This window comes from Chanos chanos, chromosome 10, assembly GCF_902362185.1.
Source record: "Chanos chanos chromosome 10, fChaCha1.1, whole genome shotgun sequence".
Lineage (NCBI taxonomy): Eukaryota > Metazoa > Chordata > Actinopteri > Gonorynchiformes > Chanidae > Chanos > Chanos chanos.
The window spans coordinates 9,226,481-9,291,437 of NC_044504.1; the positions used below are offsets into that span (position 1 = coordinate 9,226,481).

The 64,957-nt window shown below is 40.0% G+C and overlaps 1 protein-coding gene and 1 pseudogene across 1 annotated transcript; both read right to left on the minus strand.

Moving 5' to 3' along the window:
• Nucleotides 1-5,611: 5,611 nt before the first annotated feature.
• LOC115822761 (transient receptor potential cation channel subfamily M member 2-like) lies at nt 5,612-29,671 on the minus strand. Its single transcript, XM_030786679.1, has 28 exons — nt 29,552-29,671; nt 18,317-18,390; nt 17,746-17,905; nt 17,418-17,598; nt 17,093-17,259; nt 16,715-16,895; nt 16,543-16,604; nt 16,243-16,443; nt 15,998-16,100; nt 15,071-15,192; nt 14,562-14,876; nt 14,305-14,448; nt 13,881-14,013; nt 13,469-13,614; nt 13,122-13,234; nt 12,317-12,430; nt 11,968-12,193; nt 11,670-11,788; nt 11,396-11,534; nt 11,048-11,219; nt 10,781-10,961; nt 10,350-10,531; nt 10,132-10,264; nt 9,874-10,003; nt 9,677-9,739; nt 8,755-8,778; nt 6,399-6,836; nt 5,612-5,674 (listed from the first exon to the last, which is right to left on the minus strand). Exons 1-28 carry the CDS (start codon nt 29,669-29,671, stop codon nt 5,612-5,614), a joined length of 4,206 nt encoding a protein of 1,401 aa, XP_030642539.1.
• Nucleotides 29,672-50,822: 21,151 nt separating this feature from the next.
• On the minus strand, nt 50,823-62,243 carry LOC115822762 (transient receptor potential cation channel subfamily M member 2-like; annotated as a pseudogene).
• Between the last annotated feature and the right edge of the window lie 2,714 nt (nt 62,244-64,957).

The following is a 64,957-nucleotide window of genomic DNA, read 5'->3' on the forward strand; positions in this document are numbered from 1 at the left end:
TTACCGTGAGCTCAAGAAAAACATGAAGTCTCATGAGTGTTTGATTCACATTGATTTTTCTGAAAATTATGCATGCAAATTGTCAGCAGAGATTCAGGCAGTTCACTTCGCATCCTCTCAGCAGCAGGCGACTCTGCATACGGGAATCCTTCACGTGGGCGGAGTAGACAAACATTTGTGCTTCACGACCATCTCAGCATCAAAAGAGAAAAGTCCAGCTGCTATATGGACGCACCTGTCCCCCGTGCTAGATCATGTGAAAATCCACCATCCATCAGTAACTTTGGTTCATTTTTTTAGTGATGGACCATGCACCCAATACCGCCAGAAGGGCAACTTCTATAAGTTTAGCACAGAGTTATTCAACAAGGGCTTCAAGAAAGGCACATGGAGCTTCTTTGAAGCAAGCCATGGGAAAGGTGCTCCAGATGGAGTGGGTGGGGTTTTAAAAAGAACAGCAGACAGATTGGTAAGTGAAGGCAAAGACATTCCAAATGCCAAGCAATTGTACGACAGTCTAATGGCTGCCCACACATCTGTACAGCTGTTCTACATTGACGAGGAAGCTGTGGACAAAGCTGTACAGGAGATGCCAAAACGACTCCCAGTGGATCCTTCTACAATGCGCCTTCATCAGATGATCACTCTCGCACCAGGAAAGATCATCTACAGAGATGTAAGCTGTCTCTGCTCAACTAAGCAGATTCTTGAGTGTACATGTCACAACACACAAAGGTTTGAATTTGATGTTCAGCCCAACTTTTCTGTTACCACTGAAGAGCAACAAGTGCAGGCAACAAATAAAATCAATTGGGAGAGCAAAGATGTCATTGGACAGTGGTGTGTCATCAAATATGATGACGACATTTATCCTGGGACCATTGTTGAGGTCAGTGAGACACATGCAAAAGTCACATGCATGCACAAAGTGGGTCGAAATCGCTTTTTCTGGCCAATGCGTGAAGATACTTTGTGGTATCTCTTCGATGATGTCCTCAGAATCATTCCACAACCAACCTCAGTGACGGGACATCATGTAGCAATAAACAAAGATATATGGGAAGAAATTGCCAATAACTGATTTGCATGCCCAGGGCATGAGGGAGCTTGTATGGTGAAGCATGGGGGCGACAATTCCTGAAGAGGCTGCATAGTGAGCATGGATGTGTTGGCTCTCTAGGCTCTCTATGATGCCAATCAGAATAAAATATTTTGAAAGCTATTTTATTTCCCAGCTCAGTAATGAGTATCAAGAACATAAATTTGATGAAAATCACAGAAATCAACTGAATATTCACAAACTGTATGAAGCATCTGAAATAAATCAAACTTGCAGACAATTGTACACACTAGAGTGCCAATGGTGTCATACTGATTGAAGAGTAAACTATTTGTCATCATTACTCCATCCTAACCTTCCTCTCTGCTGGCCAATAAGTAGTCTGTTTTGACAGTCTACCGCTCACCTGTTAATTACACTCGTTTTTCTAATAATCAGTCAGATATACAGTAATCACCTTCACCTGTCTTTGGTTTGACCTGTGTGTGTTTTTGCTCCTTTGGTTTGGTTTATTGTTGGTGAAGTCCACTCTGTTTTGAGAGTTTTCCGAGTCTGGTCATCGTGAGTTATGCCTCTCAAGCCTAAATCTGTGGAACTTAAATCAACCTGTAATTTAGCCCTTGTTATTCTGCTTTTGGCTTGTGTTTGACCAAAGTCTTGTTCCCTGGGGGCAATCTTCAGGCATAATGTTGTTCCATCCATGATCTAAAACATCCGGTTGAGCCGATGAATGCTTTTAGGATATGAATACTGGAGCAAGAGTTGGACATCTCTTGTCCTTCATGACAGTAGATCTCCAGGAGGAATACAGTTTTTACCAGAGAAGGGCCAGGAAGGAAGCTTTAAGCGTTAAAGCGATCAACAGTGAGGGTGAGAGGCCAACGCTGTAATATCTGATGTCTTTTGCAATGGAGCCTAGAGTTCTGCAATACAGATTTTAAGGAACCAAATCTGAGCCAACACATTCTGTAAACATCCATACTCTAAAGAACAGGAAGAGGGCTGGGGAACAGAAATGACAGACATTACAAAAAGGAATGACCACATGTCCACAAAGAGTTCTCTGCTACATGTTTAAATGACAACCATGAAAAGGCATTTTTTACAGCACTACTGACTGCAATAGCAATCGCATTATGACTTTACTAAAGAACGAAAAGGCAAGAGGTTAGTGATGTCTAACAACCAAGACAGTAATCATACTTATCCCTAGAGGGCGCTGCACAGCACCTTTTCAAACCTGATTCCTTGACCTGACCGTTTACAGTCTCTGATCATGTAAGCTTGGTCATTATTTCCAGTCATGATACATTTTAAGGCAATAAGCGTTCAAATGAGGACTGCACTCTTTCTCTTCTCTTGAACGGGAGAAGCCAGTGGATGTGTTCTAGAGCACAATTTAAAGGCCTAATGTATTGTGACTGATAACAAAGATCTTCGCCATGATTTGAGCATCGAAGGATGCCTACGTCAAACCCAGGTCCTGTTGAGCAATAATGATAGAATGCCGTGATGAATTTGCATGAATAATGTTTGTTGGATGTTAATGAAAAATCTATATTTAAGGTCACCTCACCCAAGATAACACTGTTCTCCCGTTGTCTTGTTTCTAATTGAGAATGAGACTACACAATATTATGCTGTACTGTTTGTTGACAGGGAAACCTGCTGTGGAGAGGTGTAAATAATCAGTAAGGGATGCCAGTAATAGCAACTGATGGTTTTATACTAGCAGAAAGTGAAAGTACAGAAGCACACACATGCATGAAAATTCTTCATCTTCTTCACTGCCTCTCTAAATGTACTTTAACTGACAATATGTTTTGTGTAAATATGTGAATATAGTAAGGCCTCTGGAGAAATGCTGGCATGTATGTTAGGATTGTGATTGTGTAATTAAATAAATCAACTTTGCTCTGTTGTATTTTTGTGTATGGCACAGGAGACATGGAGGACTTTGCATCAAATCCACTGTGGGATAACGTGGCTGTTCGCCATGCATTCATCAGAAAGGTACCTTTGTTTATTGCTTTGAGGTAGCCAGTGAAAAGTTCAGAATAATATTATAAATTATATGTAGAAATGTGTTCTATTTTGTCTACTGATTTTAATGTATGTTAGGCAAATGTTATCAAGTATCACTGTCATTGTTTCTAACCACATTCAAACCTATATGCTCACACAGGTCTACATTATTTTGGGTGTTCAGCTTATTGTCACTGCTTCAATTGTGGCTGCGTTCACCTTTATGTAAGCACAACGACAATTATATATATATATCATGAATAATATATTTTTTTTTTAAATGTCATCATTGCTATTACTGCTATTTCTCACCTGAGTCATTTATCTGTATGATTTTATTTACATCTTTTGTTACAGCGATCCTGTGCGTCTGTTCGTAATCCAGTATCCAGGCATTTATTGGGCTTCATTGTGATTTTTTTTTTAAATGCATTGATTAGGCAAAGAGAGCGAAATAAAGCTTATGTCACTTATTCTCACCCTGTGTTCTCAGGACTTGTTTTACTGAATTCTCTCTGTCATTGGACATCTCTGTAATATTACCATCGTTCATCGGTGACCTGTGATGTAATGAAAAAGCTTAACCACATGCTTTCTACATGTCCTATGTCTGAATACTCTGATGTGTTTATTTTATCAGTGGTGTTTTCTTTGTCACTTACCTGGTCCTGGTCTGCTGTGAGGGACCTAGGTGAGCTTCCTTACATTCTCTCTATGTGAGACACCTCATTTCAGTTTTCATCTGTTGAGTGCATAGCGGGATGTTACTTTTTGCATCGCGAACAATCAACCACTGTCTTTAGGAGGCGTTACCCATTGAATCTAGTTCTGCTGGCTGTCTTTGTGAGTACCATTCTGCCATGTCAGCAGAATGTAAATTTGATAAGAGGAAACTGCAGTTAATCATTACTCCTGAGCAGTTTACAAATATGTGGCATGTTAGCAAGCTAAAAGGTTTAGCTTTATTTGATGTGTACTTCTAAAACAGGTAAGATTTGAAATGTTTTTTCAGCATATAAATGAATTAATCATTTATGTCCTTCTTTCATAGACTCTAACCTTGTCCTACATGACTGGAACAATATCAAGGTCAGATTCAATATCAGTCCAGTGACACTGTGTAAAATGTTTGTTGTGGATCAGCACACAAGTTTGTCGTTGTAATAACGGCCTTTTTTCTCTCTCATTTCTCGTTGGGTTTTTTTTTCAGTTATCATGACACCAAAGCAGTGTTCCTAGCCATTGGAATTACAGCATTAGTGTGTATAACTGTCACCGTTTTCTGCTTTCAACCCAAGGTAAAGCTGTGATACTCTTATCAACTGGTCGTGTGTGAATGTGCCTTTGTGGTCAGTGTCAAATAAACGAACTGGAGCAAAAGCACGCTTTATTTGGTGGTGGTGGAATCCGGCAGCATGTCTGCTTGCTCCAAAGCTCAACTCAGAGAACTGTTACCGTGATCGCCTTTTATACCATGAAGCAAACAGACAATAGGTGTACAAATGTTGCTTGATGCAAATCAGAATCTAGGTGTTAATGCTAAAGTCCCCTTTTGTCTGTGATGGCTGCCATTTGCCCATTACTGGTTGTATTTTGCCTTAATCAATTGCTCTTGGCTCCAACAGTAACGTGGCGCCAAAGGTATGAAGCTTTCTTTGTATCTATGGTAATACGACCATCAGGTTAAACAGTTCTCCTATCATGAACCATGTCTGTTCAGATGTCACTATAATCTTACATTCCCCCCCCTTTGATCATAACAAAATATGATCACAAAAAGAAATAATTGTAAGAAAATACATGAACAGAGGGAGGAAAAAGAACAGATAAAGAAACCAAGATATGTTGATAGTAATCATGTACACAGCCTAATACTGATGTTACAGCCTGCACCTCAGTTTGGACTTTTAGTTTGTCATGTCTTTGTGTGCCTGATCTCTGTCTGTCTCCGCCCCTCACTTGTTCCCGTTTGTCTAATTATTGACCTTGTTAATTTTACCCAATCCTGTTTTGCCCTGTTTAGTTTCTCCTTCTACTTAAGTCCTAGTGTTTTCCTCGTCCATTGTCTATCGTTGTTTGTGTATTTTGCGCACTGTCAAGCTGCACCTTTTTGTTATCGGCTTTTGTTATCAGTTTGCACTTGTATTTTTATCTTCTTTTGTCAGTAAAGTCTTCCGTTTGTCACCGTCAACCATCGTGTCTTGCACTTGGGTCCTGCACCACACCACCAGCGAGACAACTGAGTACAGGCACCTCTGCTTACAGTATAAAATAAAAATATCTTTTTATGATGATGCATAGATATTGAAAGGATGTACAGCATTATTAAAAATGACATTGTTGGCATGGTGGATGATTGCATTCCACAGTTATGGTGCTGGATTGTATTGGTGGACGAGATCTCCTGAAGCAGGCTGTGCTATATTGTGCGTTTGTCCGATGCAGATGTGTCCCGTGTCCTGTCAGGTACAGTCCAGTGTAGATGTCAGATGTCAGCCAGGTTTCAGGTACAGTCCAGTGAAGGTGTCAGATGTCAGCCAGGGCACCCTTCTCTCCCAGCTGTTTGGGATCCTCCTTTTCACTAGTTACCTGCAATGACACACAAGAGAGGAAACGGAAACGCACCTGGCCAAACTGCATCGACACCAAAATGAATTGTCATTTGTATAGATGCTTAAAATATCCCTATTTAGTTTACTACCGCCATTCTGTCCCTACTCTCTAGGCGGATTTGCTAATTTACAATGGCTCACATGATACCACTTGTCTTTTCCCTGCACCTTAACTGCTGCATTAGTAACTAAAAGGACCTGATATGGACCTTCCCACTTGGCTTTTAATGCTACCCTCTGATGGTTGCCAACTCAGGTGGTTGCCAACTACAAATGTGTTTCTCACCACCCTGTACTGCGAGACTGAGTTGTTCACAGTACTGCATCAGGCTGTCAGAAGTTAGCATAGATCCATTGTTCTGGGTAGGGGCATGGGCTGGCCTGTGATGACTTCAAAAGTACTTAGTCCATTTTCCTTGTTGTGTGTTGCTCAGTTTGAGTCTTATTTTGCACTCCTTCCTCCAGTGTCCTGGCTTGTGGCAGTAATGACAATGTCCATTTCTTGCTTTCTTTAGGTCATGTGTCTTGCCCTTCATTGCTTTGTGTTCAGTTCCTGTTTTGTTGTACCTCAGAGCCTTAGATTGCAATGCTCTGAGTTTGACGTCCTGTGTTTCAGATCTTGCTGACCGTTCCACAACCTGATTGAAAGCTGTTCTGACACCATCCCAGTCATCATAACAGACTTTAAGGGCTTTGGATACCTCAGGTTCTAGTCCTGAGGACCGCTTGAACCACTTATCAGTTTGCTCTGGTGTAGCTGGTTGATAAGTCTTACATGGGAGGTATCTTTTGACCTTCTTTGTCACAATGCGAGTCTGTCTCTGGCCATCCTCCTCAAACTCCTCTTCATTTTGAGCTTCCACTTCAGTTCTCCAGTGTTTGATTACTACAAGAGCAAGCCTAACCTTTGATGAATTGTTAGACCTTGTCGTGGAGATAGATTTGGCCTGTGAACTGCTGTCCTTTGTCACAGATGCAGGAGCAGGTGCGTCATTGGACAGTTCCTCACCGCCTGAGCTGCTGTCATAGTCATGTGGTGGTTCTCTCAGCAAATGGCGATGTTGTTCCTCAGTGACATTCAGCTCTTTGAATGGATAGAGCGGTTTTGGCTTCCCTTGCTTGGTGTCTCTTGATTGTAGCTGGTTGGAGATTAAGTTAAGCCATTTTTGATTTTCAGCTAAAAGTCTCTCTTTTTCCTTTTTCTCTTCTTGTAATAGAGAAGCTAACAATTTAACCATTGCATTTTCTGCAATGATTTCACGTTTCAGTCTTTGGATTTCACACTTATGCAGATGCTGTCTAATTTGCTTGCACAAAATTACAGACAATCCGTCTCGTCTGCTGCTTGCAGACATCCCTTGTGTCTTTCCCCAGGCCTTTTTGATGTCGGGCAAGGTCCAGAGTCTGTCCTCGGAAGGTTCAATGTTGTATTTCCGTTGGATGTCGTCATCGCATTTCCTGAGTCCAAGCCTTTCTTCCCAGATATGAATTTAGGCTGTCCATCATGTGAATGATTGTTACGTCTGAGGAGCTGTTCCGTGACGTTCTGTCGTAGGTTTCACTTGTCCAGCCCCATGAACACGGATCTGCACAGCCGATGATAGCTCAGCAGCCCTGACAACAGATGCCCTCTTTAAAATAGGTTGCAGTGTTTCTAAGCTTACTTAGAACATCTCCTGACTAATAGTCGGAACATGAAGCTCACTTAACAACTTACAATACCAGTATACTGCACTACTTCTTAACTCTCTCACAATCAGGAAAAACACCAAATTTTAATTCTCTCACAGCGAAGAATAATTATACAGTATTGAATTCTGTTCCAGAGCTTACAATGCCACCCTTTAGGAAGGTGTCTAGCAACCCAGTTACTTATGGTCCCTCCATAGACCTCTGATTAGAAGTCTGATAACCGGCTCGATGCAAGATGACTAACAACACTATAGTACACACTCCGTCAACCTCAGGTCTAATCGAAACATATAACTGTGACAGTAGCCAAGTCACAACTAAGTATTTACGGGGAGACGATGTGGTCTGTCTATGCATGTTTCAAATAGTTTATATGCAAATGAGCTGAGACGCGCAGTAAACTGTGACTGGAACGTTCCTATATAAGAATAATAACTATAAAAGCGATTAGGTTGCACAAGAGCTGCACTTATTTTAATATACATTTGAGCATTTATTTATATTATGCACTTTACGATTTGTACTCCGACTGAAAAGTTTCATTACATTGTGTGTACATGAGGATTATGTGAACCTGTTAGCGTTAAAATTTAAAGAAGTTACTGAGCAGAAACACCGAAACTGCTACATGAGCGAAGCTGGTCTGAAGAAGTCTTTGGTGGCATTATCAGGGACCCTGTAAAATGCCTAACTGATGTTATCTGATGCCTTATATCTATACCAATATTATCAAACCATCAGAAAAATAAAAGACACCTGTCCATTTCTAAGCACTAGAGGGTAATATTAGTTCGCAAATCAGGCACCAGATGCACTGCTGTTTGATTGAGTTTACATTAACGAGCACAAAACGCCTCTTTTGAAAATTCATAGTTTAATGTTGTCTCGACAATGATTGTGACTTAAAAAAAATGTTTGATCAACAATCTCTCTCTCTCCTTCTCTGATGGAAATCAGTTTATCAGTTTACCTGAGAAAAATCACCTGTTAAATTTCTGTGAGTGACAGAAAGAGGAATACTACAATACTGTCAATAAACCATTATGATTATATTATTATTATTACTATTATTATTATTATTATTATTATTACTAATAAATGTAGCACAGTTTGCCTCAGTCATTCAAATAATAATTTCTTACAGGATTGTCTAAGTCTTGATATACAATAAAAACAGTGTGGCTTATATAGTTTTGTCATTGCAGTCCTCTACAACATGGTGTGAATTGTATCAGTAGTCTTTCCGTCTCTTAGAGCCTTGGCATGTGCTGTTTTTCCTGAGGATCAGAAAGGAATATTGTTGTCTTGAGCAACTCTCCGGAGAGCCTCTCTTTGGTACTCACACACCGCTGTACTTCTGCTCACCTCCTTCCACTGCAGTGACTCAGTCTGAAGAGAGAAGAGAGAAAAGATCAGCTCGCAGAGAACAGCCAAGCTCTTCAACCTCCTCCAATCACACATAGACCTGAGTACAGACGAAAGAGTCGGCGATGAACAATAAAACCAAATGTCATCTCAAAAAGAAGGCTGTGCAGTACTTTTCCATGTGGAAGAACACAAAAAATTCCAATTTATTGCATTAAGACTGTTTGACTGATACTTGGAGAAAACAAGACATAAAAATTTCTCCAAAATTAAGTGACCTGTGATGAGCTCAACTTTTACACTTTACATTAGACATCAAAATATGTGCATGTTCGTTAATTCATCCATTCATTTTCAAAGCCTCTTGTCCTAATTAGGGTCAAACACACTGGGCGAGAGGCGGGGAGACACCCTGGACATGTCGCTAGTCCATCACAGCACTTTTGCACATTTCTATTCTAATTAACGAATAACTATCTAGAGTAACATGTCTTAACATTGACGACTGGAGTAGTCTTGGAGTTAACTGCCTGTCATGTCATCATCGATAGGCTATGAATAGAGAACTGGACCAGAACACTCTCTTTTTGTCTCCCCCGCCTCTCACACTTGCTTGTCTGCTTCCCTTTACCTCTTGACCACCGCTTTGCCAACTGGTTAGCATTCATCAAAGAGTGGAAGAAGACAAAATCTCTCTCTCTCTCTCTCTCTCTGTATATGTATATATATGTATATATATATATATATATATATATATATATATATATATATATATATATATATATATATATATATACACACACATACACACACACACACACACACACACACACACACACACATATATGTATATATATATATATATATATATATATATATATATATACACACACACACATACATACATACACTTACACATTACTGGAGGGTCCTCTTTTGATTTGAAACCTTGAGATCTGAGTGTATCCATTATCCACTGGAGTGACTGGGAGACCTGTCAGAGAATTATCAACGTGTCACAAAGTTGAACAATGACAGCTTTGAATCTGGATTATGTTACTCAGTGTTGACATTTTGGACGGAGAAGGAATGAACGCAAGGCATTAAAACCAGATTCACTGGTGGTGGTTTGTGTAGACACTTAAAGCTCCAAAATTGCTCCTCCAGCTGAGTCAGCCTCTTCTGTATGATCTCAGATGTACTGACCTGCCCCCACTCCCTCTCCATCAACTCTGACATGGTGTCGACCCTGGAGAGCATGACCAGAACCTTCCATTTCTACCAGGCTCTTCAAAATAACTTCAAAATAAATTCTATATAACCCAAATTGGCCATAATAATTATATAAGTCCACTCCCAGCCCCCTATTTTCTTTACTTTTCAGCCATTTCCTGGATACGGCGTTCCATGCTCTGACTGCTGTCCTGATGCATAGATGTCAAATAATAATCCGTCACGAGGGCTTCCCACGACAACAGCAGTTCTTCCTCTTCTTCATTCAGCTCTATACCTGAACAAGTAACAAAAAAAATGAAAGTGTTATAATACCACACATTCTCTCACACCGTTCAACCCCACTAGCTTCGAGCACTCACTGAAATGGTCGTCATTCTGCAGAGGGCGACACAGGAGTAGTTTTCGGATGAAAAGGTAGAGGTGGTTGAACAAAATGAAGGGAGGTGGTGCGGCAGGTCGGCTGTGGTACTCTCTTATCAGCTCGTACCTCTGAAACTTCCAGAATTTGTCGGTGTTGTCTTGCACCTCCTCAAACGTGTAGCTATTCAGAAAAGTCAATGAAAAGTCAAAGAAGTATGGAGGGCAAGCTGATCAAGAAGCCATCAGGTAACTGTTCTAGGGGATAATTTATTTCAGTCTAAATGACCAAGTTTTAGATCTACTGTGTCTGTAAAATTTTAAAATAAATGTTTTAAGTGATTTCAATAAAACTATGTTGTACGTTGGACAAAATATATATTTAATGGTTAATACTGGTGGGTAAAACAAAGTGTTTGGAGTAGTAACTCACTTGAATATGGCAATTAGTAGATTAAGAAGCAGTATGTTGGCAAATAGCAGGTAAACACTAAGCAGAATAATAGTCATCCATTCAGGGAATGCAGGCATGTTGTTTTCATTCAGTACAGGACATTTGGGTTTCAGAGGGTCTGTACCATCCACACTGCAAGTGCTTATGTCAAACTCAGCACCTGCACCAACAAATAAGATGTAATGTTAGGCCTGAAAAATGAAATCTCAGTGTGCGTTTAAGAAATAGGACATTATTGACACTCACTGTCACTGCTCTTTGGCAATTCTCCAAATATGATGAGGTAGGGCTCATAGACAGCACCCCGAAATATCCAGTCGAGCCGCACCTCGTTGTGGACTCGAATGCCCTGTACAGCCACTCCATAGGCCACAATCCAGATACTCAACAAAAACAAGAAGAAGAACAGATCCTTCATCTGTTGAGAACACAGAAAAAACAACAACAACAACAATCATTCACTGGTCTCATAATGTTATACAGCAACACATGACAAACATGAATCTTAATGTTCCTATGCAATAAAATGTAATCGATGATGACTGGCTTTACACCCTGAATGCTACAATGTGAGGTCAGTAATCACGTACGCACCATTCTCCTGACGATGATGATATTAGGGCCCAAAGTTCTGCTAACAGTGAAGATTGCCATCAGTCTCAGGGCAAATATGATGAAGTCAATGCAGAGGATAACTTTGCCTGCATAGAACAATGAGTGACTGGGCTGGAGCCTGCCAAAAAAAAAAAAAGAAAAATTCAACTGTTGAATCCGAAATTAATTTTGGAGTACAGATGAGAGAGATGAGAATGTGAGAAATTTTTTTTTTGGACAACTCATTGATAATTGTTCTATTCTCTTAACACACCTCAAAGCTAGACCAATGATGAACAGTAGTATGGAAAGCACATCAAGAATGTTCCAGATGTCACTGATATACATTCTTGCTTTCCTTCGAAATCCAGATTGATCAGGCATATGGAAAATCTAAACACAGGTAAACATGAATGCAAATCAGAACACCTCACTGTGAATGAAAATGCTAGTCATAAATCTGAGTCAGTGACTGCATTGAACTTGTTACTGTTTATTTGTAAGTCTGTTATGCTGAGTATGCTTCTGATCCAAATAAAGAGAAGTGACATATGTTGTAAGGTGCATCTCACCTGTCGAATCTCCTCAAACACAAGCGATACAAGCCACACGTAGAGCAGGAGCTCCCTCCAGGATGGAGTGTCCTGGAAGTCAATCATCAGCACAAAGGCAAAGAGCCACAGAAAGCCAAAATAAGATGCTATGCTCCAGTAGAATTTCACCTGAGGAGAGGTGAACAGGCCCACTAGCCTGGATGAGCAGGTCAAAGGTTCCAGAGATGATCTGTCTGAAGAGTCACTGAATAGAGCACAGGCATAAGTTAGGTTTTGACAGGAGTTGACAGTTACTATTCTAGTCTTGCCATAACTAAATGCACTTAAGAGTAGGCTTCAATGAAAAAAGTATTTTGTAAATATAAACCGAATGCTTGAGTTTCCGTGGGGATTGGAGCAGGTCTCAGAAACAAAGCGCCTTGCATTTTTCTCCTCCTCCTCCTCCTTCCTCTTGGCCTCTTTCTCAATCTCTTCATCCCGCCTGGCATACACAGAGTAACATCACTTTCTCATGAATATTATGCTTAAAAGGAACACAATGAGTATAATGTAAAATAACATACTTCTAAAAATGGTTGAAATGTGAGGGTTTTTTTTATTGTTTGTTGTAAATGGTAATATATGAAATGCAGTTATAGAAATCTGCAAAAGTGACAAGTAACGTAAAGCCTTTGTCTAAAATCAGATTTGAATTTGTAATTTAGTATGACATTTCGGAGTAATTTATCACAGATTAAACAGTTCTCACACAGGATCAGTTTATGTCAAGTTTAAATTCTCATTTCAGAGGCAATCATCATTGTGTTTTGAAGAACCGTGACTTTAAAATGTTTCATATTTGTATGTTAATGTTGTAATGTTTGGCTAATCTGTGCCTTCTGCCCCAAGGAGATAAAGGGAAATAAAGTGTTAATCTGACAGCGTCACTGACCCAAATGTTATGCTGCCATCTTGTGATCATTTGTCTCATTTTAAACCTTTGTACAGAGCCAAAGTCTGGACTAATTTTATCTCATATCTTACTATTGCAAACAGACTGCTAAAAAGCATTCAGATAAACTTCATTACATTAATATCAAATATATATAACCTATGACAACATTAACTTGTACTACTTTTTCACTTTCACTTTTTTGTGAATGTCAGTGTAAACTGCAGTGTGATGAGGTTACCTGTAGTTCAGGAAGCCTGTGTAGACCAGAGGAAAGAAGAACATACAGAGCACCACCTTCCACAGTGGATTATCAACAGCCAACTCTCCACACCAGATCTGGTTTAAGAGAGCCTGCACAAGGCACAAATCTTCCTTATCAGCATGTGTGCCAACCCAGTGTCGCCATGATCTTCACACTGAATCCCCCCCCACCCCCACACATGTTTCCCTCACCACAGATGTTTGGAGAAATGCTTAAATAAAAGGACCACATCCACATCTATTCAATTTGAAAAATTCTCAAATGCAGCAAATAGCAATGAGACACCAAAAGAGCCTGTGCCCAAAGGTCAAACATGTTCTGACCTGAACCCCTGAATGGGCCACAAAGCTCTTGTCGTTGGCCTGCAGAGCCAACTGTAGACAGGTGGTTTTGCCCCAGGAGGGTGAAATCCTGACCAGCAGCTTCTGAGCCCACTGTTCATCCCGTTTGTAACATTCAGAGAATACACCTGAAACACACACACACAGGTATGAGGAGTCTATGGTGTATAGCATAAATGAGCTTAGTATGCTTCACAGATTCTCTATACCCTAAATATAACTCCTTACTTAAAGTCACCAAATCCACATATGGTACAAAATGTACATCAACAATCAATTAATCAATCAATCGACCCATAAAATAAACTCTTAAAGAATATTGGTCTGGAGGTAGAAGGTTGGCTTGTCCTGATGTAGTGAGAGTGTTTTGCTGTGTATAATGTAAACTTTGTACCAATAGCATGTTTCTCATAGTGGTTGGCCAGTTCTCTCATCTCTTCTGACTCATCTCCCCCACTCTCATCCTCCTGTGCAAGCTTCTTCAGAATCTTACTGGCTGCCAGAGCTGCTGCAATGCAATCTTTGCACTACACACAGACATCAAACAATAACATCAGTTTTTACCTTTACACTCTTAACACAACTTAAGGATGAGAACAAAAGACAACTAAAATCAGGAAAAATTTGTTTAATCATAAAATCTTGAAAAAAACTGTTACTGCACAATATCAAAAGAGCACAGATATATGTAATTGAGTGTGTTTGTGCATGTTATATGTGTACGTGTATACATATATACATATTTGCACTGGCAGAAAACAAAGCCTTATCCTGTTCATCCTAAGATAGCATTCCTTCCTTTTCTCCAGTAGCACTACCTGATCAAAGATGATCTCAGCCAGCTCCTTCTGGTTCTGCACGATGGCCCAAAGGAACAGGTCTCTGCCTGGATCACACACAGTGTCCATGGTCTTGCTGTCCTCTGAGTCGCATGGCACCTCAATGTGCTCTTCGGATGTCATCTAGAGAGAGCCATAGATCATTTTATCCATTTATATTATTATTAAAACAACATGATAAGAGGTCTTGTAATGACAGTATCCATGCTCTAACTCACTGTCTGTCGGATGGTGGCGACTCCACGCACATCACTGCGCTGGGTTGTGGAAATAGGATAGAGCCGCTGTGTGAAACCCCCCAGTAGGTGGCGCACCTCGTCTGATACATGACTGAGAGAGAGTTTCTTCTTTGAACCACTTTTATCATCTCGAAGACGCTTTTCTAGCTTGTGCCGAAAGAAGCAGTGTGGCATTTTGGCATAGAGATCACACAAACGGTCCTCCTTTTCCAGGAACTTGCCAAAAGAAACATTGTTCTCCAACAGCAGCCGCACAAACTCAGGCTTATGGCCCACCAGCGCAGAGAACATGGCCTGATGCAGATCAGTGGTCTGATGTGAGAGGAGGGAGCAACGACAGGTAACAACAGTCAGAATCAAATCAAGCAAGCTTATCATTGACTCTAATGCAAAGACCCTAAGTTCACTTCAGCCATCACCGATGATCATTTGAATTCAACCCCTTACTGGTACTGACAGCCATGTTAGATATGGCTGTATGTTTGTTTGGATGACAAAGCACGGACCTTCCACTGGTTCACTTCAGTGAAGATCTCACTCCTTGCAATGTCAACACGGTTCCAGGCCACAGCCAGTTCCAGCTGCTGCACCAAGTTTTGCTCACCAAAACTTTCACTGCTCCTAGAGGCTGCAAGGAAAAAGCAAAATTTCATCAGTGTCATCTTGAGCTAGTGGAATATTGAAGTAATGAACCTCCCAATGGAAAAAGATTTCTATCAAGATCTCGCATGATGCAGGAAAAGCCCTTAATTATATTACGTCACATTACATTAATTTGGCTGATGCTTTTATCCAACGCGACTTACAAGTGGGGAAACAATTCAAGCTCCAATAAAGTGAGAGCATCTGTGACTGCCAACTATGGCAGATTACTGCAACCCTGACGTCTTGGGCTTGATAAAGTAGTGTTTGGGCTGACCAAGAATTCTTTTGTGTTGCACAACCAGATTGACAAAAGGTATTGTCACAGGGGCTAAAATTCTTTACAAAGAGCATGGCGTACTAGCATTGCACCCATAACATAGATGGAGAGGCGAATGAGGGAAGAGGTGGGAGGCAGTGGGTGTGGGTGGGGATAAGACACAGGAGCAGCCAGACAGCACAAAAATGAAGACAAAACAAACAAACACTACAAACAATGCCGAGACAAGAGACTTTCATGAAAATTAAGTAATGGTTCTTAGGTAACCGTCAACGACATAACACTGGTAAGCTTATTGTTGATGTAGAAGGATTGCTAAAGATTTGGGAGACACTGGGATGATCATTAAAAACATTAATCTACCATGGAGTCCTACCATGGAAGCTGACACACTTTATCTGTCACAGTGAAGCATGAAAGAATGAATTAACACACTATGGTAACAAAATCAAGTTACTGGATGAATTTCAAGTGTTTGCTGATGGGTTTGATTGGGTTTTTTCAGAGGCACCTTTCAAAAAAGCTTGAAGAATGGCTACATCCACATCCTGTTTTTTTCCCTCATCATAGTGGAACACAGTCAGTAACTGGGGCATTCTAATTATGTCTTGAATCTGTGGAGAGGACGAAAAAGGATAGCAAAATGCATGATCCTGAAACAAGTTACACACATACAAAATGCCACCAAATGACCACTGTAATACCAAATCTACAGGCATCTAAGTGTCTCAGAACACGCCATGTTTCCATTGTCACCTTTTTGGTCCACTCAACCAAGTTCAGCTCAATGATCTTGTCACTCTCCTGGCCAAAGAACTTCTTTATCAGTTGCTGGATGAGAGCCATGGTGACCTGGGACACAGGCAGACTGGCAACCTCGGCGATGACATCTGCCACTCTCCCCGAACCCCCCAAGACCACACAGGGAGTTTTGTTGAGCATGGCATTGTAAATAGTCTGTGGAACACATCTTTGGATTAACCATAGCTTCATGAAAAGTAAAAACACATAACGCAAAAATCAAATTCAGAAATTCAGAAGGTTTTAATGTCTCACATCTAGAGTGCCATGTCCACCATTCAACACCACACATACCACAGGAACCTTTACAACACTGTCTGGAGATGGTAAACAAAGCCAAATGAGAAAGCAAATGATTATACTGTCAAAAGCATGGATTATCTAAGAAAGAAAAAACAACAGCACATTTCAGGATGATGATGCTTACCTTTGTCTCCCAGGGGCTTTTCGGATATGAGCTTCTCTAGCCGGCTACGCAGCTCGATCTCCCCCTCATACTGTCCATGTGTCCCATCATCCACCAGCAGAAAGTGAGAGTGATTAATGTCCAGAAGGGAAAGCCGCCCCTGATTCGTTTCATCCAGTGAGTAACTGACATGGAAGCAACCCTGAGAAAGGGAGACAGAGAGAGAGAGAGGGAAAAAGAGAGAGGGTGGAAGTATAGAAAGACATGTAATCAGCATCTTGTGGATTATCAGTTTGTTTTCAGCATCGATTAAAAAGTAGTCACGAACCCCCTTCATGCATTCAGCTGAAAGACACGGCTAATGGCTAATGGCTAATGTCAGTAAGGTCTGTTTCTAACCTCGCTGTGAATCAGAGAATCCCTGTTGTGCACTATGCCCCAGGTTGCCACGCCGATGGTTACAATCTGGCGGCCAGAGGAACCGTTTCTCAGAGTGTGCTCATGGACGGCCATCCCGACATGTTTCATCACCCCAGTGTTGGTGCCCCCAGTGATGATCCACGCACCTGCACGTGCCACACAACAAATGTAAACATGACCAATAGAACACGAACATGAACACATGGAGAATGTGGTAGTTCTACATTGTACTGGCATACAGTTAAAGGAGCAGAAACAATGAAAGTAATTTTTATTGAGATATAATCATTAAGGTGCTGTAAACCTGTAGTCTGAGCCACTTTAATCAGGCCCTTGCGAAACGTCCTCTTCAGATGGTCTTTCATTTGGAAATTTTTAGCTCCACCAGTGACTGATATCAGCAGATTAGGAGGCTGCAGTTTCCAGTGTCTAATCAACAACTCATACAGAGTCTTTGGCTCGGTATCTGAGGACACTCGAACATACTACACAGACGCGCACACACACACACACACACACACACACCAAAACAAAACAATCTTTCACATTCAGAAAATAATCAATATATGACTTAATATGAATTAATGTATGAACTGACATATGATCAAAAACAAGAAAATGAAAAACCCCACCTTGCTTGTTTTCTGGCCCAGTCCTCCAAAATCTATTTCACCAAATGCATCAGTAGGCACCTCACGTATATGGATATCCATGGATGCCTCTGATCTTCTCTGAGCTTCATCAGTGTGGTCAGACTTTTTATAGCCGCACTTACAAATCTCCTCTCCTTTACTGTAAGAAAATCCACGTTTACACATAATAGCCCAGTACCGCACACACCCAGACTACAAATTATAAATAGGGATGGCTGCACAAAAATTAAAGATGAAAAGATAGAGATGTCTCTTTAACAGATGATTTACAGTTCATTATCACTGATACAGATATCAAAAGTCGTCTGTTTACCTTTGTATCAACATTAAACAATAGAAGTTTGTGGAATTAATGATTGAGTAAGGTAAATCAGTCGCAATAACAAGCATGCTAGGTATCTTCAAGTATGGAAGGTTCATCTCATGTCTCATATCCCTACACTGATACCTTAGAACCCTGTATAGGCTCAGCAATGCATGCAAGGTCAGTGCAGGGCACATGCTGACTCAGAAAGCTACCTCCACAGTCAAACAGAAACAGGCACAGTACCTGACATCTTTCACATAGAAACAGCACTCCTTCTTCTTGATGTTTGCCTTGACCCACTTGGTTAATGTGCTGCCCTGAAATATAGGAGTGAAAAGAATATATCTTTAATTCTGATTCCATCTGACAACCCACCGTTGCACCAGGGCAGGCTCTATTACTGCCTCTCCCATCTTGAAAGCACAGAGGAAGTGTGGTGCCAGACTGCTGTGCACTCACAGCTCAGCTACTGCATCAGTGATGTCATTCAGCAGTGCCCACAGAAGGAGTGCTGTTAAGTGAGGGTGTAATCTGAGTGGCATCAGGGAGGCATATTATCCATAAAGTGAGTTTAACTTAATGTTATAACTCTGTACTTACAGTTTTGTGCTTAATGATCCGTTGGCTTTTCCTTTTTTTCAAGACAGCTCTAAAAAAATTGGACCTGCTGTAAACCTTTACGAGTTCCACTAATAGTTTCTTGTTGCCGTGATGGTTGTGACCACAGTCAAAATTCCGTTGCAATAGTTGAACTGATTTACTGATCTAACTGAACTCGATGGCTGTGTAATTTCGTTAGGGGGCTTGGACACTGCATGTTCCTAGGGACATTTATATCTCAGTTAAATCACAGAACAGCGAAGAGTGTAATAATATAAGAAACTCAACACATTTTGCCTCTACACTAATTCAGGTGAATAATATTACAATTACAACAATACAATGAATCCTTTGCGAGAACAAATATTTCACATAATAAATTCTAAAGAACTGAAATGTATGAGTGCTAAGTTACATAATTTTTGTACAAAGTCGAGAGGTTTATGTCCAATTTTTATGTTAATTGATACATAGAGATTCCTATTCACATCTCGCATGTATAATGGTACATGTTCATGTGTGGGGAAACACCAAATTACATCACGAGGTGGAGCTGTTATCTGATGTCACCATATTGCATATTTCTACTGCAAGCGATTAATGTTTTAGCTATGGCTGACAGTTGAAGTAGACTTGCATAGTTATTTGCAAGTGTTATTATATTATTATTATATGATGTGTATAAGAGGTTTTGTAGCTTAAGGTTACTGTTATTGTGTGTAACCGTATACACACAAAGTTGCAAGTATTTTGCAGAACCACACACGCACACACACACACACACACACACACAAACACACATACTCTCTAAGAAATTGCTGTAAAAATACAGCCAAATTCCAATAGTGCTGTACTGTTTTTCCAAAATACCGTGAAATACTGTAAAGTTTGATGCTTTCTTGGAGCCAAAAACAAGACTGACTGCTAACAGCAGGCTACCGAAAAATTTGATGGTACAGCGCAGTATTTTTTTTTTTATTTGCAGTAGTAGAGCTGTGAGCCACATGCACCAATTGACTTTCAATCATCATTCATCCTCCTTTCTAGAAACCAACTAAAAGGTCAGTAACATCATGCTGAGAAATTAAAATTACATTTGTGAATCTGGTTTCCCAATTTGTGAGATAAGCCTATAATTTATGCTAACTAAAACAAGGCTTAACTTGGCGTCCGATTCGCAGCGTGAGCTGACAGATGTGTTCTGAGCAGAGTAGCGGTGTGCAGTTCGCAAACTGGTCGTTCTTTTTGAATGGCTCCTTTTAGTGATTCGTTCATACCGGTTCACCAGCACAACTGAGTTTCTCTTTTTTTCTAATTCAGCTGTTCCCAGTCAACTGCCGATTGCATGTATCACTACGCAGCGCACACAGCAATGAGCTAATAACAATCAATAAAGAGCAAGAAAGTGTGGAGTAATGCAGCCAAAAAAACAGGTTGCAGTAACAAAGCCTCTTAAGAAAATAGACTTTATCTTCATAGAATTTATCTTACTAAACTGACAAGTGTTTCCATTTATCCAGGTGAATTAATCAATTTTAATCTTTGTATAACAAACAAAAGGATCTGAATTGAGTTAAACTGCTCTGGTGTCTCGACCATCAGCCCCCTGCAGCTCTGTAACCAGGAAACTCCCGCTCGAAAGCACGAGTTCAATCTCGGTCTTCTTGAGTTCGAAAGCCTGACTTTGAAAGCTCGTGCTTGAACTCGGACAGCTCGAGTTCGACATCACGTGTTCAAACTCGGACAGCTTGAGTTTGAATCTATGAGTTCGATGGTTCATGCAGTAGACGAGTCTACCCGAACTCGTGGCTCAGCTCACATTCAATAGTTCATGCAGCAGAGCAGATGATTCTATCCGAAGACTTAACACATGTTCTGGGTCATTCTGTCAATTCAGTGGATACATCATTCAAGTATCCCATAAGGTCTAGCCAGCAGATACTTCTTTGACAGTTTGGAAACAAGGAAGTAAGAAGCTGAGAGACACGCAGGCTCCTACACTATTCCAACTGTTCCTGGTAATTTCTACCATGTTCTAGAACACTCTAATCAACTATAAATTGAGAACAGCTCATGCAGTAGTTCTCTAGTCAGTTACTAGTCAATTGCAAGTCATGACTGAAACCAAAGAGCTTAGTGAGGACCTCCAGTTGCACATTGTGGCTTCTGACAAGACTGGGAAAGGCTATAAAACTATATTAAAGTGTTTTCATGTGCCAGTGGCCACAGTGCAAAGTATGATCTAAAAGTTCAAGCAGTTTCACTCTGAGAAAAATCTCACGGTGCGTGGAGTAGCCTAACTTTAATAGGAGGACGACATTTTCGGAATTTGCAGCTTTAAAAACAACAAAGATGCTGCTAACCCTCACGTATTCAGTGTCTTAACTTGTCTCATATGCGGTTTCTATTTTCTGGGCAGGAAACCTCAGCTTGTGAATCTCACAGCAGCGATGAAGTTCATTTGAAGAACTTGTGGAGTTTCGTTTTGACATGACTTTGATTAGAAACCCTATATAACCGGATAAAGTTCAAACATACTTTCACACTTCGCTCCTGCCAAATCTCTGTGAGGTTACTTTCAGTTTAGCCATTCTTTGCCTCCTGAACACCTGTTTCTCTATTAGCTTGATATATATGTGGGACTCTTTGTCACCTCTTTGTTGGAGTGTAACCTCTTATTGAGTGTTACACACCAAATTTGAGTCTTTGCCCCTTATTGTTCTGTTTATCCCATTCCCATACATGGTTCTTGCCTAGTTATTTGTTATCTGAGTTCTGACTGATGATTTGGTCACGGTGTTCTCCTTTTATACAGTAGTTATTTCTTGTCAGTTATGAACTTGACCTGTCCTGAACTTGACCCCTCTGTGTTATTTATCATGTTACAGCTGAAACCTCAGTTCCTCTTGAATTTCAAATTGCATTTTGAAGTGTCACCAATTTGAAATCTGTTTCTCACCTCTTCTATTTTGGATTGCAGATTTCCCAGATCTCTTATTCTGGCATGCATCTGTAAATTGGATGTATCCACATGATCTGGATGTACATTTCTCTCAGATAAAGGCACCGTTTCTGTGAACGAATAAAGTTCAATAACGTAAAGAGTCCATAAAAGCCCCCTAAAGATTAACACACAATCAGTAACCATGTTTTGCTCAGTTACATAACAAGTATGTATAGCTTCCTTTTAAACAAAACAATTTTAAAGAATATACAGTGCATACCATGTGTCATTTTTGCTTCTGGTCAGATGTCTGGGAAAAGCCAACAGCCTGTCAGAATACTCCTTGACACACTGACAGAACAAAACTGTTCAACTATTTAATCTACAGAAGACTCCTCCTTCTATGTAGCTGCATGCTTTTACACTCTGCTGACCTTTGCTTAATGAACTGAGAGTTTTTAAGGGGGAGACACAAATTAAAACTGTAGTTTTAGTTTGAGGCATGCTATGTGGTGTTTCTGTTTTTACTGTAATGTTAGTGTTAGTGCGTTAGTGTGAGTGTTAGTTAGTATATTAGTGTTAGTGTTTTAGTGTTTGGTAACCACTTACCTTCTTCAAGCTTTCTATAGTCTCAGTGGTTCTCACATGCTTTGGTTGCTATCGTTTCTGGAGCCCCTATCAGTAGGCGTTCTGAGGACTAACAGGTTTTTAGAGCAAGTGTCACTACCTCTCTAACTCAGTGTTTGGGAAAGCTTAATCTGAGGCAAAGTACAGATAAAAAAAATCCATGACGATCAGTTAGTTGTTAGTTGTAGAGTTGTAATGTAAGGACATACTTGTTTCTATCTGAGAGGCTCTAGTGAATATGTTCCACACAAATGAATGTGTCGTCACGGCGTCAGTTGCAAGGTGATACCTAAATCGAGAACTCATGAGGGATGTAGATGCTCATGTGGATCGTGTTACACCACCAGTGGCTAAGTCCTGTCAGTGTGCCAGATCAGCAATCAGTGTCTGTCCTATGGGAGAGAAATACTTTGACATATCAGGATATTTTACCTCTCTAAAAAAAATTAGTGCTTCTCAACTTGGGTTAATAATAAATTGGTTTATTGGATTTATTGCTCTTGTGACTGGCCAGTGATCTTTGGTTATTTGTGTTCATTGTGGTGGTGTCCAATGAGAAGATGCAAATCTCATAGGTGGATACCAAGGTCCCTGTTTCTAGTGGTCAGAGGATAGCTTGACAATATTAGCACAATTTTGATTTTGTCAAAAATAAAAGATAACTTTGCCAAGGTATTGATATCATGTCATAGAAGTTTAATTGTGGTTTTTGTGTTTAGCTATGCCAGTCATTCAGTATGTGTCTGTCATACTCACAAAAGAGACATAATGGCTTAGATAGAGAAACAGGACAACAGTCAGGATGGTCTTCACAGCTACAGAGAGATCTGTTTCTTCTTAGATGTTGGAACATCCATTAGGTGAGAATAATGGAACGTGCCCCTTTCCTGTCAGCATGAAGCTGTATGAACTAAGGTGGGAAGAGTACACGAAGCTCCACACTGTTTAACTATCTTTAAAAGTCACAAGACACAACACTCAAGACTGGATGGCAGTGAAATTTCAACTTTTCGTATGCTGACTAGAGCTACAGTGACAAACTTTTCAAGGCTCTAATGAAAAACTCCCAAACACACCCACCCTACTCATTCACTCAAACACCCACCTTTTCTCTCTCTCTCTCACACACACACACACACACACACACGCACACACGCACACCTACCCTTTCACTCACGTAAACACATGTACAGACATGAAATTGTCCACTGACATAGACTGAGCAGACAACACAATGGTTAACATAATTACCTTTCAGTTCCTTTAAAGCTTTGGAATTGTCACATACTTTCTTTGTCCTTTCTTTTAATCCCTTCATTTTTGTCTGTGTTACACTGAGCGTTGTAACCTTTTCATTTTCCACTTCTCCTTTTCTCCAGGGTTTCTCAAAGTAGACGTCAGACAATCTGTTACGACACATTGACAATTCCCTCTGCACTTTTGATTTCTTCTCTTGAAACGCATACAAAATGATGATTTTTAAAAATTTTGTCACCTTTGAGTATCAAGAACATAAATTTGATGAAAATCACAGAAATCAACTGAATATTCACAAACTGTATGAAGCATCTGAAATAAATCAAACTTGCAGACAATTGTACACACTAGAGTGCCAATGGTGCCATACTGATTGAAGAGTAAACTATTTGTCATCATTACTCCATCCTAACCTTCCTCTCTGCTGGCCAATAAGTAGTCTGTTTTGCCAGTCTACCGATCACCTGTTAATTACACTCGTTTTTCTAATAATCAGTCAGATATACAGTAATCATCTTCACCTGTCTTTGGTTTGACCTGTGTGTGTTTTTGCTCCTTTGGTTTGGTTTATTGTTGGTGAAGTCCACTCTGTTTTGAGAGTTTTCTGAGTCTGGTCATCGTGAGTTATGCCTCTCAAGCCTAAATCTGTGGAACTTAAATCAACCTGTAATTTAGCCCTTGTTATTCTGCTTTTGGCTTGTGTTTGACCAAAGTCTTGTTCCCTGGGGGCAATCTTCAGGCATAATGTTGTTCCATCCATGATCTAAAACATCCGGTTGAGCCGACAAATGCCTTTAGGATATGAATGCTGGAGCAAGAGTTGGACATCTCTTGTCCGTAATGACAATAGATCTCCAGGAGGAATATTGGCAATCTCTGACAAAGACAATTATGGGAGTTCGTTTCACCCCCTTAGGTACTGAACACAAAGAGGAAGATTACAGTCTTTACCAGAGAAGGGCCAGGAAGGAAGCTTTAAGTATTAAAGCGATCAACAGTGAGGGTGAGAGGTCAATGCTGTAATATCTGATGTCTTTTGCAATGCAGCCTAGAGTTCTGCAATACAGATTTTAAGGAACCAAATCTGAGCCAACATATTCTGTAAACATCCATACTCTAAAGAACAGGAAGAGGGCTGGGGAACAGAAATGACAGACAATACAAAAAGGAATGACCACATGTCCACAAAAAGAGTTCTCTGCTACATGTTTAAATGACAACCATAAAAAGGCATTTTTTACAGCACGACTGACTGCAATAGCAATCGCATTATGACTTTACTAAAGAACGAAAAGGCAAGATGTTAGTGATATCTAACACCCAAGACAGTAATCATACTTATCCCTGGAGGGTGCTGTACAGCGCCTTTTCAAACCTGATTCCTTGACCTGACTGTTTACAGTCTCTGATCATGTAAGCTTGGTCATTATTTTCAGTCATGATACATTTTAAGGCAATAAGTGTTCAAATGAGGACTGCACTCTTTCTCTTCTCTTGAACGGGAGAAGCCAGTGGATGTGTTCTAAAGCACAATTGAAAGGCCTAATGTATTGTGACTGATAACAAAGATCTTCCCCATGATTTGAGCGTCGAAGGACTCTTGTGTGTTATTTATTGAAAAGTATTGAAAAGTCCACTTACGGAGAACACATTCAGTTGGTGTATCATGACATGACCAAGATAAAAAGTTTTGAAAATGAAACAGCACGAACAGCAGACAAACTGAGATTCTTAGAATAGTGGAACAGAATCCGTCAGCTGTTCTGTAGTTCGGACAATAGCCCTCTGTCGAACACTGAGTTGACATTACACATTAGTTGGACGACATTAGATCGACGTTTTATTGACCGTTTTACAGAACGGGCTACAGTTTTCAGAGAGGAAAGTTAACGTGGCAAGTAAAACTGATTTATGAGGTTAACTGTACTGCGCTAGTTGCTTCAGAGTAACCTGCATGTTATGCTGCAATAATACGCTATTTGGTTAGTCTGGCTGCCGGGTGATGTGACTGTTGAGCAACTGAGAAAGGTCGTGTTTCATAGCCTGGAATAACTCAGTTTGCATCCTTACATTTTATCAGTGATTAGAAAACTGTTTAAACAAATAATCAAAGGCTCATAAGCGCATTCTTTGAAATCATGTTTCATATTTTTGAAAAATGAACGTGTTTGAGTACAAACCGTCTGAACTATGACGACACATGGTAAATGTTGTTGCTGAATGGAAAATCCAATACACTTCCTGTTACTGCCTCCCTTTGTAAAACAACATATCATGTTAAATATGATAATAAAGGTTGCAGACCCCTGATCTATCAAAAGAGGCATATTTGCCCCCTCTCCCACCAAATAAAATTCATCTGGAGCCGCAAAGCCTATTTGACCCTTAAAATAAAGATAACACAGTTTATTGAATTTTATATATAGTTATACTCTCTATATAAAAACTATCGTTTATAAGAAATACAATAGGCCTACAGCATTAGATTTTTTTGGTTTATTTTGGTTTATTTTTATATATCACGAATAATATTATTTTTTTTTAAAAATGTCACTATTGCTATTACTGCTATTTCTCACCTGAGTCATTTATCTGTATGATTTTATTTGCATCTTTTGTTACAGTGATCCTGTGCGTCTGTCCGTAATCCAGCATCCAGGCATTTATTGGGCTTCATTGTGAATTGTTTTTTTAAATGCATTGATCAGGCAAAGAGAACAAAATAAGTTTATTCATTTATGTGACATATTCTCACCCTGTGTTCTCAGGACTTGTTTTACTGAATTCTCTCTGTCATTGGACATCTCTGTAATATTACCGGCGTTCATCGGTGACCTGTGATGTAATGAAAAAGCTTAGGACAGGTAGAGAGCATGTGGTTATGTCTGAACACTTTGATGTGTTTCTTTTATCAGCGGTGTTTTCTTTGTCACTTACCTGGTCCTGGTCTGCTGTGAGGGACCTAGGTGAGCTTCCTTACATTCTCTCTATGTGAGACACCTCATTTCACTTTTCATCTGTTGAGTGCATAGCAGGATGTTACTTTTTGCATCACGAACAATCAACCACTGTCTTTAGGAGGCGTTACCCATGGAATCTAGTTCTGTTGGCTGTCTTTGTGAGTACCATTCTGCCATGTCAGCAGAGTGTAAATTTGATGCTACTCCTGAGCAGTTTACAAATATGTGGCTTATGTTTGGCAAGCTAATAAGTTTAGCTTTATTTGATGTGTACTTCTAAAACAGGTAAAATTTCAAATGTTTTTTTCAGCATATAAATGAATTAATCATATCAATCATATGTACTTCTTTCATAGACTCTAACCTTGTCCTACATGACTGGAACAATATCAAGGTCAGATTCAATATCAGTCCAGTGACACTGTGTAAAATGTTTGTTGTGGATCAGCACACAAGTTTGTCGTTGTAATAACGGCCTTTTTTCCCTCATTTCTCGTTGTTTTTTTTTTCAGTTATCATGACACCAAAGCAGTGTTCCTAGCCATTGGAATTACAGCATTAGTGTGTATAACTGTCACCGTTTTCTGCTTTCAGACCAAGGTAAAGCAGCTTACAAAAGCCCTGCACTGACTGAGCTGTGAGACTCTTATCAACTGGGCGTGTGTGAATGTGGCTTTGTTGTCAGTGTCAAATAACTCCTTTACCTCAGCTTACAATGATCGCCTGTCCTCCGTTAAACATTCACGTTTTTTCTCGTAAATGTGTCATGCTAGGCCCTTCCAAAATCATGTTAAATTTTCATGTTTCCAAAATTCTCCAGATCAAACAGGAACTTCCTTTCCATGTCGCTCTATCATTTGAAGAGTGTGAAATGTGAAAGTTTCATTTATGATTGTCTTTATCTTAAATGACTTCTATGTACACTGATACCAAGAAAAACACACATTCACTCACTCACACACACACACACACACAAAATCAATCAATCAATAAAGAAATCAAACTGAAATTTTTTTATCTTTTCGTGTAGGTGGATTTCACATCCTGCACTGGTCTGTTGTGTGTCCTGGATTCGTCACAGCCTTTGTGCTGTCCTTTCAGTATGTAAGTGTCCCTGATCAATGAAATGTATGCATAGAAAGCAAAGTTAATGAAGAAGTATGACTCTATGCAGTCAAAATCATGCAGATTTGTTTCAGAGATAATTACCGAAGTAAGTTTGCCATTTGAGTATTTCCAAAAGGTTGATTCCTCTGATTTTTGTTGAAAATACCTTAAGTTCAGATCTTACTGGAGCCAATTTATGGTTCTTAGTGGTTCTGTGAGTTTGTAATGACCTGTTCAGTCACTGCTTAGAAGTAAAAGAAGTAATGATTAATATAAACTGACGTTGAATACCAAGTATCAGTTTTACAAAATGTCTGTGATCTGTCAGGTACCTTGGCTCCACATGTTGTATGGTGCGATTGGAGCGATAGTTTACACTTTGGTAAGACTGCAGAAAATTCATTTTGTTTCTATCGGTGTCAGCTGTATGTGGATGGGCTCTCCTCTGCATAGTATTACAGTGTTCCATCTTTACTTTTACCCTTAAAGTTTTTGGCATACCACACTCAGCTCCTCATAGGAAACAGAAGACATTCCATCAGTCCAGAGGAGTACATCTTTGGAGCTCTGTCTTTATACGTTGACATTGTCCAAATCTTCCTCTTCCTCTTACAGATCACTGGTGCTTCCTCAGAGTAGACAAAGTTAAAACGTTGTTACCATAAAACAACAAAGTGGAAGTGTATTGTGTCGGTGTTGTACTTTCATGATAACAATGCTCAGCATCAACTTTTGCTAATATAGCCTGATGTATAAGTTTCAGATGAATAATTTATTTATTTGCAGTATAGTTTTTTAAAACTTTGGGGTTTTTTTCACATTTAAAAACTTTGCAAAATCTTTGCCTTTGCACATATATAGATGGTCATTTACACCTGGTTATTTACATGTGATATGAACCAGAGGTACCAGCAGAAAACACTTGTTTTTCTCTCAGGTATTGGTTAAAGGTGCCTGTTACCTAAGACACACATGGTCAAAAGCCGTGTGGGGTCTGGGTATATCTTTGCCCCAGGAGTGGTTTTCCTTAGACTCAGTAACCATGTGTGCAGAGGTGTCTTTTCTCCTCTCCCCTCCTGCTTCGCTTGTACCATCATTGAGCCTCAATGAAAGAACACTACAACCAAAATCCATCTCTGCACCTTTTTATTATGATTTACCAACATACACAAATGCCCAACAGTAAACTGTAGGATTGTTGGCAGGACATACTCAGAACCATGCAGGGATGGGCAGGAGATTGATCTAAGGCCTGTAAGTGCAGGATTGAGAAATAAATCGATCAAAACCCTGTAAGCGCAGAATTGGGAAATCAATCTCGTTTCCTGTAAGGGTGTACGCTGGCATGTTTGTCTGCCACTGCTTGCTGGAACAGTCTATGCCATTTTTCCCCAGCAATCCTTTCTGTTTAATGTTTTGGACCATAGGACTACCTGTTTTCGTGGACTATACCAAAACCCAAGGATTGCAACCACTGGATTGTGTCTCTCAACTAAGCGTCGGATTATTCAACCTGGTCCGTTTGGATTTGTTTTCTCTCCCGCAGGCAGCGCTAGAGCTTCACCGGCCTAACTCAAGCCCTCTCTGTCACTGACACCGCTGTCTGCCCAGCGTACACGTGTGTAAGCCTCTCCTTCCTCACGTTTGTATGTTGTCTCTTGTCCTCTCTGGCTAATTTGCCAGTCTTTGTGTGTCTGTCGGCAAGTGTATTGATGGTCATCCTAACTTGGCTGTGTGTAAGCTAGCTAGCCATCCTGGTTGCTTAGACTTGGATAGCCTCACACGTTTCGTCATGCATCAGATGCTGTGGATTATCTACATTTGTGGCCTCTCCATAGCACCACATTTGACTATGGGTTACTTGTACTCCTCAGTGGACCTTCTAGAAACGAACTTCACATCCTTCCGTCTACCTGCTGGAGTTTACAATCATTGTGTCAACATGCATCGCTCGTTGGCCTCGTTATACACACTGAGGCTCACGTCATAGATTTTGCTGACAGGCTTGAAGTATCCGTCATTCCCACTATCTGCTCTGTGCTGCCCACTTGTTCCCCAGCCAGGCAATGCTGAGGTGGTGGTGTTGACTTTGGCAATCTCCATTCGTGATAAACTGTTGATTGTAGGAGATTTTAATATTCATATTTGTTGCCCATCAAAACCTATGGACAATGGGTTTTATGCCTTTTGGAGTCTTTTGATCTCATTCAATCAGTGTCAGGTCCAACAAATCTGGGAGGGTCACACACTAGATCTTAAATTATCATCTGGTTTCTCTGTCTCCAACCTTGTAACTGTTGATACTGGTGTCTCTGATCATCTTATGGTTGTGTTCCAATCCACATTGCCTGTATTAACAGTCAGGGAGTGTAGTTTTACTAAGAATACTATTGGCTCAGCCTGCTTCACAATATTTTTGTGAAATATTTTGTGCCATGAGATTGAGAGGACAAAAAATAACCTCTTTTTTTTTTTTTTTTTTTTTACAAAATACTGGCCAGAATATTCCTAATTACATTATCATAGAAAAATACCACAGATCACAAGACAAGAACCTACAAAAGCCTGAAAAAAATATTGTGAAGAATATACACTCCCTGTCTGTTAATACAGGACACAACTATTCACTCCATTTTGGGTTTGCAGCAGGCTCCAAAGAAACCTGAACTAGAAGTCTCAAGTCAAGTCAAGTCACTTTTATTTAAATAGCACGTTTAAAAACAGTTCGTGTTTGCTTAAGAACAATGCTCCTTTCCAAAACAGCCATCATGTAGAAAATTATAAGCACAAAATCCTGTTGAAAAAAAAGAACAATTTCAAAGTTTATTGCTGTGTTTTATTGCGGTTCATTTATTTTCACAGGTTTCTTCAGTTACATTGTAGTGTTTGAGACTTCTGATAAAATGTAAAAGTACAAAAAAAGGGAAAAAACACATCTTCAAATGACATGCAAATATGGATATTAAAACCAAAGTCCCTGTACAGACAGCTGCTGCATACTCAACATGCAGAACAATTTCATAAGTACCAATTTGTGGCAATGATTTCAGGATTTCTGAAAATCGTTTGTAACAGTTATACACAACACATTATTCAAGGTTCTAAATTTTCATCTCTGATAGGGTCAGTTTGTTAGGAGACATAAACAATATACCTGAATAACTGTTAAACAAAGTGATCAATATACTCAAGAAAATCAAATGAGTGCATCCAAATCTCCTATCACGTTCCCATAAATAGTTTGCTTACAATACACCACAAGAGACAATACCATGGACATTAACAACCCTCATGTCATAAACTTGTAGTCCCCCCCCCCCCCAGGCCATATACCTGGTACTACAAAGGGCATCCTGGGTTCTTTTATCAACCCAATAAATTAATTTAAATCTCACTGTTTGTTGTCTGTATTGTGTCCTATGTCTTTCTATATGCCTGTGAGATACATCTACTTTTCCAAATCTTACAAAACACAATGCTCAGTGATTTAAGTTAAATTAATGAATTGCACGTTGATAACTTATCCAGCCTTCTGTTTCACTTTGAGACTGAGTTTCGTGGCCTTCTGTTTCGTTTTGAGACTGAGTTCGTGGCCTTCTGTTTCATTTTGAGCCTGAGATAGTAGTAACCTTGACTATGGTTTCAGGGTTGCACATGTGTGTGCGCATAGACTGCAAACTCTGATATCATCTGACAAACTGTAAGTAAAATATAACAAGGTGAGACAAACCTCCGAGCTGAGCACTATAGCGCTAATCAAAGTCATTCTAGATACTGTTGGCAGTGTGCAAAATTACAGCTGATGACAATAAAATTATCTGTAAGTGCTCTCTCTGGTGTGTCTGTATCAAATATAGGAATGGTGTGAGGATTTGACAGACCAAGACCCAATCGCAGACCCACTGAGTAAAATAAGATTTATTCAGAACCAAAAATCAGAATCCAAATCTCAAGAACAGTATCCAGTCCAAGGTCAAATCCAGAAATCCAGAGGGCAAACAAATCCAAATCGTAAGGCAAAAGAATGGTCAAAACAGGATACAAACAAGGTCAGAGCCAGGGATCCTCAGGGCAACCAAATCCAAAACGTAAAGCAAAAACAGGTCCAGGTAAACACGGTCAAAAGTTACAGAGCAGAGCAGAGCAAACAAAAGGTCACAATCTGACAAAGAACAGGTACAAACACAGGACTTAAATACACAGAACAATGAACAGCAGAGACAGACTATTGGAGGAGACAAACCAGGTAATAATAGGGATCAGGTGGGGGGCGGGGACAGGAGTACACAGGGACAAACAGAAGCACATGGCAAAACCAAAACAAACAAAAGCACAACTCGACAATACACAGGATGGCCAGCAGGGCGGCCAGATTCCCCAATCCTGGCAGATATACTGACAAATGGTGTTGTTACCACTAAAGGAGAGAATAATAATACAAAATAATATGAATAGAACAGTCTTTTTAATAGTTACATCAAACTGGAATTCATTTACATCTTACAAAATTACAATACACATAGGCTGCCAACACCTTTTCAAATTTTGAAACCTTTTCATGGCTTTTCAAAGTTCTCACTTGCTGCTCCTACGCTGCTCCCCTCTCCTGTCCAAGCTCCTCTACTCCTCTCTTCTCCCCAAGCTGCTCTGCTCCTCTTTCCTATCCCTAGCTCCTCTGCTTCTCTCTCCTCCCCAAGCTGCCCTGCTCCTCTCTCTTGTTCAAGCTGCCCTGCTCCTCTCTCATCACCTGCCCTGTTCTGCTCAAGTCTGCATTTAAATGAGAATTGACAAAGGAAAAGGAAAAACCTTAATATAAAGTGAAAGCACTGATGGCGTGACATGATGATGAAAAATCTGACGAAAGACTGAAAATGCACCAAGGGACAATAAACTTGAACTAGCTTGGCCATTCAGTGTGGTACTTTAATATCAAGAAATAAAATCATGACTGGATTACCTAGAGAAATCCATTGCTGCATAAGTTATCACTTAAATTAATGAACCACATGCTGATAACTTATGTAGCCTTGTTTTGTTTTAGAGACATGTAGATATAGTAACCTTAACTCAGACGATACAGAAGGCTACTAAGTTATCAACGTGAGGTTTATTAATTTAACTTGAGTCACTGAGCGTTGTGTCTTGTACGATTTGGAAAAGCAGACGCATGTCACAAGCTACATTGAATGCTATAGACCAGTGTGTCTCCATCCTGGTCCTGGGGGACCCTTGCTCTGCACATTTTCCATCTTTCCCTGCTCTACCTACCTGACTGAACTCATCAGTGGCACTTTTGATTGGCTGAGCACACCTGATTTAATCAAGAGCATATTAATCACACTAATCAGGTGTCTTCGGAGCAAGGATAGACAGAAGATATGCAGAGCAGGGGTCCACCAGGAACAGGAATAAGAACCACTGCCATACACTACCGCATGCAATTGCCGAATGTCAGAACCGTTTAGACTCAACATATTTACCGATTTAAAAATCCACATCCACACAGCACAAATTTTCATTTAAAAGTATTTGCATCCGGAGGACAAACAATAAAAGGAATAACAAAATTACAATAATTTTGCTAAACTCGTTTTGCTTATCTTTCAGGTGTGTCTTCCAACCTAGGCTGCACAACCCACTCTTTACGCACTGCAGTAGCCTCTAGATCCACATCTAACATCAAATGCTCGAGCCACCTCGCTTGGCCGTCAAAAGGAAGCCTTAGGCTAATAATGGAGATGATGAACCGTCATCTAATGTGTGAGTGTGTTTAGGATGATTATCATGGTATTCTTATCAGGAGAACTAGGAAGCTACAGTTAATGGTAATGTTAACCATGTGGTACAAGTTAATGTTGGTTGATAAACTGGCTGATTGTCTATAACATCACATCAGTAACATAAGCGACTCACTGGCATTAATGCAAAAACCCCGTAGCTAAATACCACTGGTAGCCCAAAACTGAACGAGACAGGCTGAACATCAACTTCACATCTGAGGAAAGCTTGCTAGTGGTGTAAGGGTCGATGATTTGAAGTGAAAGCAGAAAAATTAAGAAAACAGTAGGCTACATTTTCCAGTTTGTTTTCGTCAAACTGTAGGCTACATGTCCTAATAAAACACTGGGATTTGACTATCGGGTTCGACCCAAATGTAAATGCAACCAACACTATTTTCGATGTAGCCTACTAAGGCAATAGGTTATCTAGTCTTTTCCCAATGCCTCACAAAATTACGTTAGCCTACCTAATGTTAGCTGGTCTAGTTTTGCTAACTAGAAAGTGTCAACTTTAAGTTTTTCTCTCAAGATTTTCACTGATGTGGTACCCTTCTTTACATCAGTCTTTAATCCACATAGACATTTTTTCTCGCATTCCTTCACATGCTTCTTCTTTTCCCTCTTTCTTTTCCTGTTCTGTGCCCCTGACAGTCTCTTTTGAGCTTTCTCCATCTCGACTCCTTCTCATCATGACAAGTTGACAACTTGGATCACAAGATCACAGGATACCGCAAAGCTTCGCACTCTAGGATCTTTTATGACAACATTTTAACTCTCATCATTCAGTGCAATTGCATGAAGGTAAACAATCCGATTTCAATCCGATTACGATCTTTACTTCGATTAAAAAATTTCATGTAGTTTGGGTTATCCGACTGAAATCCAATTTCATGAAATCCGAAAGAATAACCGGGAGTATTCGATTTTGATTGGATTAGATATTGCATGTAACTGATGCTCTGATTTCAGTTGGAGTTTATTTGCGCGTTCCTGTGTAAAGCGCAGGCCAAGAGAAGGGCACAGAGACAGGAGTGGCAGTGCAGAATTTTGCGGTTTATTGGAGGAGGCATCAGTTCACTGTGAAAGAAAGAAGAAAATCCATTAAACTTTGTAAACCGAAAGTGAAACAAAATAAAATCAAAAACAAAATAATTCTATACAACTAAACAAAGTCTTCTCTGGCCTCTGATGATAGAGGTCTAAAACCAGCAGAAACCAGTTTAAATAAATAACCAGTGCTCTGGTACTCCGGGACAACAGACAGGGACCTGCAACAGGGGCAAAAGATAGGAACAAAAGACAGGGACAAAAAAAAACAGGGAGCTCCCACACACATTCATATAGTTTGGTGGACAGAGAGGGTGACAAACAATAGAGCATGGCTAATATATAAATATATAAGGTTATGGTTAAACAAATGTATCCACTGAAATTTACATAAGGTTATTTAACCAATAATCTTAATAAAGAAAACAGAGCAAACACATTAAGAACAATTATTTTGAAATTAAGCATTCGATTTATTATTAGGATGGGTGCTCAGGTGCAGTTTTAAGGTTACTGCCACTGTAATACGAGCAATTTAAATGCTGAAGCAGCCTAATTTTTATTATCATTTAACAAAAAATTTTTCCCAATAAACACATTTGCACTTTTTGAATTTCAGTAACAGAAGCGGTTGCTCTCCATCAAGGCATCATAAATTTGCTCATAATCTAGGAACAACGTTTACCTGTCATTCTCAGTCTTGGACAAAGAAAAAGAAAAAAAGTCCAAAAAATCCCTGGTTTGGAAGCATTTCAAGCTTACTGGTGATGATAAAGAAAAAAGTGGAGTGCCGGATATGCACCCAACAATAAATTTGGGAAACCATCTGAAAAGTGTGAGATTATCTCTGAATTCCTAATATGGCTATCTTAGTAAATTAAGCTCTACAGTATCGTGAGTTACGCCTAGGTTAAGTTTAGCGTACTGCGCAGATAATCACTGTATTATTTGTGAATGGTTAGATGCATCCTCAGCTATGGAAAGAATGCCAACAGTCAACACCACAAAGACAGAGAACTCTGGATCAAATGATGTAAATAATGTCTATTAAAGAGTGTTGAAAGAAAAAAAGTGTGCAATTTCTCATATTTTATCACCTCTTTACTTATATTATTGAGCAGAAGGTGGAATATCCCGCAACAACAGGCCAAAAGGATGACGTCACGTCACAGACATTCACAGCTTCATTCGAAAAAGGTTGGCTAAAATTCGACCGTCATGAAATGGCATTCAATACAGCGTAATACCAGAGAACATCTCTCTCACTGTGCTTTTCTGCAGAGCATGTGCGAGATTGCAGAACGAAGAGGTGAGGGAGGGGTAGAGCGAGGGGAGACTGTCCACTAGTTAATTGATCGCAGATGACATTGTTCTCTTGTACAGATAAAAAAAAAAAATACTAAAATAGGTTTCCAAATATACTTCAGTGGCCGTTAATTTACTGGGGCTTACTTTGGATCGAAAAAGTATAGTTTAGGAACTGGTATCGAAGTCAATGTATCGGTACCGGTATCGAAATTTTTTAAATGATACTCAGCCCTAGATGGCAGTGTGTATATTCATTGAAAACATACTTTTTAAACTGAAACGTGGCTCCTTTTGACATATAAGGTTTGCACCTGACAACGACTATATTTGATATCTTTACATGTACTGTATGTCAGTCTTAAGCAATCACAAGTGAAGCCACAGAGCAAGGCTAACACTCTGAAGCAAAACGCACCAAAATTCTGAATGAACATAAATATGGTCCTGTAGGCCCCATCACCAAAACCATGTGGACGAAGAGAGTCTAGGAAAATGACCTCTTTCTGTCCTACCAATAACACCTGTAAAGGACATATTTCATAATGATCACAGACACAAATATATGGGTCATCACTGATATATGTAAATACATGAGAGAACGCTAATAACTGACACTGTACACAGAGCATATACTGGTTTGCTTCACTACGCTGCCTACTCCATGCTGGTATTACAGTGCCATCTTTTGAGCCCATCTGTTCCTGGAAACATAAGGTTTGGACATCCATAAATTCCTACAACTTTGCATTTCTAATAGTGTGTTATTGAGTTTGCTGCATCTATGTAACATATTAAGGTATTGTACTCAAGAAACCCACTGGCAACCAGATCTCACCCATTTTCCAAGTGGGAACCATGTACAAATTCACAAATTTATATCTTAAGTACAAATTCCCTAATTTATATCTTAAGTCAGTATTTCAAAATGTCTGAATCCACAAGTACATGAAATCCAAAAATTAATGTTGTATGGGAAAGCATGACTGATATACATGTCTGTGGACAGCTTCCTCTATAATCTTGAAACAAGCATTCCCAATCTACAAGTACAGAATGCAAAGGATTATGAAATTCGCTAAGTTATGAAGCCACCCAATGAAAATACAACATGACAACCCCCCCCCCCCCCTCCAAACTGAAGCAAATATCAACTTACATTGCTTTCCATGTTCTGACTTCAGCCTATGCTCCAAAACTCCTCCCCCATGAGGTAAATGGCGCCATCCCGCACAATCAGCTCTTGTGCTGGATGTGTTCTATCCGGGACACATTGTTCAGCTAAGAATGAAATAAAGTATACCTGTGATTAATCTAACCCTTGAACCGATAGCATGGCCTCAGTCGTGACACATTCAGTGTCCGGAGCTTGCCATCGCCCTTCCTCACAGTCGCCAGACCGGTAAAGGTAAACGGTTCTTGATGCCTATTCTGGAGAGTGTCTCCCACTCTACGTTTCTTGGGGTCCTCCCTGATTGGCACCTCATCACCAGCCTCCAGGGAACACTCTCACCTGCTTTTCTTTCCTTTCTTTCCTTTCCCTTCCCTTTTTTTCTGCTCACTGCTCAGTGCCCTCTCGATGTTGCTGAGAACCTAAAAGATCAGTACATAGAATTTAGTACACTACAACGCATGCAACTGCTGATGTCCTCTATAACAGTCCCAACCATTTAGAGCTTTAATGTCAGTCAATCTCCTATCCAGCTCATCCTCCGGGTCCTTTCCTTCAATTGTTTCTCCCATGGGACACGCATTCATCACCTCTGGGAGATGGAGATGTCGGTGGAAAAGAAGAAGTACAGACTGTACTGTGTGGATCTCTAATTTTTAAGAAAGTTTTTGTAATGCATTTAGATTTCACTTTTAAAACACATGAAGATTTCACTCACTATACAACAACAGTTACGGTAATGGTAGAAAATTTCAGTTTCTGAAAATGATATATTACACACCACCTACAAATAAAAGACCCATTATTGACTGAGATGCAATTTTAATGAAATTGCCAAAAAAACAAACAAACACTATTATAGAGTAAAAATAATAAGAAAACTGCTCTAGGAGTGCATTGTCTACAGATAAATTATACAACCTAATATCAGTTGGCAAAAATTATTTACAGTGGTGCTGTGTGGTACAGTGCCAGGACTATGGACTGATTTGCTGCGTGATGAGCCATTTTTGTTCAAACCGGTGGCTGCGTGTGGGTTTCGTTTTTGTGGCCATGTGCTTCTGTCTTTCCCCACCTCAAATCCCTGCCTCTCTGCTGATTGGCCAGCCCTTTCCTGATTACTTTTCTAGCACCAGCTGTTTCCTGTTTTCTCTTGACTTGTTTGCCTATTTAAAACCTGTTGTTTCTTTCACCAATGTCAGATCATATATCTGTTTTTCTGGTGTAAGTTCTTGTCCTGTTTCCTGCATCTGCTGATGATTTGTCTACTTGTTTGGATTTAATCTTTCTGGTCTTTCTGGATTTATGATTTGTGTTTTTGTTTTAGGGACCATGTCTGTTTTGTTTTGCGAACTCTGCCACTTTCTGCCTCTGGATTTTTGCTGTGGACTGTTTACCTGTGTTGACGGTTGGCTTGAGCTTGGACTGTTTGTCTTTAACATGTTGATTACTGCAATAAAAACTTTAATCAAGATTCAGTCTGCAATTGGATCTTTCCTCCATCCACTGACAAAGTAAAGGTCTCTCACTGATAATGCTCCTCTCCTTCATCAGTGTGTTCTACAGTGAGTGTGAGACATTGTCGACAATAACCCTCAGTTTGGTGCACATCTTCCCTTTCATCTCTACACTCACTGAGTCCAGACTGACTCCAAGACTCTGCCTTCCTCACTAATATTTTAGTCTGTTGGTGTCCACTACTTTCATGCCAGTGTCCAAACACACTGAAACAAATGGATGTATGTGATAACACACCCACTTGGTAATTGGTTTGGGGATAGTATGCACTGGACACTGCATTTTAATGTTCAGCGCCTTGAAGATTCTGCTTTTAAGTGGTCAGTAATTAAGAAAGACATAACATTGACTGCTTTAGGGTATGATGCAATCTCAGAAAAGAGGAAGGATAAGTAGCTTAAAACTGACATTACATGACACTGCGTGAAAAGAGGTGTATCCGGACTGGAATACTCCTGTATATTCCCGGATACTCCACAGATAATCGGCTGTATCCGGCAGTTTGCAGCTCTGTTACGCAGCATGGAATACTCCTGAATATGTACCGTGTTTGGGGGTCTGCCTAGAGCCCTTAGTTGCCATGGTGAATAATCCCTTGGGGGTGCTTGCAAGGGAACATTTGCACTTCACACCTTGGGCCACCAGGTATCCTGCAATTGGTCAAAAGTCTTACTTTGGATTGATGGAGCAATGTCTTGCCCCTCCTCTAAAACCCTTCCTCATTGGTCCATTGTGGGTCCCCAGACATGATTTCATATGGTTTATATTATTAATATTATTATTGTTATTATTATTATTATTATTGGTGGTGTTGTTTTATGTGGACAGACTCCTCTTGCGCCTCTTTGATGGGACTCCATCCTGTCCAACCGCCGAATAACATTCTCCATGAACGTTTACTGCTGTTCAGACCTCTTCTTAAAAATGCGTTTAACGGGGACACCAGTTGTTTGTTTTCGTTCGGACTCGGCGTTGGAAAAATTGGATATCCCCGGTGCACGAGTAGCCTCTCCACTCCGCTGTCCGTTCGAAAACTCAAGTGTTCTTTTGCAAGCCATCTTCAAAATGCACACTATCGACAGAATACGGAGTACAACTTCTGTAATCCTTCAGTGACTTGCTTCTCCTACGTACAGGTAACCCCTTCCCCAAAGCAAATTTCGCGCTGCATTTGCACACAATGCTATTGGTTACTGTCACTCTACGCCATGCACGCACAGAAAACTGATTGGACAGGACTCAACCTTAGATTCTAAGTGGGTTGTTTGAAAATGGGGCGTGTCCTCGTACTGAGGATAAACATTCCAAACAAACAAGCGAGGAACAACAACAACAAAAACTCCTATGCCCGGTAAACTTAAAAAAAAAACCTCCCGTATCCTTTGCCCCGCATCCCTCATACTGAGATAATGTCCCACATTTTCGTTGGTCGTTTAGTTTTTAACTGTCAGAAATAAAAAATATATGGATCCACTGTTTTACCCGCCCGGCACATGAGCTGCCTATGCAGTTGCGGCATAGTTTCTAATCTATTTAATAGCGCTATGTCAAAAGCAGTAAAAATGCAACATAGCCGAGTTTTTTTAAAGCCTTGCTTTCACCAAATGGCTGAGAGGAGAGCATTGAGGGCAGTCATCAAGAGGCTGTGGCGGCAGTCAATCAAACTGTGCAGATGTGGGGCCGACGAATTTCTTTGCTACATCACAAAAACCAAACTTTGTAAAACTTTACAGATATGAAGGTAAACGCTGTCAGCCGACATCATGGTCAAAAAGAAAGGAAAAAGTTCTTTTATCCCTCCTGACCATGCTACTCATCCAATAGAGATTTTGGCTTGATATAAAGATTTGCATTGAAATTGTTTTATTTTATGCAATATTTTATTTTGAGCCTTATTTATTCTTATAGTTGGATTTGGTCAGGGGTTTAACTTGAAAGACCTGAGCTGTATGATGCCTGCTGCTTTGCTTAAGTACAGTTGCCTTTGATGGGCCTGTAATGGCCAATGCATGTTGGATGTGTATCAATACACGTGTATACAAGTGTTTCTTAGACTGACATTATATAAGTTTTACCTTATTTCTCAGCATTAGTAACATGTCCCACATTGTCCCACACAAACTTACTACTTGTCCCCCATTTGGTCTGTTTGCATCTGATCACCCAATACCTTTGACCCCAAGTAAAGGACAGTTGCATAACCATCAAATATGTAATTAATGAACCTCTCATTTAGACTTTTTTTTTAAAATTATGTTTTCAGTGTGTTTTTGTATGCTCCATTTGAAGAGTACATTGTAATTTAGCTGCACGACAGAGCAATGACATTAAAGGCTACATGGGCCTACCACTGCTGTATTATACACCATGCAACACCTAACAAGTTTGTGTGGTTATCAAAATATAGCCTAAATATTACATATAGGCTAACTGATAGAAAGTAACAGCGAGGAAGGGGGGCAGGCTTCTATACCCAGTCCCACCTAGACCACTGACTGTTATTAGCATTTGAAAGGCCAAGCCATCAGCTAACGACTGTGGTCACGCAGATGCCCGAAAACCTCCGTCTAACAGCTGTATTCAGACATTTGCGGAAGTTTTCATAACAAAGTTCTGCAGGCATCCGAATACCTCCAGAAAACAGCAGGATTAGCAGAAGTTTACTTTGTCCAGATATTTCCGAATACACCACTTTTCACGCAGTGTGACATGCCATGATTTTTACAAAGTGCATTAAATTTGCAAGGCTTTAAAATATGTATGGGGGGGTATAGGAAGTGAAATATACTTTTTGGCTGTCTCCCTTAGAGGGCCAATAAGGTCTATTCCCACCACTTCCCATGCCTCTTATAACCTGTGGAGATGTGTGCTATTAGCATATTACCTTGCACAAGTCTTCTCATAGCAATTGTGCATTAGGCAGTAGACCCTACCTTGACTGGATGCAGAACTGGTGCCATCATCTTAACTGGGTCATTCAGTTGACAGTGATAACATTTGACCTGATGTAGGGATTCATTGTTTAAAACAGAAATTAAATGTCATGCGTATTGGAAAGACAAGCCTGATAAAATGTGAAATCTGAAGTTGAATAAAAAGTAAACTGCAGAATGATCTGGTCTGCACAGGTACTCACAGCAAGAGCACTGTGTGAAAGTCATGATGTTCAATTCAATACTATGAAACACTCAATCTGCATCCAATCTGCGGCCTCTTTCCTTAAACAGGACCAGTAATATCCGGCAACCACCCTGTCTCTGGTGCTCCTCACACTATTGTGGTTGGTGTGGCACTCTTTCAGTATTGCCTGCTTTTGTCCATCAGGCAGAACAGCAAGCCTCACGTACAGCCTGCTGGGGCCAGTATAGAACAGTATAGTCTGTTTGGAGAGAAGAAAAAAAAGACACACTTCACTGACTTGCTTCCATGGCTTTACATTAACACTAGCCAACTAGAAAAAAAGGGTGAATATTCACAGTGGCAAGATTTACTGCGTTAGAGTCAGTTCTGCTTTGGATATTCATTTGATATTTAGCTAATTGGTCTATTAAACACTCTGACCATTTGAATTTATGATGTCAAACACGTTACAAAAGACACAGATCAAGACTCCTCACCAAACCCAGTGCTGTTAAATCTTGTCTGGAAATCACATATGAATATTATCAACTTACCACAAGACCTTTAAAGAACTTTGAAATATATTTGACAATCATGGCATACCAGGACCTACATGTATGTTTATCATTATATGTTTATAGATCTATCATTCTTCCTCATGATTATATGTGAAATAATGTCAAGCCAAGTGTAGAGCACATACCACAAAATTTGTATTAGAAAATGTACATGGTGGACAAGAATGTTAACTTCAAGCCCTATTTTGGCGAACATTAGCTAACGTTGACTAGTGATAACTGGCTAACGTTAGTTACCTTTTAGGACGTAGTTATCAGCCACCCGGGTGACTGTCTTTCGCCCAACCTTGTCCAGTAGTGGTGCTATTTTCCGGCTCTCTAGATATTGCTTGGAGGGTTGTGAAGAACTCGGTATCAGACATAGCCCAATCTCGTATCACTAGTTAATTTCACTAATTTGATACCAACTCCTGTTGCCACGTCTCCGACGAGATCCCAGCCACGACTTTCAAAATGGTCATGCGAGAATTAGAGCGAGGTAAAAAAAAAAAAATGCCACATGCACGTAACGGATTGGACAGTCACTGCATGAAAAGTGGTGTATTCGGAAATATCCAGACAAAGTAAACTTCCGCCAAACCTGCTGTTTGCCGGAGGTATTCGGATGCCCGCAGAACTTTGCGGACTTGAAAACTCCCGCAAATGTCCGAATACAGCTGTTAGACGGAGGTTTTCAGGCATCCGCGTGACCACAGTCGTTAGCTGATGGCTTGGCCTTTCAAATGCTAATAACAGTCAGTGGTCTAGGTGGGACTGGGTACAGAAGCCTGCCCCCCTTCCTCGCTGTAACTTTCTATCAGTTAGCCTATGTTACGTCTCCGGTGGAGTGTGGTGTCTAGGGGTATGTAGGGAGACATAGCAAAAAGGAACCCACCACCTGTGCTGGTTTTGGGACGGTGTGATGGGGGAGAAAAACACGGACACTGGGAATTAGTGTAAAAGAAAGTGCACAATATATTTAGAATATTTACAGAGTGATATTTACAAAATATTTACAAACACACACAAAAACACACAAAGGTGGGAGAGGACGATAGACGGTGCCAAAGAAATGAAACTAGTAAAACAAAAACCACCCTGTCTACACCGAAATCTACACACACAGTGCATCCAGCGTCTTTAAATGTTGGCACTCCACGTCTGGTTGGCTAAACCACGAGGGGCACTCCCTCCCTGGTTGGTCGAACAGGAGAGGGGGGCGGGGCACAACATCAGGCCAGAGGGTTCTGCATACCGGACAAGAATACAATTGGGTTATGATCGGTGTACACCACCACCGGGAGTGAGCTAGACCTGACATAAACTTCAAAGTGCTGCAGAGCAAACAGGAGGGCCAGACATTCCTTTTCAACCGTAGAATAGTTACACTGATGCTTATTGAACTTTTTCGAGAAATAACTAAGTGGATGAACAATGCCACGGTCATCCTCTTGTAATAACACTGCCCCAGCCCCAGTGGCACTGGCATCCACCTCTAGCTTTAATGGTCTGCTGTAATCAGGGGCATTGAGAACAGGTGCATGGCACAATAGCATCTTCACACGCTCAAATGACTCCTGACACTCAGGCGTCCAGACAAACTCCCGGGAAAGGACTTAATAGACTAGTAAGAGGAGCAACTACGGTGGAAAAATTTTGGCAAATATTAACCCACCATACCCAGGAAACGCCAGAGTTGCCGTCTAGTATCGGGCACAGGGAAACAGTGGATGGACTCTACTTTAGCATCCACGGGTCTTACCTGCCCTTGGCCAACTATCTTACCCAGGTAAGTTACGGTGGTTTTACCAAATTCACACTTCGCCAAGTTAAGAGTCAAAGACGCAGAGTGCAGACGACCAAAAACTAAACACAGTATTTCCATGTGCGTCTGCCAATCGGAAGAATACACTACGAGGTCGTCTAGATAAGCTTCACAGTTAGGTACCCCCTCTAAAACGATAGACATGAGCCGCTGAAAAGTAGCCGGAGCATTCCGCATCCCAAATGCCATGACTGAGTACTGAAGGAAATGATCAGGTGTCACAAAGGCAGAGATTTCAGCAGCACGGGAAGTTAACGGGACCTGCCAATATCCTTTTAATAGGTCAAGTTTACTTACGAACTTCGCCGACCTGACTCTGTCGATACAATCCTCCATACGAGGCAGAGGGAAGGACTCAGGCACGGTCACCGCATTCACCTTACGGTAGTCTGTGCAAAAACGGGCTGTGCCATCACTTTTGGGTACCAATATGCATGGTGAACTCCAAGGACTAGTGCTAGGCTGGGCAAGGCCGTGATCAAGCAGGTATGACACCTCCTGCCGCATTAAAGTGTGCTTGGTTGGGTTTAGATGGTAAGCGTGTTGCTTAATTGGCTTAGCTACATCTACATCAAAGTCATGTTTTAACACATTGGTTTGGGTGGGCACATCATTAAACAAAGAGGGGTATTCATGTACTAACCGTAGCACATCTGCTTGCTGCAGGGGATCTAAATGAGTGAGGCTACGAGGAAGCTCTTGTAAAGCGGGAGAATTCTGCAGCCTGGCACACTGCTCCGGCGTGCTCCGCAGCAAGAGGCCATCTTCATCCTCGCCAACGGTCAGCACCAGCACAGTGGCTACTGAGGGAGCTGGAGTTTTCGCCACTGAACAGGGGGCTTCCGACGCCTGACCACGCACACAATAGCGCTTCAACATGTTGATGTGACATACGCGAGTTTGATTCTTTCGGTCAGGCGTCTGAATTACATAATCAGTTTCTGAGAGCTTATAGTCCACCACATAGCTTACTGAAATACCAGTCATTTTATGATGGCATTAAAGGCTTGATCTCTAATGTGATGACTGATGAATCTGTGGCATCCTACACTTCGAAATGGGAATTCTTGAAATTTAAAATTCGGGAATATTCTATACATTTTGGAAAATTGCACAGCAGGAGTAACAAATTATCAGAGCTTAACATCATTAAAGAAATAAACACCTGCTGCAGTAAGACATCACCTACTGACAATGATAAACAGAAATTACAAACTCTGCAAACTAAACTTGATGAAATCTATCTTAGAAAAGCTGAAGGGGCCTATATAAGATCCAGGGCAAAATGGATAGAGGAAGGGGAAAGAAGCACATCATATTTCTGTCGATTAGAAAAGAAAAGGCAGGAGAGAAACTCAATTAAAGCCTTATTAATTAACAACGAAGTAAATACAGATCCGGCTTTGATTGCTAATGAAATAGTTTCTTTCTATAGTAATCTATACTCCTCAGCCTTTTCTATGGATGATGCTGACTCTTTCTTCAGCCATATCAAAGATCTCATTCTCCGCATAGACGATGAGTTTGCAGAGTTGTGTGATGCTGATATTTCTTCTAATGAGCTAGATAAAGCAGTAGAGAGTTTGTCCTTAGACAAATCTCCAGGTAGTGATGGTCTTACAGCCAATTTCTATAGACACTTTTGGGACTTATTGAAGGGTCCATTCTCTCATATGTTAAAAGAAGCAACTGAGAATATGACATTTCCCTCTACTATGAAGCAAGGTATAATAACTCTAATTCCCAAGCCTGGCAAGGACCCCAAAATATTAGATAATCTTAGGCCAATCACTTTATTGAACAATGACTACAAAACTGTGACCCTTATTTATGCTAACAGATTAAAAAAGAATCTACACAAAATTATAAGTGACTCCCAGTCCGGCTTTATTATTCACAATAATATTCGCTTAGTGCTTGACCTTTTAGATTACAGACATTTAATAGAAGATAATGGTTTTATTTTGTTTCTTGACTTTTATAAAGCATTTGATTCAATTGAGCATCCGTTTATTTGCCACTGTTTAAGGTTATTAGGCTTTGGGGTTAAATTTCAAAACATTATAGAATGTCTTTATGAAAATACAAATAGCTCAATCTCTTTACCAGGAGGAACATCACCCCGATTTACAATTAATCGTGGGGTTAAACAAGGCTGCCCTATTTCTCCTTTTCTCTTTATAATAGCTACAGACATGCTCTCCATCTTTATTAAAAATTCTAACATCGCTCCACTAGATGTATTCGGGAAACCATTAATAATTAGCCAGTTGGCAGATGATACAACTATCTTTATGAAGCAGCTAACTGAAGTCCCCAAGATACTACAACTTTCTCCAAAGCCTCTGGTTTAAAACTAAACTTGAACAAGTGCGAGTTAATGCCAATTCATGAAAGTAATTTAACTGTGGCATACAACATTCCTATAAAATCCATTGTCAAATACTTAGGCATCCATATATCTAAAGACTCAACTGAAAGGGAAAATATGAATGTGTGGAAGGGGATAGATGAATGCCACACTAGACTTAACTAATGGTTGTTGAGAGACATTAGCTTATTAGGTCATACTTTTTAACTAAATTGGAAAGCATCTGAAGGTGTATCTATCCGGCATACTCAATTGCTATTCCAAATGGAGCTATTAAAAAGATCAAATCAAGTTCATTTTGACTATATTTGGAAAATGAAAATCCACTATGTTAAGAGAGCAGAGATGATCAAATAATTTGAAGATGGAGGCCTACAAGCTATTAATTTTGATTTTATGAATGGAACCTTGAAAATCAATTGGTTAAAATCTTTTTTGAACAACAATAACTTTTGGTACCATATCCCCAGAGAAGTATTCAAGAAATTGGGAGGTATAGAATTTCTACTTAAATGTCATTTCACTATTCAAAGGCTCCCAATTAAATTATCCATTTTACCTCAACAGGTCCTGTTATATTGGAAACTCTTATATAATCACAATTTCACCCCACACAATACACCAATATGGAATAATAGATATATTACAGTCAAAAACAAATCATTGTACAACAAGATCTGGATGGAGAAAGGTATTTGGTCAGTGATTCACTTAGTTGATAGTAGTGGCTATATCATGTCATTTGAGAACTTCTGCCTTAGATACAATTTAATTGGCAATTGTAATATATTTAAATCCATAACTAAAGCCATCCCCAACTCTTTTATATGTCTAATTAAAGGAATTTTAACAAACTTTACTCCTATCACCCCTTGTCTCCAGAGGCGGACAAAGTAAACAACTCCATTACTTGAGTCAAAGTATAGATACTCCTGGTCAAACATTACTCCACTACAAGTAAAAGTTGTTCAGTTCAATTTTTACTTGAGTTAAAGTACTGGAGTACTTGCTTTTAAAAATACTTAAATATTCAAAAGTACATTTTCTTTTTAATGTCATCGCATTGTTGTATGCATTTACAGAGATGACTCTGAAACAACCTACTGAATGCACTGACTTGCTTGTAGAACCTGTTAAGTAAAAAGCTTGTGGAATATGCTACAAAGCCTATAGAAACACAGTTGAACCAAATGCTTCCTCTATAAAAGACAGTGTATAGCTTCAGTTAAACAGACACTTGGTTAACTCAGATTGGCCTTAAAAGGATAAACACGTCATAATGTTGTAGGCTAGCTTAATTTTACTTCTACTACATAGCATTGTCTGAAATGTGAAACAGCTGGATGACAATCGTCACCGCTTGATTCCCGCCCCCCTCGTCTTATTGGGACTGGGTCCTACGTGAATCCACTGACCTTACAAATATTACTGTGTTTACCTGACAAGATTAAAACATATATTTCTGAAAGGATTTTTGTCAGTAACGTTAACTCGGCATTTTCGCTAGTTAACTATTAGTATGCGACAGCAGTGGATTCACACAGGACCCGGTGTTATGCCCCAAATGGTTTTCAAGCCAACTGGTTTCCATATGCATACGGGAAGCAATTAGCTTGGAAACCAGTTAATTTCAAAAATGTCAGACATGGACTTAAGATATGGCCATGGCTGCTCTGGTGAGGAACCTTTATCTTTATCATCTTTATCTTCCATTGTAGTAGCCATCAGTAAAACCGCCAAGTTCAGTTGTTAAAAAAAAAATGCAGCACGCACTTGACTGACAGCATTGGAGTAGTTTACTGTGATTGGTTTTTTCCCTGTGATGAACACAATATGGCCTATCGCATTTTAGAAAAGAAAATTTGTCCGCTGACTTCAAAGCTATGCATTAAAGTAACGAGTAACGAGAACATTCATAGAAATGTAGTGGAGTGAAAAGTACAATATTTGTATTTCAAATGTAGTGGAGTAAAAGTCATAAGTTTCCAAAAAAAAATAACACTCAAGTAAAGTACAGATACTCAAAAAATGCACTTAAGTACAGTACTCAAGTAAATGTACTTCGTTACTGTCCACCTCTGCTTGTCTCCCACAACTTTTAGTTGGAGGCTGTGACTTTAATGAAGTCAAAATTCCAAACAAAACAATTAGAAATATGTTTAATAACATTTCATACCGTGTCTTACAGAAACTCGATTTCAGAAATGTATTCGAAATGTACTATTCATAAGTTACGAACTAAATATTTAAAATTTCCCATAACTCCCAAAGCAAAAGAAATCCATTTTAAAACTTTAAATGGAGTGTACCCATCCAGTGACTTGTTACGAAAGCGTTTTGGAATTGAATCCAGTAATTGTGTATTTTGTGATGATACTGAAACCACTGATCATTTATTTTTCCAATGTATGTATTCTGAAGCATTATGGCTCGATGTACATGACTGGCTTTACCCAAAGGTTTTTCAACTTGAAAACTTTTCTCGAAAAGACATTGTTTATGGGCTTGTTATGGACAATAACAAAGATGACTTTCTCATTAATAATATTCTTATTTTTGGAAAATTTTATATACACAAATCAAAGTTTATGAAAGTAAAATCTAAGTTTAGCGTTGTTCATAATGAGTTTCTTTCTTACACAAAAGCCCTTAAAGTTATGAATAATAAAAATGCAGTGAAACTGTTAAGTATAATAGAAGAATATGATTTACAAGAAAAGCCCTAGCCCTTTAAGTGTTTTTTTTTTTTGGTTGTTTTCTCCCTCCTTTTGTTATTAATATTATTTCAATCTTGTCTGTTGTGGTTTATCCTTCTTTGTATTTTTGATATGCACCTGATCCTATTGGTATATATGTGAAGCCATGTTGTTTGTATATGGAAAACTGTTCATTAAAAAAAAGCAAAAAAAACCCAAAACAAAACAAAAAAAAAATCTTGTGAGTTTTCACGTCACTTCTGTGTTTTCTCAGCTACACCTGTAACCTGGCGCGCAGATCACACCGTGATATAAATAGAATGAATGAGATTCACCGTTGTTGTGCCCTGTCTTGGCAGTGACGGAGAAATATTTGAATAATTTATCGTTGACGAGTAAATGTAAACAACCTTTGTATCAATATTTTGCTGTAACTAAATTTAAATCTTAGATTTTGAACTATATGTTTTAAGTTGCGATTAAGCTGCACACGAGCTGCACTTATTTGAATATAGATTTGAACATTTATTTATACAATGCACTTTACGATTTGTACTCAGACTGAAAATTACATTGTGTATATGTAACCAAATCACAGTATCCAGTAGAAATGAACAGACTGGATTGACTTACTGAAATGGAGAATTTATTCAGGGTTTGATAGCTGTTTACTACCTGACTCCAATAAAATTATTGGACTGGAACGTATCCCTCTCCTAGAATACAAAGGATATTATACATCACAATAAATGTTTGTTCAATCCATAAAACAAAGTCTTTCTATAGTATATTACACTGCTTTTGTCCAAAATAAACAAAATGGATTCTTACAACATTTGAATTCACCTCCAAATGATACTTTGAACACTTCAGTTAAACACAAACTCACTAACAAATCCTTTGTGTAGTCCATTCTACCAGATTTGTTCCGTAAAGGTCTCTCGTCTGAAGAAATGTGGGTGTCCTTATCACCATACTTTAGTTCCAACATAAAAAATTGAGAAGAAAAGGAAGGAAGGAAGAAGAAAACAAAACGAAACAAACAAACAAAAAAGGGGGTACACCCCAAAAAAATATTGTATAGAGCTCTATGGGAAAAAAATGTGTAATACTCCAGTTGTCCCGGTAGGGTGACCAGTACAAATCCGTCCACTCCTCTCCTCAGCGTGTCAAAAAGTCCAAGACTACTGAGCTGTCACTGAGCAGAAACACCGAAACTGCTACATGAACGAAGCTGGTCTGAAGAAGACTTTGGTGGCATTATCAGGGACCCTGTAAAATGTCATATGAGCTGGCTACTGCTGAGAAAACCTAACTGATGTTATCTGATGCCTTATATCTATACCAATATCGTCAAACCTTTGCGAAATTTCTATTTCCCATCAGACAAATAAAGATGTCAGTCCATTATGAGCACTAGAGGGCAATTTTGTGTTGCAAATCAGCCACCAGATGCACTGCTGTTTGATTAATGAGCACAATGATCGTGACTTAAAAAAATGTTTGATCAACAATCTCTCTCTCTCTTGCTCTCTCTCTGATGGAAATCAGTTTATCAGTTTGCCTGAGAAAAATCACCTGTTAATTTTCTGTGAGTGACAGAGAGAGGAATACTACAATACTGTCAATAAACCATTATGATTATATTATTATTATTATTACTTTTTTTTTTTATTAAATGTACTGCAGTTTGCCTCAGTAATTCAAATTATAATTTCTTACAGGATTGTCTGCGTCTTGATATACAATGAAAACAGTGTGGCTTATGTAGTTTTGTCATTGCAGTCCTCTACAACATGGTGCAGACTGTATCAGTAGTCTTTCAGTCTCTTAGAGCTTTGGCACGTGCTGTTTTTCCTGAGGATCAGAAAGGAATATTGTGGTCTTGAGCAACTCTCCGGAGAGCCTCTCTTTGGTACTCGCACACCGCTGTACTTCTGCTCACCTCCTTCCACTGCAGTGACTCAGTCTGAAGAGAGAAGAGAGAAAAGATCAGCTCGCAGAGAACAGCCAAGCTCTTCAACCTCCTCCAATCACACACAGACCTGAGTACAGACGAAAGAGTCGGCGATGAACAATAAAACCAAATGTCATCTCAAAAAGAAGGCTGTGCAGTACTTTTCCATGTAGAAGAACACAAAAAAAATCCAATTTATTGCATTAAGACTGTTTGACCGATATTTGGAGAAAACAAGACATAAAAATTTTCTCCAAAATTAAGTGACCTGTGATTAGCTCAACTTTTACACTTTACATTAGACATCAAAACATGTGTGCACGTTCATTCATTCATCCATTAATTTTCAAAGCCTCTTGTCCTAATTAAGGTCGCGAAGGGTGCTGGAGCCTATCCCTGCATTCACTGGGTGAAAGGCAGGGAGACACCCTGGACAGGTCGCCAGTCCATCACAGCACTTGTGCACATTTCTATTCTAATTAACGAATAACTATCTAGAGTAATATGTCTTAACATTGATGACTGGAGTAGTCTTGGAGTTAACTGCCTGTCATGTCATCAGCGATAGGCTATGAATAGAGAACTGGACCAGAACACTCTTTTTGTCTCCCCCGCCTCTCACACTTGCTTGTCTGCTTCCCTTTACCTCTTGACCACCGCTTTGCCAACTGGTTACGTGAATGTTGATGATAGATCTTTCAAGCCAAGCGTTATCAGTGTTCGGAACATCATCAATGTAAACTTCATCAACCTGGAGAAGAACACAAAACCGTAAGTGTGTTTGACACAATATTCATAAATATTACAACCTACATCCTATGTAACTCAGCTCTGTCCAAATGAATATGAATGTTGGCCTTTTATGACATGCAAAGAGTTATGCATGGATTATCATATAAAAGCACTTGCTACCTATAGTGTTTAGCTGAACAAGACAAGGATACTGCCATAAGCATAACATGTCACATCCAGGTATCTGCATTTTACCTTCTTTCTCTGGGCTGGGTCCTCTAACTCTGCTTTGATCTTCTGATACAGCTCTGTGCCCAGTAGACTCAGCAGCATTTCAGGTATGGATCCATCAGACTACAAGAGAGCATTGAAGCTGGAGTTAATGGTATGATGTACCACACAATAAAACTCTGAAACCCTCTAAACATGATTACTCCTCTGAGCTCTTTCACTATTACACAATGACAAATGAGAATTATAACACATAATTTAATGGTTCTTTAGGGAGAGTTCAGAGAGTTCTCACTGCAGGAAATGCCCACTGGTGTGCAGGCTCATCCCAAACAGCCAGGAACTCAAGAGCAGAGCGGTCACTATTACGCCACCTGGAAAAAAAGAAAAAGAAAAAACCCCTGTCTCATTTAAGTCAATGCGTGTTACATGTTACTGCAGATCCTCCGCGCCAGGCTGCAGGGCTAACCTTAAGATACACGACGAATGAATCAAATTATTTCATCTTGAGGCATTTAATCTGATCCATTTGTAGTCTAAATCTGATCTTAATCTGAGTGCATGTTGGGAAAAGCCATAGTATGCATTTATATATATATACACCATATATATATATATTCATAAATATATATATATATATATACACACACACACACACACACACACACACACACACACACGCACATACATAAATATACATATACATATATACATATGGGTGTGTGTGTAGTGTGTAGTGTGTAGTGTGTGTGTGTGTATGTGAGTATCTATTTTTTCTCCATTTTAAATTGGAAGGGAATTGGATTTTAGAGCTTCATTCTCTCACCGAGTGAGAATTAGGTTGACCCCACGATTTGGACCCAAGTTGTTAAGCACTCCTTTCCCCCTCATTCCAGTCCGGCCATTTGGATTTCTGATTTTTTTTTTTTTTTTTTTAAGAAGAGAAGAGAGAAAGAACATAAGTAAAGTTTAATAACATGGTGGTAATAACAGAGCAGTGCTGGTCCATAAGATGTTTAATGTCTCCATACCTGCAGTTGTCTAAAGAAGCAAGTTCTGATCTGCAGAAGAAAAAAAAACAATTCCTTTACAACACCTGCTTGTTTTCTCATCAGAGCTAACTCAATATGTTGAATGAAGTAAAATTATGAAGTTCAGATTGTATTTTTCAGACTTTGTCTTTAATATAAAACTCACTCATTGATCTGCTCTTTTTTGAAAACCGGAGGTTTGTAAAGACTAAAGTCCACCTGTAGCAGAGTGTGTAAGTGTAAACACATCAGAAAAAAGCTTTGCAAACAGGGAAAATACACTTATCCATCAGTTTGTCCACTAGACAGTAGAGTGAAGTAAAATAAAGCACCTCCCAGGGCACTTTCTCCTCTGGGACAGGGAAGCGAGGCTCTTTGCTGTCAGGGTACCGGAGCTGTCGTGCAAGTAGGTGATACTGGGCCTTCGCTTGATCTGTCTCCTGCCCATCTGGCTCATCTAGGGAGGTGCTTTTACCTGGGGGGTGGGGGGGAATTTTGTTTAGCATTCATCAAAGAGTGGAACAAGACAAAATCTCTCTCTCTCTCTCTCTCTCTCTCTCTCTCTCTCTCTTTCTCTCTCACACTCACATATATATATATATATATATATATATATATATACACACACACACACACACACACACACACACACATATATATATATATATATATATATATATATATATATATATACGCACACATACACACACACACACATATACACACACACACATACATATATATACACACACATACATACATACACTTACAAATCACTGGAGGGTCCTCTTTTGATTTGAAACCTTGAGATCTGAGTGTATCCATTATCCACTGGAGTGACTGGGAGACCTGTCAGAGAATTATCAACGTGTCACAAAGTTGAACAATGACAGCTTTGAATCTCAGTGTTGACATTTTGGACAGAGAAGGAATGAATGCAAGGCATTAAAACCAGATTCACTGGTGGTGGTACGTGTGGACACTTAAAGCTCCAAACCTGCTCCTCCAGCTGAGTCAGCCTCCTCTGTATGATCTCAGATGCACTGTCCTGCCCCCACTCCCTCTCCAGCAACTCTGACATGGTGCCGACCCTGGAGAGCATGACCAGAACCTTCCATTTCTACCAGGCTCTTCTAAATAACCTCAAAATAAATTCTATATAACCCAAATTAGCCATAATAATTATATAAGTCATAAGCAGTCTCAGGGTACAGAAGTCCACTCCCAGCCCCCTATTTTCTTTACTTTTCAGCCATTTCCTGGATACGGTGTTCCATGCTCTGACTACTGTCCTGATGCATAGATGCCAAATAATTATCCGTCATGAGGGCTTCCCATGACAACAGCAGTTCTTCCTCTTCTTTGGCCAGCTCTATACCTGAACAAGTAACAAAAAAAATGAAACTGTTATATTACCACACATTTTCTCGCACTGTTCAATCCCACTCGCTTCGAGCACTCACTGAAATGGTCGTCATTCCGCAGAGGGCAACACAGGAGTACTTTTCGGATGAAAAGGTAGAGGTGGCTGAACAAAATGAAGGGAGGTGGTGCTGGAGGTCGGCTGTGGTACTCTCTTATCAGCTCATACCTCTGAAACTTCCAGAATTTGTCAGTGTTGTCTTGCACCTCCTGAAACGTGTAGCTATTCAGAAAAGTCAATGAAAAGTCAAAGAAGTGTGGAGGGCAAGCTGATCAAGAAGCCATGAGGTAACTGACATTGTTCAAGGGGATAATTTATTTCAGTCTAAATGACCACGTTTTAGATCTACTGTGTCTGTAAAATTTTAAAATAAATGTTTTAAGTGATTTCAATAAAATTACACTGTACTTTGGACAAGATATATATTTAATGGTTAATGCTGGTGGGTAAAACAAAGTGTTTGGAGTAGTAACTCACTTGAATATGGCAATTAGTAGATTAAGAAGCAGTATGTTGGAAAATAGCAGATAAACACTAAGCAGGATAATAGTAATCCATTTAGGGAATGCAGGCATGTTGTTTTCATTCAGTACAGGACATTTGGGTTTCAGAGGGTCTGTACCATCCACACTGCAAGTGCTTATGTCAAACTCAGCATCTGCACCAACAAATAAGATTTAAGGTTAGAGGCCTGAAAAATGAAATCTCAGTGTGCGTTTAAGAAATAGGACATTATTGACACTCACTGTCACTGCTCTTTGGCAATTCTCCAAATATGATGAGGTAGGGCTCATAGACAGCACCCCGAAATATCCAGTCGAGCCGCACCTCGTTGTGGACTCGAATGCCCTGTACAGCCACTCCATAGGCCACGATCCAGATACTCAACAGAACCAAGAAGAAGAACAGATCCTTCATCTGTTGAGAACACAGAAAAAAAAACAACAACAGTCATTCACTGGTCTCATAATGTTATACAGCAACACATGACAAACGTGAATCTTAATGTTCTTATGCAATAAAATGTAATCAATGATGACTGGCTTTACACCCTGAAAGCTACAATGTGAGGTCAGTAGTCAAGTACACACCATTCTCTTGACGATGATGATATTAGGGCCCAAAGTTCTGTTAGCAGTGAAGATTTCCATCAGTCTCAGGGCAAATATGATGAAGTCTATGCAGAGGATAACTTTGCCTGCATAGAACAATGAGTCATTGGGCTGGAGCCTGCAAAAAGAAAAATTCAACTGTGTTGAATCTGAAATTAATTTTGGAGGGAAGATGAGAGAGATGAGAATATGAGAAATTTTTTTTGGACAAGTCATAGATAATTGTTCTATTCTCTTAACACACCTCAAAGCTAAACCAATGATGAACAGTAGTATGGAGATCACATCAAGAATGTTCCAGATGTCACTGATGTATGTTCCCGCTTTCCCTCGAAATCCAGATTGATCAGGGATATGGAAAAGCTAAACACAGGTAAACATGAATGCAAATCAGAACACCTCACTGTGAATGAAAATGCTGGTCATAAATCTGAGTCAGTGACTGAACTGAACTTGTTACTGTTTATTTGTAAGCCTGTTATGCTGAGTATGCTTCTGATCCAAATAAAGAGAAGTGACATATGTTGTAAGGTCTCACCTGTCGAATCTCCTCAAACACAAGCGATACAAGCCACACATAGAGCAGGAGCTCCCTCCAGGATGGAGTGTCCTGGAAGTCAATCATCAGCACAAAGGCAAAGAGCCACAGAAAGCCAAAATAAGATGCTATGCTCCAGCAGAATTTCACCTTAGGGGAGGTGAACAGGCCCACTAGCCTGGATGAGCAGGTCAAAGGTTCCAGAGATGATCTGTCTGAAGAGTCACTGAATAGAGCACAGGCATAAGTTAGGTTTTGACAGGAGTTGACAGTTATTATTCTAGTCTTGCCATAACTAAATGCACTTAAGAGCAGGCTTCAATGATAAAAGTATTTTGTAAATATAAACCGAATGCTTGAGTTTCCGTGGGGATTGGAGCAGGTCTCATAAACAGAGCGCCTTGCATTTTTCTCTTCCTCCTCCTTCTTCTTCTTGGCCTCTTTCTCGATCTCTTCATCCCGCCTGACATACACAGAGTAACATCACTTTCTCATGAATATTATGCTTAAAAGGAACACACTGAGTATAATGTAAAATAACATTCTTCTAAAAATGGTTGAAATGTAAGGGTTTTTTTTATTTGTTTTGTTTGGCTAATCTGTGCCTTCTGCCCCAAGGAGATAAAAGGAAATGAAGTGTTAATCTGACAGCGTCACTGACCCAAATGTCATGCTGCCATCTTGTGATCATTTGTCTCATTTTAAACCTATGTACAGAGCCAAAGTCTGGACTAATTTTATCTCATGTCTTAAGATTACAAACAGACTGCTAAAAAGCATTCAGATAAACTTCATTACATTAATATCAAATATATATAACCTATGACAACATTAACTGGTACTACTTTTTCACTTGTTTTTCTTTCTTTTTTGTGAATGTCAGTGTAAACTGCAGTGTGATGAGGTTACCTGTAGTTCAGGAAGCCTGTGTAGACCAGAGGAAAGAACATACAGAGCCATAGCTTCCACAGTGGATTATCAACGGCCAACTCTCCACACCAGATCTGGTTTAAGAGAGCCTGCACAAGGCACAAATCTTCCTTATAAGCATGTGTGCCAACCCAGTGTCGCCATGATCTTCACACTGAATCCCCCCCACCCCCACGCATGTTTCCCTCACCACAGATGTTTGGAGAAATACTTAAATAAAAGGACCACATCCACATCTATTTAATTTGAAAAATTCTCAAATGCAGTGAATAGCAATGAGACACAAAAGAGCCTGTGCCCAAAGGTCAAACATGTTCTGACCTGAACCCCTGAACGGGCCACAAAGTTCTTGTCGTCGGCCTGCAGAGCCAATTGTAGACAGGTGGTTTTGCCCCAGGAGGGTGAAATCCTGACCAGCAGCATCTGAGCCCGCTGTTCATCCCATTTGTAACATTCAGAGAACACACCTGAAACACACACACACACACACAGGTATGGGGAGTCTAGGATGTATAGCATTAGTGAGCATAGTATGCTTCACAGATTCTCTATACCCTAAATATAACTCCTCACGTAAAGTAACCATATCCACATATGGTTTAGAATGTACGTCAACAATCAATTAATCAATCAATCGACCCATAAAATAAACTCTTAAAGAATATTGGTCTGGAGGTAGAAGGTTGGCTTGTCCTGATGTAGTGAGAGTGTTTTGCTGTGTATAATGTAAACTTTGTACCAATGGCATGTTTCTCATAGTGGTTGGCCAGTTCTCTCATCTCCTCTGACTCAACTCCCTCACTCTCGTCCTCCTGTGCAAGCTTCTTCAGAATCTTACTGGCTGCCAGAGCTGCTGCAATGCAATCTCTGCACTACACACAGACATCAAACAATAACATCAGTCTTTACCTTTATACTCTTAACACAACTTAAGGATGAGAACAAAAGACAACTAAAATCAGGAAAAATTCTTTTCAGCATTAAACTCCTGATAAAAACTATTACTGCACAATATCAAAAGAGCACAGATATATGTAATTTAGCGTGTTTGTGTGTGTGTTATATGTGTACGTGTATACATATATACACAAGCCAAAAACAAACCCTTATCCTGTTCATCCTAAGATAGCATTCCCTCCTTTTCTCCAGTAGCACTACCTGATCAAAGATGATCTCAGCCAGCTCCTTCTGGTTCTGCACGATGGCCCAAAGGAACAGGTCTCTGCCTGGATTACAAACAGTGTCCATGGTCTTGCTGTCCTCTGAGTCGCATGGCACCTCAATGTACTCTTCAAATGTCATCTAGGGAAAGCCATAGATCAGTTTATCCATTTATATTATTATTAAAACAACATGATAAGAGGTCTTGTAATGACAGCATCCATGCTCTAACTCACTGTCTGTCGGACGGTGGCGTCTCCACGCACATCACTGCGCTGGGTCGTGGAAATAGGATAGAGCCGCTGTGTGAAACCCCCCAGTAGGTGGCACACCTCGTCTGATACATGACTGAGGGAGAGTTTATTTGAGCTACTTTTATCATCTCGAAGACGCTTTTCTAGCTTGTGTCGAAAGAGGCAGTGTGGCATTTTGGCATAGAGATCACACAAACGGCCCTTCTTTTCCAGGAACTTGCCAAAAGAAACATTGTTCTCCAACAACAGCCGCACAAACTCAGGCTTATGGCCCACCAGCGCAGAGAACATGGCCTGATGCAGATCAGTGGGCTGATGTGAGAGGAGGGAGGAACGACAGGTAACAACAGTCAGAATCAAATCAAGCAAACTTATCATTGACTCTAATGCAAAGACTCTAAGTTCACTTCAGTTATCATCGATGATCATTTGAATTCAACCCCTTACTGGCACTGACAGCCATGTTAGATATGGCTGTTTGTTTGTTTGGATGACAAAGCACGGACCTTCCACTGGTTCACTTCAGTGAAGATCTCACTCCTTGCAATGTCAACACGGTTCCAGGCCACAGCCAGTTCCAGCTGCTGCACCCAGCTTTGCTCACCAAAAGTTTCACTGCTCCTAGAGGCTGCAAGGAAGCAGCAAAATTTCATCAATGTTATCTTGAGCTAGAGGAATATTGAAGTAATGAACTTGCCAGTGGAAAAAGATTTCTATCAAGATCTCGCATGATGCAGGAAAAGCCCTTGATTATATTACATTACATTACATTAATTTGGCTAATGCTTCTATCCAAAGCGACTTACAAGTGGGGAAACAATTCAAGCTCCAGTATATCTGTGACTGCCAACTATGGCAGACTACTGCAACCCTGACGTCTTGGGCTTGATAAAGTGCTGTTTGGGCTGACCAAGAATCCTTTTGTGTTGCACAACCAGATTGACAAAAGGTATTGTCACAGGGGCTAAAATTCTTTACAAAGAGCATGGCGTACTAGCATTGCACCCATATCATAGATGGAGAGGCGAATAAGGGAAGAGGTGGGAGGCAATGGGTGTTGGTGGGGATAAGACACAGGAGCAGCCAGACAGCACGAAAATGAAGACAAAACAAACAAACACTACAAACAATGCCGAGGCAAGAGACTTTCATGAAAAGTAAGTAATGGTTCTTAGCTAACCGTCAACGACATAACACTGGTAAGCTTATTGTAGATGTAGAAGGATTGCTAAAGATTTGGGAGACACTGGGATGATCATTAAAAACATTAATCTACCATGGAGTGCTACCATGGAATCTGACACTTTTTATCTGTCACAGTGAAGCATGAAAGAATGAATTAGCACACTATGGTAACAAAATCAAGTTACTGGATGAATTTCAAGTGTTTGCTGGTGGGTTTGATTGGGTTCTTTCAGAAGCACCTTTCAAAAAAGCTTGAAGAATGGCACATCCACATCCTGTTTTTTTCCCTCATCATAGCGGAACACAGTCAGTAACTGGGGCATTCTAATTATGTCTTGAATCTGTGGAGAGGACGAAAAAGGATAGCAAAACGCATGATCCTGAAACAAGTTACACACATACAAAAGACACCAAATCACCACTGTAATGCCAAATCTACAGGCATCTAAGTGTCTCGGACATGTTTCCATTGTCACCTTTTTGGTCCACTCAATCAAGTTCAGCTCAGAGAACTTGTCACTCTCCCGGCCAAAGAACTTCTTTATCAGTCGCTGGATGAGAGCCATGGTGACCTGGGACACAGGCAGACTGGCAACCTCGGCGATGACATCTGCCACTCTCCCCGAACCCCCCAAGACCACACAGGGAGTTTTGTTGAGCATGGCATTGTAAATAGTCTGTGGAACACATCTTTGGATTAACCATAGCTTCATGAAAAGTAATAATACATAACGCAAAAATCTAATTCAGAAATTCAGAAGGTTTTAATGTCTCACATTTAGAGTCCCTGGTCCACCATTCAACGCTACACATACCACAGGAACCTTTACAACACTGTCTGGAGATGGTAAACAAAGCCAGATAAGAAAGCAAATGATTATACTGTCAAAAGCATGGATTATCTAAGAAAGAAAAAACAACAGCACATTTCAGGATGATGATGCTTACCTTTGTCTCCCAGGGGTTCTTTGGATATGAGCTCCTCCAGCCGGCTACGCAGCTCGATCTCCCTCCCATACTGTCCATGTGTCCCATCATCCAGATTCATTTCATCCAGAGAGTAGTTGACAGGGATGTAACCCTGAGAAAGGGAGACAGAGAGAGAGAGAGAGAGAGAGAGAGAGAGAGAGAGACAGGGAAAAAGAGAGAGGGTGGAAGTATAGAGAGACATGCAATCAGCATCTTGCGAATTATCAGTTTTTTCATCATCGATTAAAAAGTAGTCACAAACCCCCTTCATGCATTTAGCTGAAAGACATGGCTAATGGCTAATGTCAGCAAGGTCTGTTTCTAACCCCGCTCTGAATCAGAGAATCCCTGTTGTGCACTATGCCCCAGGTTGCCATGCCGATGGTCACAATCTGGCGGCCGGAGGAACCGTTTCTCAGAGTGTGTTCATGGACGGCCATCCCAACATATTTCATCACCCCAGTGTTGGTGCCCTTACTGATGATCCACGCACCTGCATGTGCCACATAACAATTGAACATTAACATGAACAATAGAACATGAACATGAACACACAGAGAATGTGGCAGTGCAGAAACAATGAAAGTCATTTTTATTCAGATATAATCATTAAGGTGCTGTAAACCTGTAGTCTGAGCTACTTTAATCAGGCCCTTGTGAAACGTCCTCTTCAGATGGTCTTTCATTTGGAAATTTTTAGCTCCACCAGTGACTGATATCAGCAGATTAGGAGGCTGCAGTTTCCAGTGTCTAATCAACAACTCATACAGAGTCTCTGGATTAGTATCTGAGGACACTCGAACATACTACACACACGCACGCGGACACATGCCCATACACACACCACATACACACACACACACACACACACACAGACGCGCGCACACACACACACACCGGAACAAAACAATCTTTCACACTCAGAAAATAATCAATATATGATTTAATATGAATTAATGTATGAACTGACATACAATCAAAAACAAGAAAATGAAAAACCCGAGAACCCCACCTTGCTTGTTTTCTGATTCAGTCCTCCAAAGTCTATTTCACCAAATGCATCAGTAGGCACCTCACGTATATGCCTATGCTTGTCCCACAGCGCACCCATGGATGTCTCTGATCTTCTCTGAGCTTCATCAATGTGGTCAGACTTTTTATAGCCGCACTTACAAATCTCCTCTCCTTGACTGTAAGAAAGTCCACGTTTACACATAATAGTCCAGTACCGCACACACGGATGGCCGCACAAAAATTAGAGATAAAAAGATAGAGATGTCTCTTAATGAACTGTAAATCATTTGATAATCACTGATACAGATATCAATAGTCGTCTATTTACCTTTGCATCAACATTAAACAATAGAGGTTTGTGGAATTAATGATTGAGTAAGGTAAATTAGTCGCAATAACACGCATGCTAGGTATCTTCAAGTATGTTAGGTTCATCTCATGTCTCATATTCCTACACTGATACCTTAGAGCTCTGTATAGGCTCAGCAATACATGCAAGGTCAGTGCAGGGCACATGCTGACTCAGAAAGCTACCTCCACAGTCAAACAGAAACAGGCACAGTACCTGACATCTTCCACATAGAAACAGCACTCCTTCTTCTTGATGTTTGCCTTGACCCACTTGGTAAATGCACTGCCCTGAAATATAGGAGTGAAAAGAATATATCTTTAATTCTGATTTAATTTCTGATTTAATTCTGACAACCCACCATTGCACCAGGGCAGGCTCTATTACTGCCTCTCCCATCTTGAAAGCACAGAGGAAGAGTGGTGCCAGACTGCTGTGCTCACAGCTCAGCTACTGCATCAGTGATGTCATTCAGCAGTGCCCACAGAAGGAGCGCTGCTAAGTGAGGGTGTAATCTGAGTGGCATCAGGCAGACATTATCGATAATGTGAGTTTAACTTAATGTTATAGCTCTGTACTTATAGTTTTGTGCTTAATGATCCATTGGCTTTTCCATTTTTTTTCTCAAGATTAGCCAGAGACAGCTCTAAAAAATTGGACATGCTGTAAACTTTTACGAGTTCCATGAATAATTTCTTGTTGCCGTGATGGTTGTGACCACAGTCAAAATTCCATTGCAATAGTTTAACTGATTTACTGATTTAACTGAACTCGATGGCTGTGTAATTTCGTTAGGGGGCTTGGACACTGCATGTTCCTAAGGACATTTATATCTCAGTTAAATCCCAGAACAGCGAAGAGCATAATAATATAAGAAACTCAGCACGCTTTGCCTCTACACTAATTCAGGTAAATAATATTACAATTACAACAATACAATGAATCCTTTGTGAGAACAAATATTTCACATAATAAATTCTAAAGAACTGAAAAGTATGAGTAGGCAGTTACATAATTTTCTTACAAAGTCGAGAGGTTTATGTCCAATTTGTACATTAATTGATACATAGAGATTCATATTCACATCTCACATGTATAATGGTACATGTTCATGTGTGGGAAACACCAAATTACATCACGAGGTGGAGCTGTTATCTGATGTCACCATATTGCATATTTCTACTGCAAGCGATTAATGTTTTAGCTATGGCTGACAGTTGAAGTAGACTTGCATAGTTATTTGCAAGTGTTATTATATTATTATTATATGATGTGTATAAGAGGTTTTGCAGCTTAAGTTTAGTGTTAAGTATATACACACAAAGTTGCAATTATTTTCCAGAACCACACTCACACACACACACTCTAAGAAATTGCTGTAAAAATACAGCCAAATTCCAATAGTGCTGTACTGTTTTTCCAAAATACCGTGAAATACTGTAAAGTCTGATGCTTTCTTGGAGCCAAAAACAAGACTGACTGCTAACAGCAGGCTACTGAAAAATTTGATGGTACAATGCAGTATTTTTTTTTTTTTTTTTTGCAGTAGTAGAGCAGTGAGCCACGTGCAACAATCTTTCAATCATCATTCATCCTCCTTTCTACAAGCCAACAAAAAGGTCAGTAACTGTCACGCTGGTGGTGTGGTGCAGGACCCAAGTCCAAAGACACAATGATGAAGGTGACAAACGGAGGACTTTACTAACAAACTGAAGATCAAAATACAAGTGTAGACTGGAACAAAACCAATAACAAAAAGGTGCAGCATAACAAAGTGCAAAATACACAAACAACGATAGACAAAGGACAAGGCAAACACTAGGGCTTAAATACAAGGGAGAACTAAACAGGGCAAAGCATGATTGGTAGAAATTAACAAGGTTAATAAACGAGACAAACAGGAACAGGTGAGGGGCGGAGACAGACACAGAACAAGAGCACAAAGACATATCAAACTAAAAGTCCAAAACGAGGTGCAGGCTGTGACAGCAACATCATGCTGAGAAATTAAAATTACATTTGTGAACCTGGTTTCGCAATTTGTGAGATAAGCCTATAATTTATGCTTATTTTATACTAAAATAAGGCTTAACCTGGCGCCCGATTCGCTGCATGAGCTGACAGATGTGTTCTGAGCAGAGTAGTGGTGTGCAGTTGGCAAACGGGTCTTTCTTTTGAATGACTCCTTTTAGTGATTCGTTCATACCGGTTCACAGAGTTTCTCTTTCTTTCTAATTCAGCTGCTCCCAGTCAATTGGTCGGAAACCTCTGGTATCACTAGGCAGTGCACACAGCAATGAGCTAACAACAATCAATAAAGAGCAAGAAAGTGTGCAAAGCCTCTTAAGAAAATAGACGATTTATCTTACTAAATTGACAAGTGTTTCCATTTACCCAGGTGAAATAATTATTTTTAAACTTTGTATAACGAACAAAAGAATCTGAATTGGGTTAAACTGCTCTGGTGTCTCGATCATCAGCCCCCTGCAGCTTTTGAGAACTCTTGAGAGCTCTTGAGAGCTCGAGCTCGAACTCAGACAGCTCGAGTTCAACATCACGAGTTCAAACTGGGACAGCTTGAGTTTGAATCCATGAGTTCGATGGTTCATGCAGTAGACGAGTCTACCCGAACTCGTGGCTCAGCTCGCATTCAATAGTTCATGCAGCAGAGCAGGTGATTCTACCCAAAGACTTAACACATGTTCTGGGTCATTCTATCAATTCAGTGGATACATCATTCAAGTATCCCATAAGGTCTAGCCAGCATATACTTCTCTGACAGTTTGGAAACAAGGAAATAAGAAGCTGAGAGACACGCAGGCTCCTACACCATTCCAACTGGTCCTGGTAATTTCTACCATGTTCTAGAACACTCTAATCAACTATAAATTGAGGATAGCTCATGCAGTAGTTCTCTAGTCAGTTACAAGTCAATTGCAAGTCATGGCTGAAACCAAAGAGCTTAGTGAGGACCTCCAGTTGCACATTGTTGCTGCTGACAAGACTGGGAAAGGCTATAAAACCATAACCAAGTGTTTTCATGTGCCAGTGGCCACAGCGCAAAGTATAATCTAAAAGTACAAGGAGTTTCACTCTGTGAAAAATCTCACAGT

Excerpts from the sequence above, each read along its gene's own strand:
- LOC115822761 (XM_030786679.1), bottom strand. The coding sequence starts at position 29,671 with ATGGAGATTGCCAAAGTCAACACCACCACCTCAGCATTGCCTGGCTGG. Across the intron at positions 10,265-10,349 it reads GCAGAATGACGACCATTTCA|GTATAGAGCTGAATGAAGAA; the intron begins GTGAGTGCTCGA and ends TTACTTGTTCAG. Across the intron at positions 9,740-9,873 it reads GTCTACACAAACCACCACCA|TCACTCCAGTGGATAATGGA; the intron begins GTGAATCTGGTT and ends CAGGTCTCCCAG.